General features: G+C 44.2%; 6 protein-coding genes across 6 annotated transcripts; 3 read left to right on the plus strand and 3 right to left on the minus strand.

Annotated features, from left to right (window-relative positions):
- Positions 1–21737: 21737 nt before the first annotated feature.
- cdca8 (cell division cycle associated 8) lies at positions 21738–25844 on the minus strand. Its single transcript, XM_068747595.1, has 11 exons — positions 25759–25844; positions 24729–24821; positions 24235–24363; positions 23905–23945; positions 23725–23800; positions 23459–23523; positions 23270–23352; positions 22933–23031; positions 22595–22724; positions 21895–21981; positions 21738–21773 (listed from the first exon to the last, which is right to left on the minus strand). Exons 2-11 carry the CDS (start codon positions 24817–24819, stop codon positions 21738–21740), a joined length of 837 nt encoding a protein of 278 aa, XP_068603696.1. The 5' UTR covers positions 24820–24821; positions 25759–25844.
- Positions 25845–25972: 128 nt separating this feature from the next.
- Positions 25973–27934, plus strand: airim (AFG2 interacting ribosome maturation factor). Its single transcript, XM_068747368.1, has 4 exons — positions 25973–26392; positions 26635–26814; positions 26900–27018; positions 27473–27934. The coding sequence occupies exons 1-4, from the start codon at positions 26124–26126 to the stop codon at positions 27511–27513; spliced, it is 609 nt and encodes a 202-aa protein (XP_068603469.1). The 5' UTR covers positions 25973–26123; the 3' UTR covers positions 27514–27934.
- A 182-nt stretch (positions 27935–28116) lies between these two features.
- Positions 28117–28806, minus strand: cldn35 (claudin 35). Its single transcript, XM_068747511.1, has one exon. The coding sequence runs from the start codon at positions 28804–28806 to the stop codon at positions 28117–28119; it is 690 nt and encodes a 229-aa protein (XP_068603612.1).
- A 7030-nt stretch (positions 28807–35836) lies between these two features.
- On the minus strand, positions 35837–47728 carry ago4 (argonaute RISC component 4). The gene is made up of 19 exons (XM_068747477.1): positions 47693–47728; positions 43335–43506; positions 43003–43123; positions 42499–42680; positions 42103–42239; positions 41563–41697; positions 40861–40948; positions 40555–40702; positions 40340–40459; positions 40066–40194; positions 38401–38534; positions 38118–38302; positions 37852–38011; positions 37437–37608; positions 37091–37234; positions 36822–36956; positions 36617–36718; positions 36208–36407; positions 35837–35945 (listed from the first exon to the last, which is right to left on the minus strand). Exons 1-19 carry the CDS (start codon positions 47709–47711, stop codon positions 35837–35839), a joined length of 2592 nt encoding a protein of 863 aa, XP_068603578.1. The 5' UTR covers positions 47712–47728.
- A 2331-nt stretch (positions 47729–50059) lies between these two features.
- LOC137903166 (claspin) lies at positions 50060–60164 on the plus strand. Its single transcript, XM_068747302.1, has 25 exons — positions 50060–50086; positions 50817–50934; positions 51263–51678; positions 51903–52055; positions 52244–52309; positions 52380–52452; positions 52762–52864; positions 53555–54093; positions 54163–54351; positions 54457–54620; positions 54712–54893; positions 54983–55035; positions 55136–55326; positions 55640–55739; positions 55782–56162; positions 56269–56302; positions 56496–56568; positions 56677–56807; positions 56936–57097; positions 57222–57343; positions 57592–57722; positions 57793–57910; positions 58217–58296; positions 58704–58865; positions 60036–60164. Exons 1-25 carry the CDS (start codon positions 50060–50062, stop codon positions 60162–60164), a joined length of 3897 nt encoding a protein of 1298 aa, XP_068603403.1.
- A 4020-nt stretch (positions 60165–64184) lies between these two features.
- LOC137903446 (UPF0500 protein C1orf216 homolog) lies at positions 64185–66711 on the plus strand. The gene is made up of 2 exons (XM_068747596.1): positions 64185–64201; positions 65428–66711. The coding sequence occupies exons 1-2, from the start codon at positions 64185–64187 to the stop codon at positions 66482–66484; spliced, it is 1074 nt and encodes a 357-aa protein (XP_068603697.1). The 3' UTR covers positions 66485–66711.
- The last annotated feature ends 3557 nt before the right edge of the window (positions 66712–70268 follow it).

Consider the following 70268-nt stretch of genomic DNA (forward strand, 5'->3'; position numbering starts at 1 on the left):
AACACGCCGTTCTTTAATCTAATTACCTTTGCAATTAGACCGCTGTCGGGAAAATGAACTCGCAGAAGGCAGCGTGGGAGTGCTGGCATGCTCCGTTTGCCTTTGACAGCCTGAAGAGGCAGAAAACACTTGAGAGTTGGCATAAAAATTCAACAGTTTTTGGCCGAGGGCAAATGTGTGGTCAGTGCTTATGTCCACGCCAGCAGTTGTGTTAAAAAGAATACTGTGCAGACATGTATATACAGTTGGAAGCACAATTATACAAACATCATTGAATATCTATCAGCTGCTCGCAATCACAAAACCACACAAGAACTTTTTAAATAGTGCAATGCAGCAGATTTTACATTTTTTACCCATTGCAGCACAAAATGCTAATTTTACTGACTACAGCAGTCCACCAGTACTAACGCCACACATTTTGTAAACAGACTTCCTATAGACTTACATTAGCAGGAGACATTTTTTTCAGTTAAGTCGAGAAATTTAAGGAAGACCTTAATTCATGAATTTCCATCACTGGTGCACAAAAACACACAAAAAAAAAAAACAATCTGCAGCAGCTCAGAACAATCTAAATAGGAATCTCACCATCTGTGAGGATTGCGAAGCTTACCGTCATTGGACAGTCCAAAAGGACAATGCTGCCAGCCAGACTTTCTGTCCACCGAGACGCGGCGACTTGCTTTTGTAAGAATCCATGACTGAGTGGCTGTTTAGGCCGCTTGAGTCCAAAGAAAAAAAAAATCTAAGTGTGATTTGAAAAAAAAGAGGTTGCAGCAGGTAAACCCAGGAATATTGCAGAACCTCAAGTCCTTGTCCACAAGGAATGGGCTAAGTGTCACAGCTTGAGGCGAGCCTGTGCTTTTTCCACACACTAACTTCTCCTGTCTTCCAGAGCCTTTCCCTGCAATCAGCTCATTCCTGTCACCTGTGTTTCTGCAATCACCCGCTACCCTTGAATTTACAGGAGACAGAGTGACGTAACACACAAGGCCAACACATTTCTATTTAATATTACATTGCTTGGAGTGAATCCTGATAAAGAAAATGTATGCCATACTCAGGACCCAGTAAAGCCCATTAAAAGGGGGGGGGGGGGGGGGGGGTTGAATTGCAGTTGAAAAGTGGCGGAAAAGCTTCCGCCCATGTGTTGCCGACCACAACGGAAGTGTAAAGTGATAGCATTTCCTTTTGCTGCTTTGTTTTTCATTTCCCCCCGGTATTTTCAGAACCCCTGCTTTATTTATAATCTTCCCGTGTTTGCAGATTTCCCCGTACTAATTTCCACAGTACGCCGCACTGCTCAAAAATCCAAGTTTCCCGAAAATACGCCAAAACCATATTAGTTGACAGGTACAAAACATAAATGTCATTCTTTGCCTTTCTTCAAGGCTTTGCAGGAACACACTCAGACACTGAAAGTATCAGACAAACAGAATGCTGATCGGACATTTGATTTCGTGACCATTTATGCGACTAATGTTTAAAACTGTAAAAATGCATTTGTTTCAAAAATATTGTCATATGAACCTTTTTTTTAAAAGCAAAGTAAATAATAGCTTTTTCAGGAAAAATTATTAGCATGTAAAAGGCCTTAATTCAGTTAATAATTAAATTAAAATATGGCATGTAATTTTGATACCTGATCTAAAAGTATTTATGAATAAACCTACACATTATAGCTTAATGACAGAATTATCCCACTATTAAGCTAAAATATGAAAATTACATCACTCTTAAGTAAATGAATGAAAGTAAGGTTGTTCTGATGCTATAAAACTCTTTAAACCAGAAGAAACATTTTCATTTTGGCAGATGTCCAAGTCTCTGCTCATTGGCTGTTATGGATTGTAAATGCTGGGGCGATGTTTCCTTCTGAACTGAAATTCATTCTGGAGGCCTGCCTGCACTGCAATAACAGGATGTTACGCTTGGGTTGTCTTTGGTTTCGATCATCAAACATGAGCCGACACGACGGCAACAAAGGATTAGAGACCAAAATGTTTGTCAAGGTAATGGATCCACAATAAATCTCCTTTACCTGCTCATCTGAGGAGCAGCAGTCCTCTGAAAGCAGCACCGTTGGCGCGCTCCCCGCTGCTGCGACATGTTGTTGCAGCTCTGACTTCATATCCAGTGGCTCAGCTGTCAGCAGTGAAGGACGAGTGACGTAGAAGCACTGCAGAGAGATTTTTCCAAAATGTATTCCTTCGCCTCGCTCACTAATATCTCCATCTCTTAATTAAATCATGTTAACCCTCCTTCCCATTACTTCTGTCTTTCTCATTCTTTCCATCTCTCTCTCTCTCTCTCTCTTTCTTTCAATCTCTCTAGCTCAAGCTCTGCCCTGCGTGACTCCCTGGGTGCCTTTGATTGATGATGAGAGAAATCTCCCAAGGACAGCCGCCTTGTTAAAGACAGGCCAGTGTGTTCTATGTCTGGGAGCAAACGGAGACGGAGGCGGAGGTCACAAAATAAGGAACACCCTGAATACTCCCCTGTTCCACTTCTTCTATTATTCTCTTTCTTCTTCTACATTTTCCCTTCAAATATCCTTAGATTCCTGCATCCTACTTTCCCATTCATAGCTTCCCCTTATTTTCCATATTCTGTCCACTATTTTTTACTTGATTACAGCTCTTCAGCCTCCCCAGCGGCCCTACCAGGACATTTTTAAGCGTCTCCGCTGAGGGAGAAACTCATGACCCAGGGGACTGCAGGATGGGGGGTTGATCGCTGTCAGGTGGAGGAAGGCGGAAGATTAGGGAGAGAGGAAAAGGAAAAGAAATGGGCGCTCTGAGGTCTCTGCTGAGCCCCATTCCAAGGTCCCTTCAGGGGTGGGGGGGCCGAGGTCTTTCGGATGGCGAGCCATCCCAGGGAGAGACAAGACGCAGCCTGATTAATGACAACGAAGCCATCGTATTTATCACTGCCCCACATCAGCCCTGAGAGAAACACAGTTTGTTGCCAAGACTGGTGTTTTTTCTGCTCCTGGATCTGCCCTTTTTTTTTTCCTTCCTAATTTTCCAGCAATTAATTTTGTGTGATGAGTGATGAGACAAGCAGAGTTAGAATACATTAAGGTGAACCTTAGACTTATGAATGATAATGAATTAGATTCATTTTGTATCGGCAGGGTTTGAAATTCTTTTATTGTCTATCTTTGTCCTCCAGTAAGAATGTGAATCTTTATTATTATTATTATTATTATGTTTATGCCATATTATCACTTAGTTCTTGATACTCTATAAGGCTTTTATTTCTAAAAAAGACCCAGTCGATGATTAAATGTAATAATGATGAAGATTAATTGTATTAGTTGCAGACCTGCACTGACACTTTGTTTCTTCTACAAGCAATAATTCTCATACAGTTTTTGTGTATTTGCAAACATGTCTTTGTCCCAACAAAGTTTGTGGATCCTTCAAATACATTAGAGAAGAAAAACTCTTCAAATACATTAGAGAAGAAAAACAGCCACCCGGTGACAGGCTATGAGCACCTGAACAAATTGTGATAAATTGATACCGTCCATGGTTAAATCAGAAAGGCTGTTGCCAAATCCATAACCTGCTCGGAATTGTAAATTAATGTAAATAGCTTTGTTTTAATTTACAAGCAGAACTTATTGAGCCTCTCAGTGCCTGATTAAACCTGCGGCATGCACAATGCATGGAGATCATTACTTTGATGTGCGCTTGTGCAATCACACAGCAACATAGCGGGAGCGAGGTTTCTTAAACACAAATGCTCATTGCAGCGGTCTAGAGCTACTGAAAAAAAATAATCTGTGGCCCACGATGAGACGTGGCGACACTCCCTCTAATCTGAGATGTTTTTCATATTTCAGTAACGCCTCTCAAGGTCAGTTAGGGGTCATTTCATCCCAAAATAACACACACATCTGTGGTGACAGCATAGGACAAATCATGTAAATACAGAGAACCAGATATTGAAAAGTCAAGGTTCAACCCTCCAGTTACTTTATTTCTCCTCTTCCTTTTTTTCCTATTCCCATGGTGTCCTATTTCTCTCCGTTTCCTTTTTTCCTCTCCTCTCCCTAGGCCCTTCACAAACTCATACAACATTTATGACTGTCTGGAACAAACCCTTGCAGCAGGAAACTGAGGGGCACCCAAAAACAGCACTAACACTGTCTAACAGCTCATCTGGTATCTTATCGGCAGCAGCATCCCTGATATCTCTCATTTTACCGTGGACCACATTACACCGGCTTCCTTGTATCATCACGGCCTGGAGGCTAAAACAAATTTCCCCTCGGGGGGGGGGGGCGTCAATCCCAATCGGTTTGATTTAACCTCCCATGAGAATGTAAATCAGAATACTGCAGCCTGTCAAACATGCAGTGCAGACGGCAGAATGGCGGAACCGGCAGAGGCAATGAGATGAACCCGCATCTGTATGCATAACATTTTTCAGTTGCATTGTTGTTGAGCAGAAAACCTGCTGCGCCGTGTGAGGTTCCCCATCAACATATTTACTGACTTTTACACGTTCACTGCTTTGGTTTGCGAAGCGAGGCCTTGCACCGGCGACGTTCCCTTCACAGGCCATTGATTTACCCCCATGACTCATTTCTGCTCTCCTTGCATCTCTCCCCTTTAGCAGAATGCTCCTTCGCTTTGCAGTGTTTCTATAAGCACTGGCTGTGAATATCACTATTCTAAGGCTTGTTGAGCATGTTCCTTTTAAAGCCTATCAATTAGCGCCTTGTTTTGAGTTGATAGAGGTGAGATGAAGAGCAATCAGATGGCTCTGCAGAGCTTTGTCTGTGAGGGATTAATAGATGCAAATGTGTATAATATAGCAATATAAGAATTCGATATAATTAAAATTTTATAAGGTTAGGCATTTTAATTTTCAATTAAAAGTTTGCTTCATCTGTGAAAGTTTTTTGGCAAATGATTATTTACTTTTGTGCTACTGATTAACGCCACCAGCTCACGTTCTGATTATATTTCAATCAGGAGACAACAGAGAAACAATGAGACACTGAATATTATAAAGTCACATGATTTATTGTGAAACAGAGTGTAGTATTTGGTGCTTAGACCCCGACAGGAAATACATCACTAAAGGAAGCCATCCGATGATTGAGGGATTTTGGTATGAAGCAGACAGACAGACACACACACACACCAACATCGAAGGCTGAAAACTTAATAGCGCATGCAATCAGTAACTTATTCAAATGATGAATTATGAGTTCTGCTAATGACATAATTGGTCATTCCAATACACCTTTTATCGCACGTACTTCTCCTCCGATGAACCTCCACTCTCCTCAAGATGAATTTCAAGGATGGATACATCCTTAAAGGTGGTGAGCTGGCATCAATTTCTGCAGCCAGAGGATGGGGGACAGGCAGAGAGAGCGGTTACAAGGAGGCAAGAAGCAGAGAAATGAGAAGAGCCCGAGGTGTGCTGCTAACACAAAATAGAAAAATGTACCTGCCATGGCAAAACCTTTTTTCACCTGTTCAAAAAAGAAAAAACTTAAAAGAGAAAACCGCAATTTTTATTTATCACCTGCTCATTCGAGCTGCCTTACTAGAAGATACTGTGAAACTACATATATGTACAATACGCAAGATATGGTAAGACGAGTATACAGATTTTTGGTGATGCACCCTCGAGGCTAAGAGCAGAAGCATGTCAAAGTTCAGCTCTGGTTGATAGGAACTTGTGGTTACTTGCAGCCTGGAGCAGCCGCTCCGTCGAGAACGCAACAACGGAACTATATAATTTTACAGTGCAGACCAAAAAGCCATAGGCTGAAAAAGCATAGCAGTCGAGAAGTGAGTTACTTTTCTCCAGATGCCCAGAACCAGCTTTCCCCATGAGCATCACCACAGCTCCGCAATCTGATACAATGAAAAGTACAACAAATGCTACAACGCTGCAAAATAGATTGAATGGCTGCTGCTATTAAAAGTGCATCTACTAATGTGATATTATTATCAAACTAGTTAGATAGGTTTAAAGTCAGTTTTAATTGTATTTTATCTGAAATATAACTTCAGAATAAAATAAAATTACAGTATCTCTGAGCAATAAATAAATTAGATAAAATAATATATGAAACTAAATAAATAACTTATGCCACAGAATGTACGGAGCCACTTCAGACATCGCTGCAGGATTTTTAGCGGCTCAAACATTTATGTTAAGCCATAAAACACCGCCACTGAAGTCTTAAGTGAGCGCACTGGTTAAGATGAAATGTACATTTTACACAGTTCATAATTCAGAAGTTATTTGATTTCACACCTTCGTTCTTCCCGTTACTATCCATCGCCTGCGTTATTAATGATATAGGTGACTTTCTTTTGTTGCTAATCTATCTTATTTGCTATGCAGCAGTCATTTCACTAGACTTCATGTTGGAATACTGGGCCCAGTGGGCATTAATATTGGATGAAGTGGGAATATAATAATGTTGAGTTCGGCTCACTGGAGGCCAACCGCTCTCAATCTCACAGGCTCCGCAGCAAAATGCATGGAGGAATAATAATTACTGTTGTGGCTTTATTATGATTTCACATTATGCAGCTTCCAGTGATTACTGGATGCTAAACACGGACAATCACTTAATGCGATGATAAGAAGAGGCTAAAGCAACGAATGGAGATTTTTAAGACCCGTAATCACCCTTGTGTCATGTCCATCAACTTCGTATTCTCCTCCCTTATCCATTTGTGTCCATTCCTATCCTCTTCTGTGTCTTTTCACTTGCTTTTTGGTAACTTTCTTTTTCCTCCTCTACCCCTCTCCCTCCCACAGGCACAGTGGATAAGAGGGTTTTAGGTGATAAATACCCTGGACCAAGGGCTCGCCAGCCACCGATTCCTGCCACTTTACTGTGTCGCATTGTGGCCGAGGCCTCATTAAAAAGGCATTAGCCTCCTCTAGGTCCCGTGATGGAGGCCATGTCTGGCCCAGCCTCTGCCGCGGGGATCTATTTAAAAGTGGTGGCAGGACAGGACAGGATAAGGAAAAGGGAGATAGGGAGACCGGGGAGCGACAGGGAAAGAAGACATGGCTGTGTAATAAAAGGGAAGATTTGCCTGGTGAGAGGAAGCATCAGGCATCAATTCCATGTGTGAAGAAGAGCAGAGGTCCGAAGGAGGAGGAGGTGACGATAACTAGCTGGAGCAAGCCCCACTTACGTGTCCTTTGAGAGTTCAAGTGCCTTTGGAATTTAATTGATACCAGCCAATTAAAGCCACACAGGTTTCACCTTGAGAGGGTCAGGAGAGGTGATGTCAGGGGTTGGGAACAGGAAGAAGGAGGTGCTGGGGAATAGGGAAATGGATAGGAGCGAGGTGAAGAGGGGAGATGGTGAGTGTAGCGTGAAAACCCAAGAGTAAGCGTTTATAGCACATCATTAGCAGTCTGGAAGCGATGACAGAGGGGAGGGGGAGGTGGGGGGGGAGAAAGCAGGGAGGAGAGGGTGATGTTGTTTGTGTAGTAAAGATATAGAGAGCATATCATTAAACAACATCTGAAGCATTGAAAAAAATAGATGTGAAGTACGTGGGTTGTCTTCCTGAAATGTACCGAGACCAAAAACAACAGACAAAAATAGAGTCAAACTAGGCAAAAAGCAAAGAAATAAATGAGGAAATAGTTTCACAGACAAGCCAGAGGTCAATAAAGGAAGTGATGCTGCGTGCATCATGTGTCAAAGCTTCACCAGACAGATTCGCCTCAGTTCGTTTGGTGACACATTAGAACTAAAATGCTGTAGATTGTGGAGTTAGAAGCACCGATTTGATCAAGTGATCAGTTTTCAGACACACTGAATGAATACTGAAGGTGAAACTATAACACAACTCCAAGTCCTAAAGGAGGATTTCCCAACAGTTTTTTCTGTTTTTGTTTCTTTGTTTGTCTTTCTCTCAACGAAAAACCTCATCTCCTTGAAGTTAAACATCGCATATATAAAAATAAATGCAGCTTGAGTCAGAGAATGAGCAACGGAAAGCTGATTTAAAACAGAGGAGAAGAAAACATTCTTAGTTACAGTGATGCAGCCTACAGCGGCCTATAGGCAGCGGGTCAGTCAATAAAGCTACAGCGCCTCACTAAGAAGAGACGGTTGTTTCCCAACTGCTGGACAAGTGAGAGGCGTCGCCCCTGAAGGAACAGCAACACTCCTCCCACACAAGAGTGGTGGAGATGGCAAACAGATCGCTACTGCAGGAACATGTATTATGTTCAGTACAGTTTCCAGGGCTTCACCATGGTTACCAGATCAAATCAACAGCACCAGAATCAAGACTAAAGGCCCATTTATGCTCTGCACTGAGACATACAGTAAATTTACAAGGGATTTTTTTATTATTAGTATTATTAATATATTTGGGAACATTTTGTTTATTCATTGACATGAATGTAAAAGACAGATGGAGCTATGTGGTCATTAACGGATAAACGGTTTGAATAAAACAAATGTATTTCCCTTATTTCTAAGGAAGTCCTCGGCTGATTTACGTCATTAAGGATTCTTTATAAAGTAGCCAGAGACAACGTGAAGATTTCCTGTAGAGGTAAACCAAAGCAGAGGTGAGGCTTTTCTCCGGCAGCCAGACAGGCAGCGCTGTCGGGGGGGGTGAGCACGACGGGATTGGAGGAAAAGCTTCTGCACCAGTGCAGATCAAAAGGCTGACGTCAAACAGACAGGAAGGACTCCGGTGGAGGAAAGAAGATTAGGCATTGAGAGGTTTATTTACTTTTTTACAGTGATTGTTTCATAAGAAACATCGTCTCTGCTCAGGTGAGGAAGGAGAGACTCTGAAGTCAGGCTGAGTTAGACGAGCAGTTCAACCAGTGGGCTGTCAATGGTTCGAAGAACAGAGAGTAAGGAATGAAGAAACCCTACAATCAGACAGACAGGGTGAAATTATCAATTCAACATATTGGACAAACACTTTCCCTCTCAGTCGCTTTCAGTTTGTTTGTTTCCTTTGGTATTCTGCTGTTTTTTGTGTCTGCGCCAATTAATTCATCTTTACACATTTTGGTAATGAGGACATTTGTTCTTATTTATCTGAGCACAGCGGAGACCCTTGAGAAAATGCTTTCCTTTGAACTATGTTGTTTACAGAGCAGGTTAGTACAATGACGGTAAGGCTTCTTTATTTTTTTTTACATTTACCGGTAATATAACCGTAAATATTTAACAACAAATTCCCAGAATCCGGAGGAAGTTGCTGAACTAGCTGGACAGTAATGATGGGGCAAGATCATTTTGCTGACGCCTGTAGAATTATCCAATCCAATTAATAATAATATCGCCCCCATCCCTCTGTATCCCCCCCATCCTTCTTATCTTCATCCACAGAGTGCGTTAAGTTCCCATGAGGATGTTCTTACGACAACTCGAAACATAAAAAGGTCAAAGAAAGTTGAAAGGCCATCAGTCCCCAGCCTTATTCACTCAGGAATGATTTACCTCCTGTGTTTGTATGCGGGCAGAGCTCCAGAGATATTTGGGAGGGGAACTGGAACATGGGGAAGGACTGCGACAACAGGATCAGGTTGGTTGTTTGTTAAAATAATAAATGGCTTAGGGGAGGGAAGGACCCTCATATTGGGGTTAATAATAAGAGGCACTGGTGGAAAATCTCGGTCGTAAATGCATTCATGAATGTATGCAACAGATGCAGGCGTTTGCTTTTCTCTGGGAATTGATTAAAGGTGTTGTTTATTGCTTTTTGAGAAATTGGAAATCGCTTTTTTTGTATTGTTGGTCACAATTTTGGTCTGCATGATTTCATACCCCCCCCCTCCAAAAAAATGATTGAAGCCACATGATGAAGAAAAGAAAAAAAGAAAAAGATATTTAAACTGTGCGTGTGTGTGTGTAGGTGTGTGTGTGTGGGTGTGCGTGTGTGCGTGTGTGTGTGAGTGTGAGTGTGTGTACTGATAGAAGGACAGAACCTGCCGTAGGGATTGTAACATCAGGGGTGTGGAGAGGTTGTACTGCCCCATAAGCAGTTGTTGTGAGTAATGGACAGTGAACTGGGTCATGTCAAAGGTTACTCGCTCTAGGTAGAGCGACCTCTAAACTAATCTCTGGCAGATTTGTGGGTTTTGCAGAGCAGTAAAAAAAAAAAAAAAAGCCCACCCGGATAAACCTTTACCACCTACTGCCTCATAGAATCAGAGGTCTGATGGATCGGGACAGCTCTGAGGCGGTGACTGCCATCTGGGAGTGTGTGATACTGAAGTGAATGATCGACTGGGATTTAGTGGAAATGGGCCTGAGTGTGTGGCCTGTCGGGCACTGATAGTCACACCGGCATCATTCTGGGCCACATAGCAGGGGCGGTCTGGACTCCGTCTATGAGGTCAGGATGAGGGGATAGATCTTTTATTGGATGTTAATACCTAAACAGAAAACCAACAAGCCTGCAAAGTAAACCTATTTTCCACCAAAAAAGGATATACCGGTATGTGTTACATACATTATGTGTTTTTAACAGACCCCAAAACACAAACTGATATTCTTCAGATAATAATCTTGTCATCTATGTCGCATCGCTGAGTGTGCACATCTTATCTAGATGAATAAAACAGATGATGCTGTTGATAGCAACCCAATCAGATCAGTGCGTTGTAATCAAGTGTGGAATTAAATCTGCAACAGATCCTGTCATGTAATAAAAAATAATCAACCCTCCAATCAACAATTAAACACTGTGAATACGATGTCCCTTTGGGATTTCACCTGCAGCAACATTCATTTGCTGCCGCACCTTTCAGCCTAAATTAAATCCATTTATAATAAAGATCTTTATCATCAGCAGGATAGAATAATAAATGAGAGGTTACTGACACTTCTGTTAGTTTGAGGGCAGAAAAAAATATTATATCCTCTCTTTCTACCGTTCTACTCCTTCACTTACTTTCTTTCTTTCCTTTGGTGATATATTGGCCCTGTTGGGAATGTCTCAACCCAAGGTTTGGCACAAGGGTAGCCTCTTTTTTGTTCTGGAACAGTTTCGGAGGGGGGGGAATATAAACATGAAGGGCACAGATCCCAGTCATCCTGTCTTAAAAAAAAGAGGACTGTTCCTACGAAAAACAGACCAAGGACAATAAAAAGCTGCAATAACAGATATTTTCAAGGACCAAATTGCAGGTTTTATTTAGACCGAGGCCTCTGCTGAGACTGAATACTGTAATTGTCTCGATTTATATTGCAGCTCTGTGACTTCACAGACAATGGGTCATCAGGGTAAAGTGTGTGTTTAAGATCAAGAGGCAAACCCGACAACGTGAAGCATGTTGGCGCAACGTGGGAGACGGGACAGCCAGACGTCTTACTTCAAGCAGCCTGACCCCTCGCTAAGGGGTTTACAACAAAGGGTAAACCCCTTAGAATCTTTATTGAGTTCAGTTGAACTTGTGTATCACACAATAAAATTAGATACTTTCAAATGACCTTTATCCAAAACATGCTGCATCCCCTTAATCCCTAGTTATTTAACTACTGTTGAATAAAGTCTATAGTTGTTTGATATATTTTGGAGTTTGTAACAGTGAAGCTTATTATGTTTATATATTATGAGAAATAGGGGTAGGATTAAATACGTTTTCTTCTTCCCACTCCCTTTCAGGCAGAGTTGGCATATTATTTGTTTAAATGTGGTTAATGCAATGTGGCACGGTTTGTGGAGTTGTTTTTGTTTGCTTATTTTGTCATTGCCTGGAATAAAAAAATAAAAAAATAAATCCCCTCGCCAGAAAGCAGCCATGGAAAGGTTGTGGGAAAATATTTATGCAACACAGTGGGCATTAACAGGTAAAACAGCGGGAGCAGTGCTGTTTAACATAATGTCAGGAGGAGTTATCACCTTATTGTGAATGACCAGAGACACGAGATTCCAAAGTCTTTTGGCAGGTGCAGTTACAGCCCACTTCCTTTGTAAAACTGCCAGTCTCCCCGTTCCTGGTGAAGTGTGAGGTATTCATCCCCAGATTCATAAATGTCCTCACAGCTCACGCTTAGCAGTTTGGAACTTAAAAACTCTTTTTGGGGCAATATACTAAACATCAATGAATAAACCTCAAAAGGTGTTTGTAACACATGGCCAGCATCTTTCTTTTGAATTTGATCTATTGTATGGAGTCATATATAGTCCTAATCGGACCAGCTGTTAAGTCATAAAGTATTTATATATTGTATTCTCCATCAATAAATTGTCCCGTCTCATGAGGCTATCTCTGGACTGATGTTCACTGCTGAGCGAGGTCAAACTGCACCCCATTGCCGATGCTGAGTCTGCCCATAGATGCTGTGGTCCAGTCGGATCCCATCAGCTTTAGGCCAACAGCTGCAAGGGAAACTATTTTTTTTAGTTTATCTGAATTTTCTATTAAACATTGCTATTTGCATCCAATTCAATTCATATATATTTCTATATCCCCAGAGAAAAACATCCTCAAAGGAGAGTCCTGTTTTTTTTCAGGTGCAGGTGGACTGCTGAGTCTTGTCCTGAGGAGTTGTCTCACAGTAGGGGATGGCAATAGGGTTCCGTTTGTCTTCTCTCTCTCTCTCTCTCTCTCTCTTCCAAATACAACATGCATGAGACATCCAGAACAACTGGGGTTCTTTGATAAATAAGAAGGAAAAACTCATCCACCCAGCTTCCCTGTAATTACTCTTCATTACTGAGTGGTCAAAGGAAAAAAGGCCTGATTTAGCAGCGTGCAGTTTCATCCCTCTTGTGCGCAAAGTGCCTTCCTGCCATCAGTTTCACCAGCTCAAGAGAGACGGTCCCCACCCAAAAGCCTGCCATAATAATGTACAATTCACAGTGACAAGGAATGAGACTTTTTAATAAATGACTATTTATTTGAAGATTTATTTCTGCCAAGAAAGAGGGCCTAAAACCTATTGTGGGATGCATGCTGAGAATTGGTCTCGGCCTGTGTTATAATGCAGGGGGGTGGGGGGGGGGTCTCCTCCAAATAAGGGTAAATAAAGCTATTTATTGCCTTTGATTCCTTCAAAGATAGACTCAGCTGTGTAATATAGCCACCAAAATATCGGGGGATTGAAGACAAATAAGGACAGGAGCAGAGTAATGAGTATATTGTGTGAAATATTACATTTATTCTTCTGGTTAGAAAATATATTCGGCTTTCAGGCAATATTATGTTGGCTTTTATTATTCTGGGCCACGAATAATGAGAAACGAAATGTTTTTAAGTGATCTGTCAGTTTAATTAAATGGTATAAAGATGCACTAATCCTGACATACTTGGCTTGCTAAGATTGTTTATTATCAGCAGATTGGAAAAACATTAAATGCCCCACTTAAGGTCTATGTTTATCCTTTGCAAGCTGAAATTAAAGATTCAACCTTAACTCATAAAGGTCAGATCTGACAGCCAACTGTCTCCTTTTATTACCTCCGTCTGACACTTATTGTGCCGGTTCTCACACTGCAGCCCTGACACATATTGATTCAGTATTAACTGCTATAGGACAGCCTTACATCAATGCACGAATACCTCACCAGGTCCCAGAAAATGTATTTTCAGCAACTCCTCAAGTGGTTTAGATAATTTCTGCTGGTACACATGAATGCTCCTCGAAATTACTTTTACATTTTTGTCTTATTAGCAGATATTTCATAACATGGCAGCGATTTGTATTTCTTAACTTGGCTTTTAACTTGTTCACATTTTCTGGTACAGCGTCCAATGCTCCTTCAGGTCATCGATAAATCAGAGATTCTCATTAGGTTTACATCCGCCTTTGTCATATTTAAAATTTAAATGGTACAATTTCACTATAACACTAGTTTTCAACACTAGTCTACTTTTGTATACTGGTAGTATTTTTTTTTTATCATTATGCACTTTACATAAATGACATACTTCCATAGTATTTGCACAGATGTATATTTGGCAAGTAATTTATTTGCATTCAATCCTCCTGAGGTTTACTTTTCATCGCTATAATACATACCTCATTCCATGCTCTCAGTAATCTCAGGCTTTAGAAACTCTACATCCTCAACTATTTAACATACAGTATATGAGGATTACATTCACACAACTACGCAGTGGGAGCAGCTGATGGAGACATTAGATGTCCCCTGTGCTTTGAACTGCAATCCTGTTCTCTCCTGGATATACATTGATTTCTTTTTTTCTTTTCTTTTTTTTATCTCAAATCTTAAACTTTGCTGTAAATCTGGGAAACACCAGTCAAGGGTAAAATTTGCAGCATTAATTTCTGCAAAAGCAGCTGCCCAATAGATAACAGGTTTCAGAGAAGAGCAGGCAGGTAGAGAGATGGTTTGCTGCTCAGAGATGTATTCATTGGGTGATTCATTTGACAGTGCATATGAATAAAATACTGTGTTTTATTAAAGGACTAGCAGAGACTAGGGGGTGCTTTAATAATATTTTAACTATGATGTGATGTATGAGATTTGAGAGCATGTTACAATAAAAAAAAAAGACCAAAGCATGATAATAGATTCAGCTGTAGAGCTGAGGCAGAAGGATGAGCCATCTCATATAGCAGGAGACACCTGAGACCACACCATCCGCAGTCAATTTAAATCACATCATTGCTCCACAGAACCCATTTTCCCCAAAGCTAAATTGGAGTGAGCAAAAAAAAAAAAAAAAAAGTAATTTTAACTTGTTTTCAGTCTTTTGGGCTCAGCTGCAAGGATCTAAAACTTGTTTAACATGGAGTCATCCATGTCAGCTGCCGGTTCTCGTGAAAGGAGAACAAGGGAAATAGAGACCGGGTCTTTTTTGGCAGGATAAAAGTAATAATCTGTGTGAAATAGCTGCAATATTACTGAAGCCCTTGGCAGGTACAAACCGCTCTGCAGCCTCGCTTGGTCAGTTTGAAAAGCTGCGTAGCTGTAATTTAAACGTGTTTTTGCATCGCCAGAATCTGTAGCTGCTCGGTTTCTGAAGTAACAGCAGGCACATATGTGAGCGAAGACAGAAACAAGAGCTGCGCATGGCTGCATGTTAAAACATTGTTTGAAGCTGGTTTAATTTAATTGGTTGGCTCATTTGGGACGTTGATGGGTAATCCGATCCATCGGCAGCGGCTCTTCCTCAGAGGACACAAAGAACAAAAATCCTAAATGAATACACCCATCACTGTTAATGCGATGAACTCATTATACTGGAGGGGGGTGCAAAAATCAGCAAGTCAGCGGTTTACCAGGCACGATGTGCTTCTCTGAGTCTGTGTGTGTGGGGTTTTTTTTCTTTTCATAACAGGCAGGAAATGGACACCTGCTATCTGAGACTTGGGGGTTCGAGTGCATGAAACCGTTCCACACATTTCTTTGTAACGCGAGGTCTGAAGGTCGACAGCTCTGTGATGCATGACAGAGGAACGGGGCTTTCTGCTAACAGCATGCCGGTGTCGAGTACAGCGAGGTCAGCATTTTACTCCATTTTTTTTCCACACGCGCACCTTGGCGCTGAGACTACAGCCACATCAGCAGAGTGATGGCCCAGCGGTTTATTTTCACTCACTGATTCGTGTGGGGTTTGCCTGCCTGTGTGTGTGTGTGTGTTTGGATTGCTGAGAAATGTGACTTTCTATCAGTGTTGATGTCCGTAGAAAATGACAGAATTTCCATTATCGGGTCGACTGTTCCTTTAATATGGGTGTGTTGCAGCGGGATGGCAGCTCCTGCGCCACCCACACAAAAACGTATGTGTCCGAGACAAAGACAAATGGAACGCCTCCTTTGGAATTGTTCAACTAATCTAATTGTTTCATTTGCAAAACATGGGTCAACAATTGTATCAGGATATATTTGATCTCGGCATTTAGTTCTTTATCTGGTCACACGAGCAAAAATTTCAAAGTAATCCAGAATCCATGATCTCTTCTGATCACCAAATAATGTTACCTGTTCCTGGTAACATTTCAAATATTTCCCTAAAATTTAATCAAGTTGCATCCATAACTTTTTCAGTTATCTTGCTAACAGACAGACAGACAAACAAACCAACACAAGCCCCTCGTCGGAGGTGATGACTGTATATTTGTCTATTCCCAAAGCCATGGTGTCATCTGCAAACACGGAATGAAATGCATATAATTATGAATAGAGAACTGAGCATGGATGTTGAACATGAACTTCCTCTGTGTGTCATATCCTCCTGAGACCCAGCCCGTTGACATGTCCTCTGGAGTGGACAGAGGACATGTCAACGGGCGTGGTCTCAGGAGGATATGGCTCTTTGTGCCCTCTGAAATCACAGAACCTCTGAAACAGAGACTCGAAACTCCACACCAACCTTCTCCACTTCTCCCTGTCCTTTGCATCGTCCTCCCCGACACCGGCCACTCTCACTACGTCCATGTGTTACCATAATATGCCCAATAACTGTGAACAATATCTGCTCTATAATTAAAGTTCAGTGAATCCAAGAGAGGAGGGAGTTTCTCAGACGGTGTGTGTGTCTCATGATGCCAATATAAACTCTCATGCACACACCTGGAGAGGAGATGCTTCTAATAGTTTCAGCAAGAAAACACGACACAATGCAAGGAGAGTCGTTCTATTTTATTTATGTTTTCTTGACCATCTGGCCAGCAGGTAGTTTAAGTGTGTGTGTGTGTGTGTGTACACACTACATATGAGTTATAAAGGTGAGGCATATGGGCTGTAAGCACATCCCATAAAATGGCACACAGGAGAGCGGTTTAAGGACCTTCCACAGAGAATGGCCCAGCAGCTGAGCAGAAATATCAAGGTTGAGGTGATACACACTATTTGAGTCAACCTCGCCACGTAGATCTGTGTCTTTGAATCATTCTAGAAGCTAAATCTGTGGAACTATTCCTGCATGAGAGCTGAAGCCTGAACTAACAGAGAGGGTCATCTCAGCCTCAGTCCGTCTCTGAAAATACCAGAGCGCTCCAAAAAAACTCAATAAGAAGCTGTCAGCTTGACTTTCCGTCTGTTTTCACACTGTCCAAAAGCTGCACTAACTATTTCTCTAAAACACAAGCTGAGGTGCACGCTTGTGTACAACTTGCACGGCAAAATCTCGCATCCTTCTTTTTTTAAGAACATGCCTGCCTGACACTTATTTTGGAATTCTGCAAATGAGTGAAAGTTTGTTTTTTTTAGTATAATGAATAAACAGAATTCACTGTGAGCAGAGTGATGAAAATTCATCCTCTGGGGGCCGTGACTATCTCAGTAGTTTGCGCAGTGATTCAGAACCTCATCGCGACGCTGTGGTATATATATCTTCAGGATTTATCCTCCCGGGACCACGAACATCTGCACAAGGTTCTGCGTGATCATGTTCAAAAGTGATGACATAAGCTTACCAACAGTATGACAAGGTGAACAGTAAGGCATCTGAACTTAAAGTGGTTTTTTTGTGTGTGTGTGTCCTTCTTGGTCTCCTAATGAATTGGTTTTAGTCTGTTTTGGAGCGCATTATCCTTCCCTCGCCTCCTAATTTTCCAATTTGCTGTGTCATTTAAACCTAATTGAGGACCGCACTGGGCTGTATTACGCTCACAAATAGGGTGATACAGTTTATTGAAGGTCTACCTTATACAGAGGCCGCGAGTAAACCAAACATCAATTGTAGACCGTACAGAAGATGTGGGGGGTTCCTGGCGGCTGGGGAGTATTGCAATGAGGCGTTAATTGTTTCTCAAAGGCAATCCTGGCCATTGCTCCGCCGCTCATTTTATGGCCACTTTTCTTTCTTTGAAGAAGGTAATGAACGGGTTGAGGATTCACTTTATTCTCTCCCTGCGCAGTCGCCTTCTCTGCTATTTGCCTCTCATAATCATCTAATCAAATAATAAAGGCTGGATTTCATCCTGTCCAGCATAGGAATGAATGGCAGCAGCACAAAGCTCAGGTTAGCGCCTCAAACAAAGGAGTTTCAACTTGTCTTGCCCACATCAGAGACGCTGCTTATTTGGTATGCACAGAGACGGGTTGTAAAATAAACAAGAATGTGCCGTTAAACTCCTGACTGTTCCGGTGACCCAGGAAATACTAGGAGGTATGTGCCCCCCCCCCCCCCCCCCCCCCCCCCAAGGTCGTTCTATTGTTTGACTTTTTAGATGAATTCGACTCAATAATAGACAATAAAACAACAGGCCTTCAGTCATCTATCACCTTCTGAAAGTCGAGCGCAACAAGAGCAAACAGAAATTTCATTAACATCTATAGCTGGGCACCTATTATCATCTCATTTTAACATTTGTTAAACTACCGGTGACTTTCACTCCAACTATTTTGAGTGCACGAGCCTCGACTTTAATTTCGTTTAAATCAAGTGACAGTCAAACTGCCTTTCGTGCCTTCTGCATTCTGACATTTCAGCTCCTTAAGGTACGACTTCAACTTGATGTAACCTTCTTACAGCGATAACACCACCTGCGGTTTTCGGAACGAGTGAAAGCATTCCCAGACATTCCTCACCATCTGCCCAAAACCAACAGAGATTCAGCTGCATTGCACTCACATGGCCCAGCGCAAACAGACACCGTTACGTCCCGCAATCCTGTCTGAATTTCAGAGCCGTCAAGGAGCTTCTTCACGCGAAGGTTGTTTCTGTTCAATCAGCAAACTGAAGCAGCCTGTTAACACTCACAGACTAATTTTCATTGGATTTTATTTTTCATCGATGGTGGCTGAGTGATGGAGGGGCCGCCCATTAAAACACCATCAGGACCCCCCCGCTGGCTACCAGACGAACTCATGCCCAGAAAGCATCATGCGGGGACCGTTCAGTCCCGTTGAACTCTTCCATTTGCTTTTTCACTTTGACATCAACCTGTCCTGCTAACTTTTCATCACCAAAACAGACAGAACAAAGCATTCCGTGCCTCTTTTTTTTTTTTTTTTTTTTGTGCTGTCAAAACATCTCAGCAAAGGATAAGTCTCCACCCCTGGCTGGCTCTGTATGAACTAAATGAGAGACAGTGACAGACGGAGGTGTTGGGCACGGGAATGAATCGATTAGCGGGGGGCACTTGACGGATGGGATACATCGGAGGCCACGGTGCAGCAGAGAATTAATTTCGAGAGGAGAACACGCCTGTGCCAAGTTCATTCATCTTGGTAGGACATTTGGCAGGCTCCCCAGGTCTGGGGGGCTCATTTAACCAATGGCCCCAGCAGTTTGGGGAGAGAACAGCTTTGTTGAGAAATGTGTCACATTCTTGCATCAGGTGAGAGTTAATGATAACAGATTTTGAGAATGCAGAATGACACGGCGAGGGAGGGGGAGGCTGGGCGATGAGAGAAGGGATAGGTTGGGGCGGGGCGGGGGGCGGCGGTAAAAGACAAGTGAAGTCAAGGTTCGAGAAGTGCTGCGGGATCTAAGGTCAAACGGTTCACAAATAATTATTCTGACAGTTAGACATATATTGATCTACTCATGTTATGTTTTTAGAGCACTTCTAGCACCTTTTACCTAAATCAATCATCTCATCCATCCATTTTCTTCATCTGATCTGGGGTCAGGTCAAGGTGGCAGCAGGCTAAGCAGGATATTCCACATGTCCCTTGTGTGTTTCAAAGCTGTATTTAATCCCTCCAGCGAATCTGGATCAACCCTGGCTTAGTCAAACCTAACCTTAACCAGCCTGCCGGTCACGCGTGCCCCAAAAACTCACGCCTGTGCCAAGTTCATTCATCTTGGTAGGAAACTTTAATCAATCATATCATCCATCTTGATACTGTCCTCTGCCCCGAGACTGAATAGCGCCACAGAGCCCCCAGAGGGCGATTGTCATAGTCCTCCTGTATCATTAAATGTGACCATCAATGATGGCGTTGTAGACCTTGACGACATCTGGAAACGGGTTTGATGAGGAAAGTAAGACGATGAACAATAAACTCTCGGTTACTGGGTTTTCCTTGAATACTCAGAACGACCCCCATCACATTCGGCGTACGCATAACCATTTGATGCATTGTTAATTTAATTATAATTGGTGCAGATTTTAAGGAATGACTTCTAGCTTGAATGAGTAATAAAGCTGCACAGAAGGGACGCAAACACAAACTGCTTTTTGGTTGAAGTGTCTCTCACTATCTCAGGTTCCAGTCCCTCATTGTGAGAATCTCAGCAGATAATTTATGTAGCAGTGCTGCTCTGCGACCTCAAACCCCACCCTATTCATACAGCACCTGTCACCGCGCCACTGCCGGCGTGCTTACTGAAAACCAAGCCATCCGTTGAAAATGGCAATTTTCCACCCAGCTAGAGAATAAAAAAAAAAAAAAAAAAAGGATCCTATCCATTCAGAGGCAAAACTAGCAAACTTCTATATGTAGAGCAGGTGCGCGGCTCAGTACGCCGCTGACGAGGGAGCTGACATGCATGCACCGCTGACCACAGCATCTGTCGTTTGCAGGGATGAAGCGTTTGGTTTGTACCTCTGGAACACAGTCGGATCCAGAGACAGCAGATGATGAAGTGCTTAAGAAAGGTGCAGATGGAAGGGACCAGGCCTGTTTTGAGCTGGGGGGGGGGGGGGGGGGGGCACAGAGTTCCCAAGCTGTGACTTGGTAGCAGCATACGATGCGTGAGAATCCAGCAGGAATATCAAAGAGTTATGCATGTCGGTACGGGCCTAAGGTGAGGGCCAGTCTGACCTGGCTCACCATCCCAGGTGGAGGCACTAACGAGCTCATCAGGACTAACGAAGCTGAACAAGCTTCACATTGGCAGCGTTACGACATCCAGAAGGTCGGAGTGGCGAGATCTGTGCGAGGAGCAGGGCACATCTTGCCAATATTACATCACGTGACCCAGGAACACATAGACAATGTCACGAGGACAACAGGAACTTCCTTCACAAACTCTGGTCGCGTCGACGTAGCCACATTCTTTCACCTGCCTGCCTTCATAAAAATCTAAAAGGCTCACCTGTCCAGCGAAGTTTAATGCTCTGAGAGCGAACATGACTAAACTACCAAGAGCAGAAGACTCGAATTGAAATCACTGCAATCTGTTGAGGTTCCATGGTGAAATGCTGCCATCTACTGGTCCTACTGCAAAGGTGCAGTTTAATGAAAATGGTTTGGTCTGCAAAATTCTAAAATCTAAAAAGGGGAGGGGGAGAATTTGTTTTTAAACTACTAATTCGCCACTAAATCTCTTTAGTTATAAATAAATCACATCAAACACATTTAGAGCTGTGGTCAAAATCCTTTATCTGCTTTGCAGACAAAGACAATACATAACAATGAAATAAATTTGGATTAATAACATAACAGCATGTTGATTCATGGAAATGGAGGGCCTCCCTCTCTTTTTCTTTCTTTTTTTAAACTTTATTAAGGGCCTCCCTTTCTACAAGATGAAATAAAACAAAAAAATACAATGTAAAATCTTAGAAGTCTTGTGAAGACTTGTTTACAAGCAAATTATGAATCTTACACACTGGTTTGAGTGAAACACTGGAACAGCATTAAAAAGACATGAAACCCAATGCTGCACAGGTAGCAGAAAACCCATACAAAAATAAAAGGGAAAGGAATTAACCAGAGAATTTTAGTATGGTAAGTAAAATAATAGTAAAAGATAAAAAAAAAAAAGATCAGCCAATGATAAAAAAAAACATTATAATTTACTAAGCCTGTGTTTGTACGAAAGCCTTAAAATAAAGATAAAATGTATTGTAAGTAATGTACAAGTCAACAGTGTATGGATCACGCCGATGTCCCACACAGGCTTGTGAGGCGATTCTGTCAGGAAGGAGAAAACAAATAACGGTGAGAATTAAAATCATGCGTTAATGTTTCACACCTAATCAGCAATTACACAAATATGTGCCCGTAAGAGTTGTCCTACAGGTTCTCAAAATACCTGCAGCAGTCGAATGCTCTTCACAGCAGTTTCATCAAGGAGCGACAGGTCCACAGAGTCCATCTGGCTGGCCAATAGCTGAACACTCTGGACCAAAAAAATCAGTGAATCAGCCAAATCCAGTGTCTTCTCAGTCAAGACAATACATTTCAACACAATGGTCTCATGCTAAATAAATATACAGAAACACGTCCAGTTCCACAGTATTGTCATGTTCAGTTACCAATAAGTCACATACCCCAGTCCCATTCTGTCGGCTGAGCTGAGATCTAGATGTCATTGGCTGTTTTATTAGAAGACAGAGTCATAGATTTTGAGGTGGTTTTAATTCCTCGTAAGCACGCTGCCCCAGCGTGTAATTTCAGACGGGTCTATGTTAGCTTCACAAACTCAAACGAGGGATAATGTGTCAATTCCTGTTCAGAGAAAAGTAATGAAATTAAGTTTCAACTCGCGACTGTTGCAATGTCGTTATGGGACGTACTGAAGATCTGCCGGTTTATACCAGTGTGAATGGAGTAGAGCAGCGGATCGCAAACCTTTTACACCAAGTACCACCTAATGACTAACATTAAAGTAAAGTACCCAGGCAGAACGACAGTGTAACATTCCCTCCCGTAAAAGGCGAATATGCTGTATTACATAAGAAAAATAGGTTTCTGTGGGATTGGGAGACGAGCCCAGCGATCTCCGCACTCACCTCTCCATTGCCGCTGGGGATGTGGATGATAATATCCTCATTTCCTGCTGCAATGGGAGAGCCATTGACTGAAATGCTGTAGACCCTCTCTTTGTGGCGAGGAACTCTCACAGCAGGGGTCTTGGGAAGCCTGGGAAAATATAAAATGCATGTCGTTGTCATGACTGCCTCCCTGTGGATAATTTGTCCAATTTAAAAAAGAAAAAAAACTTGATCAAAGAAAGTAGGGTGGTGACGTTTAACACAGATTAACAGAGATCCACCAATACAAAGATAAAAAAATATATGTGCCGCATCAGGTGACGGGGAGCGACATCCTTCTCTGAGTTGTAACTTACCTCGGGTCGAAGCGTGGGGTGACAAGAGGGGTAGCGCCCATCATCAAAGAAGAATCCAGCATATTCCTGGAAGGAGTGACCAACAGCTTCCTGGACGATCTGAATTCAGACCGACGAGTCAATATGGCGCTATTCTGGCCTACCGAACCATGTCATTCTTCCTAATATCAATGACTCAGATTAAGTTAAATTCAATTTACTTTTAGGAACATTTTCTATTTTCAGAACAAAAAAACAAAAAACTTTCCTTTCCAAGATTTCCTGATCCCGTCATCAGAACAAAGAAGAAAAAGAATGACCTGAAAACAAGAAAGACAGAATAAGAGGACGGCCTTACCGTCTGAGGGAGGAGTTCCACTTGCTGACCGACAGTGCCTTTGCCCTTTTAGAAGTAGTTGGAGGTTTCTTTGCTACTCTCCCCTGAATCAGGAATAATCAATGAAACAAAGTGATCAATGACAGCTCTCAGACAATCAGCTGGAGGGTTTTTTTTGTCCTCATGCATGCTCGAATCAAACTCCATTACCTTCTTTGTTGTCCTCGGGACGTTTTCATCGTCTGAGGTTTTGGTTCCACCGTTTTTCTTTGATGCTGGTGTGGGGGGCAAAATGAACACAATGAAGGCCACTTTGAAGTTACATTGATTTTGCACACATCTAATTCTCTCAAAGACAGAACTACTCTGGACATGATCGGCCCGCCACATCCAAAGTACCATTTGTTGAAATCCAATTTCATTTCAGCATTACTGCAAACTGCGCAAAGGCAACACTATAACTAGTCGTAACGTACTTTTCTTGACAGATTTCAAATGCACTGCATGGTCCTCTGTCATGACACTGCTCACAATAGCGGCTTCCTCTTCTCTCTGAATATTTAACAGAGAAGAGTGTGCCGGGATTAGGCGAAGAGATTGAGAAACATTCTGCAGGCTGTAACTCATGATGTGAGACAGAAAGACCTTAAACCCACCTTCACATTTTCCACTTCTGGTGACTTTGGCTTCTCAGATTCTACAAAGTGAGAGGTACATAATTGTCATGATTTTACTATAGGATAAAACGTTATGCACCAACAAATTCTGCTCTTTATAAATGGTACAAGGCTGTTGCATATCTCAGGGGTCATGAAAGTCACTCAAAGGAAGAAAAAAAAAACTCATTTTAAATAATAGATCAGTTAAATGTTTATGAGATTGTGAAACCTCTGTAGCACAGTGTAATGTTTCTTACAACAATTATGGAATTTCAGTTTCAATTGATGTGTGTGTGTGTGTGTGTGTGTGTGTGTGTGTCCACTTACCGCAGTAGTTCAACCAGGGCATTTGCCTGACGAGTTTTGGGAGCTTAAAAAGTGCACAATTGTAGCTATTGTTAACATTTGTCAGCAACCGATTGACCTTCTCTTTCATTTGTACCAATCTGGTCTCCACTGTGAAAACAAATTCATGAAAATTCATTCAGTTATGTTTTGCTTTTTGACACAAGTGTTAATATAACATGTTGGATTTCTGGACACGCGTGTTGCTAATGAGCGAGATGTGACATGAGGACAGGCGTGAACAATTAATCTCGTCGGTATGTGAAGATAAAAGACAGCTAAACAGTCACATTCAACAGAGCTATATTTTCTTTTCATTTTCTCATCACTGTTTGATGACGTGGCTCTCACTGACTGACCTTATAAAACATGAACTAAAAATGATTTAATCTCTATAAATGGTACGGACCAATTAATTAACACAATTTGAAACACAGGGAAATACAGCCTCTTAATTTAAGGTTAAACATAATCACCATCGCTGTCAAAATCCTGCAGGAAAGCCTCCAGTTTGGCCGTCTTGGGGTCGTTTTTCCGCTGCTTGTTTGTCCTTTTCCTGGGAGCCATGTCTGCATGTACAGGTAGCAGGAAACAAGCAACGAGTTACCGGTATACCGTGTGGCGCTGCTTCTGCTGCATCCACATCAAAGTAAATCAAGAAGAAAGAATCGTTGTTACAGGAAACCCACTCACACCGAGCAGTATCTTTGTGATGAAGTTAGTCATCAGAGCCCCGAACCATCGGGCCAAAAACATCCAGTCCACAACAGAAGGAAAGGCCAAAACATCCAGAATGCCATTAAATTATTTGCATAATGAAATTCTTTAATTTGCTGCCCACAAGGAATGCCAGTACTGTAATTGATAATTATGTTAATAGTAGAGGAAAATACAAGTTGCAAAATAAAATACAATAGAATATAAAAGGTAAACTAACTAGAATATGTATGGACTGATGCGTGTGCAACAGAAACCGCCCAAATAGTGTGTGTGTGTGCAATTTATTAGCGTGAGGACAAAAACAAAACAAACGGAGAGAAAGCCGGCATTTGGGAGCCGGTTAAGCGAACACCATGTTCTGGATCTGGACTCTCTACCAGGCATTTAGAACAGAAGACGCCTCTCGGATGAGAAGTGAAACGTCTTTAACCAACCTCAACCTAGTCCAGTTTATTCTTCGTTTTTGCTCTGCTTGACCTAGTCAAGGTTATTCCCATTAACACTGAAGCAAAAGAACTTTACCATAAAAAAAAAATGCATTATTAAAAAACATTTCGAAATGAAACGTCATTCAGGATTAGCCCTGAACTGATGCCGAGCTGCTGATTTGGAGTCACGCTAACCAAAGTTAGCGCGCTAAAGCTAGCATCACCAGTTCTGCCATTCCATTTAGCGATAGTTAGCCGTAACAGCCGCTCGCCCCCCGCTTTATCGGTTTCATTTACACGGACAAACATATTCCTCAAATATTCTAGTCGTGGCGATACATGATGAACATATGTTTACCTGATGTTATCAATTTCTACGGACACTTTCCTCTTCTTTCCTCTTCTTCGTGCGTTTCTCCTTTCTTTTCTTTCACGAAGCCGTTTTCAAATCTTTGCGCGAGGTGTGGCCACATTCTCATCCAGCCAATTACAACGCGCATTTACCCCGCGTCATCGAAGGCTGTCGACCTATCGCAGCTCGAAACGTCATTGTTTACAGGAAAGAGGAAATGGGTCCGGGAACATGGAGGCAAACGTGCTGTTATTAGCAGCTCATGTTATCCCACTTGAAAGTCACAAAAATCGTCTTATTCTGAATTTGAGATAAATATTTTTAACGCAATATGCATTTATTGCGCACACTGCGTTCAAGTTATATATATAATGTCCAAAACTCCTCTACTTTCTTTTCAGCAAGTGCTGAGGAGAGGCTTCCAGAGTCTTGAAAGCAATCAGAAACTATGGATTCATGTTTTGGCGGATTGTAGCCCCCTGATGGTGTCTCTCGGGAATTTGGCAGAGCAGTCCAGAGCGCTTTCCAACACCCAGCTCCCCAACACACCGCTCAGAGACTTTCCAGACCTGGAGGAACGGCTGCGTTTCAAGATATCACAAGCTACGGATACAGTGCTGGGTAAACTCAATGAGAAGATGTAAGTAACTTTGCTAACAGATGTGTGTTTGTTTGTAATCTTTAATTATAACAGCAACCATGCAGCGTCCAGAGCCCCAGAAATAAACAATACTCATTTGTGTGTTTTAATTTTATTTTATGATAATTCCATTACAAAGACTTGTATGTATAAAGATGTGCATAATGTTACCAGAAATAAGAGTTGAAAAGAAGTATTTGACACATGTCAGCTGTTAATGAATCCCTCCTTCCTTCCCTCAGGTCCTCTCTGGAGTCTGTCAGAGATTCCATCAGTAACCAGGTCTCTGCAGCCATCCACCTCTATGATCAGAATAAAGACGATCTGGATCTGATCACTGTGACGGAGCGCTCTGCTACCACCCCATCGCTCTCGGACATGCTGGAGTGGCTGCAGGATGCTGAGCGTCACTATAGACAGCAGTATCCTTTCTGTTTGTGCTTTCGTCATGTTGGGTTGGCATCGTGTTCGGGGCCTTTTTCTTTCTTCCTTAACTAATGTGTTCATATTTCTGAGGAGGAAGACTCTGCTTCAGTTATTGAGATCAGATGATGTTTCCCTTTTAGAGTCGGCTCCCAACAGATGGAAATCTTTGGAATCTCCCAGTGCAGATGATCACATCACAGGTGTCTGGATATTTGTAACTTTATTCCAATGTTGCTCTGTTTCAGATGATAATAATAATATATGAATCATTTGTGAAGCGGTTCATCATAGTTTTACAAATATTATTTTGGAGTCCAGGCTGTAATATTTATGTTACCATTGAAAATGGTCCAAACTATGTACGGTAGGCATGGAAATGTTTTGTGGAATGAAAAGAATTTTGTTTGGCATATTATGTCATGCATTTAAATTAAGATTATTTTTATGTTAGTTATGGCTGATCCAGGTCAAATGACAGTACACAAAATAGTATTTTTCATATAATGTGATGTTTTGATATGACGGTTTATAAATCTTGTGCTTTAGTTCAAGCCGACTAGCTCTTTCACCAGCAGCTCGTGTTAAATGTTTTATATTCACTGTTATGGGTTTGTATGTGAACTAACTGTTTCTCTGTATTTTTATTTTTTTCAGACACACTTTGCAAAGTTTCCTTCTTTATTCAGTCCCAATGAAGAAAGTGAAGTGACCTTGAGTTGAAGTAGAACTCTGATCCAACCTTGGATTCTGACTGCATTACAATGTAAAATGCTGGAAGAGAGAAGCGGGATGTTTACACCAATGAGCTCACAAGCAGGTCTAGTTTTTTCAACAATAACAAAACTGACCACACGACATCATTTGAAAACTCACTCTGGTTATTTGTACTTGTACAACTTGTACACAGGAGGACAAAAACTGTTCACATTTCTTTTTTATTTCACACTTTCCATGAAGGCACACTCGAGGTAATGACGATGTCAGAGAATAACTGCTGGAGAAATCACTGCAATCCTCACAACACAAGTCATAAAACTCATCAAAACGCATATGTTTGTGAAGGCGGTTCATTTTTTAAACATAGATAATAGATGTTCTTCACGCACTAACATGACTCACAGTGCAGTAAAAGAAAAAAACTCAAACAAACATTAAGGATTCTAAAACTATTCATGAATCTATCATTATGAAGAGATACAAAATGTATGTTGAATATATTAATATATAGATAGATTTAAATGGAATAGTTCAAATTGCTCAAGAGTTTTTAACAGCATCGACTGCTTCGCTTCCTCTTTCTATACATACTCCTTTAATGGTAGACTGTTGGATGTGATGGGTTTTGGGGGATCAGGTGCCGTGGCTGGTGAATTGGCAAAGCTCCTGCCAGTGTAGCCCCTGCGGTACCTGACGCCCCTCTCCATGAGGGGGCAGGTGCTGCTCAACACGGCCCCACTGATTATAAGAATAACTGCAGCTGCCCAACCCAGATAAATGGCCTGGCCCAGCTCTCTTTTGTGCAGCAAGGGAACATTCGGGTTATAGAAATCCTGGACGACAGTGTTAGCGGTCCAGGAGACGGGAATAAGCACGCATAGGCCAGTCAAAATGAACAGAACCCCACCTGAGAGTGCAATGCCTGCCTTCGCCCGGCGATCATCCCCAGCGCACGTGGTGCACTTCATACCACAGCAGGACACGGTGCAAGAGAGCCAACCCATGAAGATGGCCAGGCACATGAGGGCACGGGCTGCCTGGATGTCCGGCGCCAAGGCCAACATGGAGTCGTATGTCTTGCACTGCATGTGGCCAGTGGTCTGGTAGACACAGTTCATCCAGATGCCTTCCCACTTGATCTCGGAGGTCAGGATGTTGCTGCCAATGAAGGCCGAGACCTTCCACTGAGGCAAAGCAGTCACAGCAATCGCCATGATCCAGCCGGTCACCGCACAGGTGAAGCTGATCAGCTGCATCCCAGTGTTCGCCATGCTGAGCTCCTTTGTGTGGTTCTTCTTCTTCGTCTGCTACTTTTGTCTGGTTTTCTTTACCGTCTTTTTGGTCTGAAGAGTCTATTTCAGTTTACTTCATCGAGCCGTCTACCGCCTTTTGCCTCAACGCATCCATTTTCTTCTCATCAACGTCTGCTTACTGTTCTTCCTTCCACGTCTCCTAAATTCGCCGTACTATCTAGAAGTGATTGCGTGTTTTCTCTCAACGATCATCTGCTTTATCAAATGGGTCAGACTTTCTCCTTTTCATTCCAGAGTTCCAGAGTCAATGCATTATTGACGAGCTGATACCTGCGCAGTCTTGCAGAAGCAGACTCGGATCTGGCTTCAACAGTGCAGGCCCTGTAGATTAAATGAACATCAGTCTGGATTTCTCCAGGAGGTTGCTGGTTAGGATGTTGGTAACAATCCTGTAACAATCTTGGTTTGGTTTTACCTCACATTGGATCCAAGGTCTCTGGTGCTGCTATGCGTATATCCTGTCGCAGCAAGCTTGAAACACTGATCTTCGATTCCACAGAATAAGAAATGACATCACGTTTTTTACCTCTTGGTAGACCGAAATGGAATGATTTTCCCTCACAGAGCAAATGGAACAAATGTCCTTTGGTCCAAAGAGGTTATTCCAGTTGCTTGTTTCAGCGGGTTTTGAAAGGCTTTTATACCGAATCCTGAGAAAAACAAAAAGCACGGGTTTCCTCTGGAAAACAGCCCGGACGACTCGTGGTCAGACACTGCTGCTGTTGCCGACTCAAGTGTCTCCTCACTGACAATAAACAGCGTTGAGGTCCAAGCTGTGATGAGCCACTTCAGAATTCAGCTGCCACTCGCATTGCCTCCACCCCCCCGCCCAACTGCTTTCCCCAATGCAGCCCAAATGGGTCTGATCAGTTCCAGCAAGGGAACAAATAAATCAGGGTCTTCTGTTCTGACTGGAGGGTAAATACAGCATCGTTTCACTCCCCCCCATCTTTGGTACAGCCGTCGATGGTAAAACCTGAGAGACCAACGCTGACCCCCCCCCCCCAAAAAACAGCAATGCAAGAGGGAGGGTGAGATAGATGAGGATGGAGAGCTGTTTGTATGTGGATCAGTTAACACAATGACAACATGACGGGGGGGGGGGGGGGGGCTCTACAATGAGGGCTCCACACTTTATGCTGCCTCCACACAACCCCCATGCGTTTTAAAGGAGCTTTCTTTAATCTGCAATAGAAAGGAACTCACAAAAAAAAAAACACAGGAGAAACTAACAGGTCATATATAGGTAGGAGAGAGGGGTTTTGGGGGGGAGAGGGGGGGGGGGGGGGTTGGTTTCAAGTTTCATGAAATTAAAAATGTCATCAGGCTGAAAACAACTCGTCATGATTCTGTTAAATCAGGTTAGAGATGTGACGTTAATGAGACCCTGGATGCAACAGAAGGAACCGACAGCATCTCTCAGACACGTCCGCTCTCACCGAGGCCACCCTCACCCCATCTGCATTACACTTAACCTTGGTGCAACGTTGTCGCCGATGAATTAAATATCGTGCCATCGAGATCTGTGGCTCAGGTTTCCTTTCCTTCTCTACTGCCACTCTCCTTGGTAACGGTGGTCGTGACAACCGGCCAGGACAAAACACAAAGGGAAACAGAGGAGGGGCAAAGACACATACCAATGATGGCTGTCAGTCAGAGCGAATAGACGGAGGGGTGTTAGCGTTTGGCTGTAGCAGTGCTATCCAGCCTTAAAATTCAAGAAATACATTTCGTTCAATTTCTTTATCTGTGAAGTAACATCACAACATATGGCCAAATGAGTGTTATTCCATTTTATTTATATATATATATAAAAAGCATACTGATAATCTTGAAAGCTTAAACGCCACTTCTAATTTTCCACCACATGAACGTCATCCCAGCCGACTCCATGACCCACTTCACCCGACGAGGCGCGAAGCGAGGAAGGCGCTGCCCATGTCAACCAATGACTAAGGAAGCAGCAAGTTGAGGGAGGAATCATCTTTCCTCAAAGGAAATCAGGTCAAGTGTTCACAGAAATGGGATAAATAAATAAAATGTCCTTGAAGAGGGGTTTTTTTCTTTTTCTTTTTGGTCTATTAGGATCCAAATGTCCATCTTTGATCACTGCTCAATATGACAGCTGTCAATCAAATGCTCATATTTAGCTGTTTGCTGGTTGAGAAAATAATAGCATTAAGTCAAATACTTCTATAGGTGCCTTATTTACTTTGATTGCGATACTGTTCTTTACACTCTGTATACCAGTGTCCACAGATAAGAGTGCTGCGTAAAAAATGTTATGTTCATAAAGTGAAGTTTAGTTTTTTTATTACTCAATTTATACAAATACACCTGAAACAATTAGACTGATAATTATTTTGCTTCAATTTATATACTCAAACTAATAGAAGTAATCATGTTAATCCATATAGAACATCATTTGGATGTGCAGTTCTTAATGTAAAACATCAATCTTGACAAGTTACAGCATCAAAATCAAGCTTTTACAATAATTAGTAATAACCCAACTCTCATGGGATACTTTTTCCTGTCGTGACTATTTTAATACTTTTAAGTGCATTATACTCACATACTGTATATCTGATTATTTTCAGTGTTAACATGACTTGACAGTATTTTGAGTGTGGTATTTGCACTTTTACTTCAGAAGAGGGTCCAAATACTTGCCTCAAGCCCCATGTGCATTGCATGATGAATTACTTGCGTGCATGAAATAGAGAAGCCCATAAAGGTGATTTTAAGGTAAAAGAGAATCATTTATGAATGTGCTGCTGACATGAACTCAATTAACTTGAAGTAATCAGCAAGACTTATTTTTTGTTTAGTTCATTTTGAGTTCCAGCAGCGACACAGGAGCTCATCTGTTGATAAGTTTTAATTACCATCTATCGGGGCCTGGTAAATGTACTATGTGGTACGTTGTTGCATATTTCCTAACCTGCATTAACATGCTATAAAACATACAGTATGTATGCAAAAAAATAGTGAAATCCATTTTAAAGGATCACCAAGGTCAGAATTTCAGATCATCTATTTTATTCTCAGGATCCACGTGATCCATCTGCCTTAGTGAAGAACGCCATCTAGTGACTACATGCATGCACATGTCACGTATCAAGTTCAACCAAATCTATATATAATCAATCATAAACCATCAGCCATCAATGAAAATAACACACCAGATATGTTTTAGGCATAAAATACCAATTTATTACTTTGCACAACAACACAAGAATTCCCTGCAGGCTAAAAAAAAATAAAAAAATTTGAACATGTCACATAATAGCATTAACAGTGAGGTGAATGGCCCTCTGCTGGGACTCCAACACGCCCCGCCCTCTTGAAGCCAGTCTGGACATGCTTCATCCATTTAGAGAACGGAAACGTTCCACAAACAGAACCGGAATGTTCCAATTCTGTCATTCTTATTGCTATTAGACAATCACACAGCTTCAGAGACCACCATCAGAACGAGGAAGCAGAGCAGTGCTAGAAGCCCCCTCCCCAAAAGGAAATGGGGGAAGAAAAAAAAAAATTAAATGAAACACAATACCAAATTTGTTAATATATAACAATATATCAAAGCGAGAGGAATTTTAAAAAATAATTCATGCTCCCCTTCTGCCGGGGCACAGAAACAATTACGGATCATTTGTTTTAAAAGGTTAACAAGAGGTAATCCTGCCCCCACTAGTGCTGCGGGGACCCCATCACAAAGAGGAAGTGCACTTGTGAGGGGTCAGCAGAGTTGCCATGGAAACAGGAGCCCCCCAGCAAGAAGCGCGACCAAAAAGGTACAAACCAGGAACAAGGAAACAAAATGGATGTTCGAGATAGTAACCTGGCAAAGATGAGAGGGGGGGGGTAGGTCTTTAACGGGTTCACATTTGAAGAAAGTACCTCGTTTGAATTTGAACACGACGCAAAGAAGTGCCATCCCCCCTCACCTCACCAAAGAAAGGTGTAACTCCCAAATTACTGATATTTGTGTAAGAGGTTTTAAAATTCATCTTTGAGAGACCGGACACATATCGCTAACCTAAAACTGTCCCACTAAATTCATAAACATTGACCCAAAAAAAGTTCCTATTTTTTCTTTTCATAATAAATATGATTAAAAAATGGTTTTGAAATTTTTTTTTGTGTTTTTTTTTTTAAGGACAATACTCCGGCATGCATGCGAGCAAAGTCTACATTTTGTTGCTTTAAAGAAAATAGTCTAAAGCATACACTACATACACACCAAAATGCACATTCCCACTGATTGATACAAGCAAATATAAGGAACTAAAAAAAATGTAATACAAAAATAAATAAGTACAGAGACAATTGCGAGAGTAGACCGCCAACCACAATGAGTAGAATTATAGCTTTGTTTCGCCACATCTGAAAACTAGAACGGGGTTAATATTGCTTCGTGATCGATGATCTCACTGGAGTTTAAATATGGTGACGGATAGAAAACATCAAATTGTTCCTCTTGAGATGCCAGATGAATATTCAAACAGCCCACGTGACTTGATAAAACTAGTGCATGTTTAAAAAAAAAAAAGAAAAAGAGTAAAACTTATTTCATGCAATGCCTGGAAAGCGTCCTCCTGACCGCCCCACTTCCTGACTTCCTGTTCCTCGCCGCGGCCAACGCCCACGTCTCCAACAGGCAGGCGCTCAAACTCATTCATAGTAAACCTGCTGCTTTACGGGTGGTTTATTACAAAAGGGCTTCCACTGAGCTGTCCCCTCCTGATGAGGCGTGCACGTCGACCTCTTCCTCAAACCCAACGCCAGCGGGCGCCACTGCGCATCACCTACATCGTCATGCTGCCAGAGTGTGTATGTGTGTGTGTGTGTACGGGAGGTCCAAGGGCAGTGCTTATGCTTACTGTCAATTTAATCCAGTGTTTAAAAAAAATGCATAAAAATAGGAAACAAACTGTCAAATAGCAAAGACTTTAAAATGGGTATAATTGAAATACACACAGTAATAAGAAACATTGTTTTAAAAAGTCTAAAAATTCAACTCCTCCCTCAATAACAGATTACAATCCCCGACTCTCTCAGTCGAACCAAACAAAATCAACACCACGCATCAGATTTCTTCCCATCAGGGTGGCAGACAACACCTCCAGCCCCGATGGCTCCATTAAAACACACCAAGTGGAAGCATATGCTAAACCGTCACGGGGCCGACTTCGCACAATGAACCAGAATGCTACTAAGAAAAGTCCAAGCCAAAGTTCTTAACCCTCAAACCTGCAGCTCAATGATTGAAGTCCATTTCCTGAAGCCACACTAGTAACTACAAACAATGGCTTTGTGGCCAACCGTAAAATTTCATCACAATAGTAACAACATCGACAACAACAAGAACAAACAACAACAACATCATCATCGGTAAACTACCAAGTCTAAACAGCTTTTTAAGATCATCCACAAAACATCTTATATTAAACTTTTACAAATCTGCTTTGTTTGATTTGTATATATATATAAATGCATAAAGGTAAAGAGAGATCGAGAGTGCCCTCTGTTTGCTTGCCTAGCGTCCCGGGTCAGTGCAATGAATTGGCCAGTATGAACAAAGGAGACCTCAAAAGAAAAAACAACAACAACATTGTTTCCGGCCCTTGAGATTATGATTGTTAGAAGAAAAAAAAAACGGTAAGAGGATCAACGTCCAGCCGTGGCATCATATATTCTATCAGATTATCAGGTCCAAAGAAAAATAAGATGCTCCTTTTCACATGGAAAGCAAGGCTGATAGACCAAACTCTGTGTTTAATGCCTTCACCTAGCCGAGCCAGTCACAAGCCAGACCGTGGCTACCGCTGCTACATCAGACCTGACTTCACTTAATACTTGAAATGGATTAAATGACTTCACTTTCCTGGGATTCAACAGAGTTTTGAATGCAAATCCCCCCAAAAATATCTAATGGTTAACACAAGTCTGAAATGTAATTCAAAGCATTTCATTTAATAAGTGACCCAAGACTGCTACAAATACCCACATGGGCCTCCATGAGGCTCGTCACGTCAAAAGTTGTTCTATAGATGTATGTGTATATATATATATATATATATATATATATACACACTATATGCTTATATGTACTGTATGTGTGAATTTTAAAAAACAAAACAAAAATCTGAGGCATTTACAGCAGTTATCTCCTTGATTTCCCTTTACAGTTCAGTGGCCTGCCATGAAACACATGCACGCACTCGTACAGCAGTACATGTATATTTATATACAGAGATACACGCACGCACACACACACACACACACACACACACTCTCGACTTGTTAATTTTCGCCAAAATGGGAGGAAAGTAGTAACGGGCACGACACCCAGATCACCTCGCTTGTAAAAGAGAAAAGGTTTAAACACAGGCTCATAAAAAGGAAAATATATATATATATATATATATCTCATTCTCAAAATGTCGACTCCCCCCTCCATCTCTTTTCCTATAGAGTTCCCTCCCCACCACCCAATAAACCCAAGACCTTGTGACAGATTTTGCCCCAAGGGGCTTTGAGGTAAAAGTAGCTGGGAGAGCTAAAGAGCTGTGCCGACACAGATTGTGCCAATCCACTCCCTCGCTCAGTGTATCTCGAAAACACAAGAGTGCAGACATTCAAAGAGAGAAAGAAAAAGTAAACATCAAAATAATGGCTCGACTTGTATGTGGAGGTTTTTTTTGTGTGAACTGTTAACCCTTAAAAAGGTCCACAGTGCTGAATTGCTGGTTTGAAAGGCGGCTCAATTGGGAAAGCTGGTTGGTTTGCTCCTTGAAACTAAAACCCGCTGGCTATGGTTACGCAGCAGATTTGTCCCCGACCGAGAGCCGCTTTGGTACAGATTCAGAAAATGAGTTTAAAGAGAAAGATAGATTAGAGAAAGAGATACTGGCAAATAAGAGATACAAGACAGAAGTCGACGGAAGCCGTGGGCGGACTGGCTGATGCGTTCGCTGGATCAGGCAAAGTACATGGTGTGCTGGGTATCATAGTGGATCTGAACTGCCTTGGCCAATGCCTGGGGGTCTCTGCCGTTACTCTGACCAGACACGTGGCTGCCCTCAGCACTGCAAGACAGAGAAGGCGGCGTTCACTTTGACCGTCAACAAAGACATCAGAGGCAGAAAACAGAGGCTTCTGGGAGGAAAACCGGAAATGGGAGCTATATTCTGGCGGGTAAGTGGTTTAATCTCTCGTCTCTGGAATCACAAGCCTCGACCGGCCTTCAATCACTCCCGGGAGCTTTTTTTTTTCCCCCCATAAGATTGTGACCAGATAAATCGGACAAACTCTCCCTGGAAACTACAGATACCCCCACGGATGCCTCACCTGTCGTGGTCTTTGTCCACCAGGTGGTAGCGGGCTCGGAACGCCACTAGCCTGGCGTAATAGGCCGGCGCCGGGATGGAGACAGAACGCGTGCACCGGACGTAGGTGTGGCACAGCTGGTAGGTGAGGAGCTGCAGTTCATCGGCAGTGAAGCAGTTGTCATCCCACAGAACGTGGTAGTGGGAGGGACGACTGGTTCCCTGATGGGAGAGCACGCCACACAACGCGTCAATACTACCCTCTTAATGTCGTGATGAATCCAACCCCATTATGACGCATATTTCTTTGTCTTAGTCCCTATTTACTGCTGTGGAGTCGGTTTCCACTTTTTACAAGCGTCCATTTCTGTGAAGCCAAATCATTTCTTCGAGCATAGAAGCAACCACAAATTGAAGTATGGACCCCGAACCTGAATTCCAGCATGGCTGCACAGATAGAAGTCGAACTCGGACGGGTGTGTGATGGTACTGTCCACGGTGGTGCCTGCCGGTACGTTGCCGCTTTTCCCGACCTACAGGGGGGTGGATCAATAAGAGTATTTACAGAAAAGCAATGCATTGTTGTGCAACGGAAAGCTATTTAACATTCACTTGATGGCAGATTGAACTCCATACCCGCTCAGCTTTGTCAGAGCAGAAGAGGCGGGTGTGATGACGCTTCTGGACCACAATGTAGGTGATTCCCGGCCTGTAATCCTCCTCCAGGCTGATGCAGGCCTTCCTAATGGCGATCAGCTCCGGCCACGCAACCTGATCGAATGTTAAATTATTTTAACAGTAAAGGCCTGTGGGTCTTATATTTAAATGAGATTTTGGCTCCCTCCTTCCACAATGAATCACAGATCCTGAGAGCTGTAAAACCTGAATGTAAAAAAAACACTCGCCTGTTTCATTTGCCCCTCCGAGACGCCGCCACGATAATAGATGATCCTGGTGGGCTTGAAGCGGGTCGACTTGTAGAACTGGATGAGAAGCTCTCGCACCATGTTGGTCAGGTCTTGGATGACCTCTTGGCTGAAGAGTTGCTCCTAAAAAGAGACAATAAAAACTTACCAGGAGGCTCCATGAGACAAGTTTTAAACTGTACATTAAGTTTTTATTGGATTACTAAAAGGCTGGATCACACCAAGGTGACAAAAGCTACAACGAATTACCAATTAATACAAGCACAAATCAATAGCATTCCCTGCCCCCCCCCCCCCCCCCCATGTTCACACAGGAAGCTCTTACCTGGGAGATGTCTTGTCTCGATGTCTGAACTCGCACCGTGGCACAGTAACGGCTGGGGTGGCCGTCCATACTGCCCACCACTGCCGCAATGGACGGTTTCTTTCCGTCGCCCGCTGGAGGATGGGTCACATCCGCACCCAGGAAGATGACGGGCTGCTGGAACACAGAGGGCCTGGAACGAAGAGGCGTTACGTCAATCTCTTGTTCAGAACAATGTGTAAAAATAACGATGAAGTTCAAAATAATCTTTGCTCCAGTTAAAATTGAATTCCAAGTAAAGCAATATTGAACAGAAAAGGACGCGGGTCATGACCAAAATGTATTCCTGCTGACCACATGACTCAAATTAATCAATACTCAAAAACATGTGACAAATCTGACAAATTCCAGACAGCGGAGAGGAAATAACGCCGACCTCTGATGAGGCACCAGGACGTTATTGATGCCTCCCAGCTTGGCGTTGATCTTGAGGCACAGGTTGGAAAGGGTCTGAGGGGACGTCTTCACTACATTCTTCACCTGCACACACTGGGTTGCCATGCCAAGGAGCGTGTCCCCCACCCGCTTCACCTCGGCTGTGGATGAAGGCAGACGATTGAGCTCACTTTCATGAATACTCGGTACGAGAACGGTAAAATATTTCATCCTCGTAGCCAAAACGGCTTCGACGTTCATGCTCACCATAGACTGGCGTTTTGCCAGGCAGGATGACGACGATCAGCTGCAGGCCGACGTAGGACATCTTGAGATGCTTGAACATGGGCTCCACGCTGTCAGCTCCTTGGGCGTATTTACAGAAACACGGCTGTCCTTGAATGGGCATCCCAGCGTCCTTGGAGATCTTTCGAAGCTGGTCAGTGAAGCTCCTAATAGAAGAGCGATCCCATCGAGCAGATAACATTCAACACGTCTGCTCATCCATTCCTCAGAAAGCATCACAGCACCAAACAAAGTGACGACTCACTTGAGCAGGTCCTCTCGACACTGTTTCTGCGGCGCGAAGCAGGCCACCGCCCAGACCTTGATCTCGATGCCGGCGTAGAACTGCTTCCCCCTCATATCCCACACACCCTGGTTGGGTGTGGCCACGGTTTTATTCTGCGGAGAGAGGCCCTACTCTCTTAGTCAACCCACTGGCGAAATGAGCCAACACATGAGGTACGACAGCCCTGCCTTGTACCATAGTACAGAGCATTTAAAAAATATGCTTTGAGCATCCATAAGAAGTAGAATGCATCTTAGAATCACAAGTGTGCGCTTCATTAAGTCAGATTCATCTCCATTAGAGGGTTTTAGCTGGCAGCTGATTAGACTCCATATCCCAAAGCCTTTCAGAAAGAGAGCTCTGATTGGATCGAGGGTAAACTAACAAACGTATAGCTCAGGCAAACCAACGAATGGATTTACATTCGGCTCTGGCACAGAAGTGTATTCAAGTGTAAGAGAACAAAAACTGTAAATCAAACCCTTCTGTCCTGGATGTTTTACACCCCGAGCATTTATAGTTTACTCTCAGGGGGGAAATAACGTCACATTTACTCAACCGGCTGTGAAGAGATTCTTTTAGACTCGGTTGCGTGTTAACGCTGGGCGGCCATGAACCGCATCGCCATCCCGACCGCGGGACGTTTACTCTGAGTCAACAAAAACCTCTGAATCCAAAATCAGCTCCTCACACATGACAACCGGGATAATGTACGAGTCAAAAGGACTTCAGTTAAGAATGATCCATCCATCCTCTCGTAGACAAGACGACCGCAATCGAACTTCTCTACAGCCACTTTATCCACCTCACTGAGAAACTCCTAACTATTTTTTCGGCCAATAAGATAACATAAGTAAGATAATTTTTATAATAATATAAAAATAACCCTTACATGTTAGAGTGGATTTGAGATCCACACGGTGAGTCTGAGTCAGAGGTGCCGAACCTGTTCGGTGGAGGGCTGAGCGGCTGCAGCTTTTCTTTTCAACCATCTCTCCAGCAGCTGATCTCACTAATGAGTTCCTTCTCTCAAATTGGAGGAGGCGTGGATAATTAAAATCACCTGCTTTCGTAACCCTGTGTTTCGAAACACAGCTGTGATGCAGGAACTTTCTCCTAATCCACACATTTCACTGCACTTCTTCCGGTTCCTGCGACTCACACCGGCCACTAAAAGGTCATGCAGTGGTTTCTTTGTGTTATAGTGATAATATAATTCATTGTTTTTGTTGAAAATTTTATGTTAATGACAAATGCAGTCAAGTTAAAAACAACAAAAGCCATCAACATTTTGGGAAGCCACCTTTCCTGGGTCGGGTACCGTCAGCTCGGCATTACAGATCAGTAAAAGAAAATCAGCCCTACTTGTTCAGCCTTTACCTGATTCACCATCAGCGCCTGTAACATTAGCTATTATTAGCACGTGGCGATTTAGTCGTCCCAATTTGGGCTTCCTGAAGTCAAGAAGGACGTTTACTCGTCAGGCGGCATCGAGAGCACCCAGATTTGAACGTTTTTACCGAATGCTTCAACATTCGTTCATCTCAAACGTACTTGTGATGCACTCTGACCCTCCGTCCCCTGCGGGTGCGAGCCGTGCCTGATACTCACCCTGCCACAGTCCCTGCCGGTGTCCGTAGTCACGCGGCCCCCATACTGCAGCATGGGTGCTGGAAGAACACGGCCGGTTACCTCCGTCATGTCGTTGTGCACCACGATGCCAAATTCTTTCAGGTAAGGGTCCGGGCCCCCGACCATGCTGTTGCTTTTTACCTGGGAATGGACAATGAGAATGATTCATGATGAAGACACACAAAAAAAAAAACAACAACAACAAAGAGCAAATCAAAAAATATGAGTCCTTTCATTAAAATCAACTAAACGTCAGCAGCTCCTGGTAAACAACAACAACACTCACCAATCTGCTGATCTCTTCCTGTCGGTCGGGGGCCGAGCGAGCTGTAGCTTTTATCATGGTGGATGTCTGGTTGTCTGTTAGTTTCTTGATGCAGCGCTGGCCTGCAACTATGTTACAGACCTACGGAGCAGGACGACACAAACGTATGAACTGAGGCGAGATGTTTTCATTTTGCGTAAACGGATATTCTTGTGTCGGAACAGATTCCTTCTCACCTCCAGGGGAAGGTATGTGTGCTTCTGTTCTTGTCCTACTTGCAGACAGGGCAAATGTGGATACTTGAGCTGCAGATTGTACTTTTGCTTGAAATACTGCGCAACTGTGCACTCCATGGCTTGGCCATTCTCAAGCTGCAGGGGGAACCTGTAGGGAACCACACAGACGCCGATGAGTGGAAGTAGAGCAAACGCATGAACTCGGCTGGAGGAATAGTTTCAAACAAGGTCCTAGCGTCTTGTCCTAATGAGACGCACACATTGCTACCATCTGACATAAGAGGATGAGCAGAGTATGCCTCTTACGTTTGATGACTCGCAGGCCGGCGGGTTACATTACACACACGGTACTTCCTCTTCATTTGACCACAGTGAGTGACCTCGACTTTCAGTCCTGTTTGAAAACGTACCAGACAGAATGGTTACAAATCCAGCTTTTTCTCCCAATTCAGAAATCCTCTTCTGTAAAGTTTTGACCGCCATGTTTAAGACCTCTTGGCAACGTGGCTGATTGTGAATCAACGGTGCTCCAGCCAACTATATTAAAAAAAAAAAAAAAAAAAAAGCCAAAACAAGGGTTAAGACTCGACGGTTAAAAACGGAGCTAAAACAGTGCATTCAGAACGCCATATCGTCCGCTTCAAAATCTGCCGTGGACATTTGTTGGCTCTTGTGTGTGTATTTTCATCTGATTTAACAGTCTATAGTTTCTGCACAAATGGCAGAAGCAGTCATCTGTAGCCCCCAAGCTTTAGGAGTGTTCACCACTGCTGCAGATTATAGAGTGTGTGTGGTGTGCGCACAGTGCGATCACGTGTCTTCACTGGGTGTGACACTCCTCAGTACGTACACACGTCGTAAAAACAAGCGTGCGCGTCTCGCAGGCAGACATAGTTCCCTAATCTATGTGGTGAATTTCATAACACAGGATTATTGTGGTCACGCGCGCATGTCTGTGTGTGTGTGTGTGTGTGTGTGTGTGCGCGCGCAATGGTCCCGAGCACTCACCTCTTATTTCCTTGGTGAACTTGACGCGCTGCGAGTCAGTCAGTGGTTTGGTCTGCTCGTTGATGTTCTGGATATCCAGCACCTCGCACATGAACTCTATCACAGGCTGAGCCCGGTAGAAAGCCGTCGCTGACACTGAGGGAAAGAACAGATGATTCTATTTAGCAAAACCGTCTCGTAAAACTTTACCGACATAGCAAGTCCTCAATTTAGGTGAGCTGTTCCCTCTAAATTATCCGTATTGTGTGTGTGTGTGTGAGTGGTTGTTTGTCTTTATGCGATGCCAGTAATGCACTCACGCATTTACCCCGCCTCTCTCCCGTAGTCAGGAGTCGGAGCACTTGTGTGTTTGTTTGTACACCGAAGCTTTGTTCGCCATCCGAGTCTAAAGTCGTTCTTGCATTGTGTTCGTAAACCGATTTGTTCGTGAAACGAGGTTCCACCGTCTCTCCATTAGAAAGCCGCCCGTCTCCCAGGTTTGAAATGAAGCTAAAGCAACAAATCCCAGCTGAAGCCGGTCCAGCTCTGCTCCGGTCTTACCATCGATGTTAAGCATCATGTTCCACATGGCGGGACGAACAGACTGGTGGAAACCAAACCACACCTCCCTTCCTCCACCCAAAGGATGGTAGTAGCCCTCCGGAGGTGAGAAAAAGGAACGACCCACAGGAGTGTACCTGCAATGAAAAAAGAACACACACTGACGATTCAGAATATGTCAAGTTTATTAACAGACTATTTAAAAGTGGCACAGGGGATTTGATTCGTCACATAAAAAGGTCATCAAATCAACAGGCGTGTCTGGAAACGGCATGAAACGAAATTAAGACGCAAGCCGATAAAACCAAAGATGAATAAGAGTCGGCAGATGTGTGACGTGATGTGGGCGGAGCCGACATGATGTGGGCGGAGCCGACTTGATGGTTGGCTGCTAACCTCATGGAAGGCAGGTGCCGCGTGATGACATCCAAGGCCTGGACAGAGTCTTCAGGGACCTCGTTAAGGTGCCCAGAAAGGGCTTCCAGCAGCATCTGGAGGCTGACCACAGACACCCACTGCAAAGACACCTTGAACGTCTGGTCCTTCCCCTCGCCAGGAAGAGTCACCTCCAAATCCACCTAAAGATGGAGAGAGGGAAAAACCGGGGGGGGGGGGGGGGGTTGAAGAACAGGTGAGCAGGAGAGACCAACAATGAATGCTCAAGGACAAAGCAGAGTGAGAACGGGTTCCATCTAAGAAACAACCGAAGAGTCGGCATCAAATATCACATTACTTCTACTACACAACTGCAACAGCCCAACAACAAATCTAGCAAAAGAAATGGATGTAATGCTTATTATTCACCGTACATAAATAAAACGTCATGGCATTCATATAAATGTTTCATAAGAGCAAAAACCTTTAAGACAAATAAAACAGTCACATGTTTGACAAACCAACCCGGTCTCTTCCAATGGGCAACGGATGCGCCGTGTACATGTTTCTCTTCCCGTCATAGCCAGGCTGCCTGTCTCCGAAGATCTGCATCTTGAAGTGTCGCACCATGGTGTCCACCACTTCCCTACACGACGGGAGGAACAGGATAGCGAGGCATAAATACTGACAGTATTTCTGATTGCAAGATAAAAAAAAAACACTAACACTTCCCCAATTACTAGTAGCGGTAACTCAACATGTTAAAGCTAGTGTCTTCTTTCTTGCTAAGGTTTAGGATTTGTGACAAAGAAAAGAAAACGCTCCATTTTCTGCTCAGGCGTGTCAGTAGATGTTACCTGTTGACCCTGCGAGGCCGTTTCTCAGGCTTGATGTCAATATCATAGTGATAGACATCTATCTTGGGGATCTGCACCTGGAAATGGTTGGCAAGGAGCCGGATGGGTTTCCCCACCGTGCCGAGGCCGGGACGCCGTGGAGGCTGAAACAGAGAGGTTGGTGCGGGCGGGCCTGGAGAGAGGGAAGATGCAATTTGCTCATTGATTTTAACATAACGCATTTGAATTACCTCCATTCACAAAGGGCTGCTATGAACTGCAGCAAGAATATCATTATCCCTACTTTTTTTTAATGTTGCATTTATGCATTTTTATTTACTGTACATACTTAATTTCCTCCTTTAAGCAAAAGCCGAATTAGCAGGGCGACATTGTTTTCAGATCATTTCACATCAAAAATACTTCAGAATCAATCCTGCTTGGCATCAATATTAAACGTTTTGTTTTTTTAATCGTCCATTAAGAACGTCTCCTCTCACGGACTAAGCTCTAACGCCGCGCCAAGCTCGAAGCGAACCAGCTCATCAGTGGCCCCCAGAGGCCCACATCCATTCTCCGATTGATCCGCAACCCCGGCCCCTGACCTACATGGGTCAACAAGGGCCCGGCAAAACAAAGCCCTCAAATTATCTTTAAGCCCGCCCCCTCAACTCCCCTCAGACACGCAGGGTGCCCACCCCTCGCACCGAGACAAAGGCCGAGCTCCTCGCAGACAAACGACAGCAGGGCCATATGGAGGGGAGCCCACGCAGAGCCCGGGGTCGCTGCGGTACGGGTCGCGCCACTCACGCGTTCACGCCGTACCATGTATGATTAACGACACGGTGGTGGCATAAAACCTGCAGAAGTCACCCCTTGCTGCTTGCTAACCGAATGGCACATCGTGCACCCAACAGAACGGTCGCCATCGACACCGACACGGAGGGAAGGAGGCTTCGTGACGGCTGCCATATCCGTCGAGGTTCATTTCAGTCGTCTCGGCCTTCAACACCGAATAAGAGCGTCTGCAAAATGCTCTAAGAGGAAAAACGGTTACTTTGGACGCAATAATTGAGCACGGACTGCGAAGTGTTGAACAGATAGACAGGCGGTAAAATAGCATCCTGTTTGTGGCACTGAAGAAGGTTTGGAGGAGGCAGCTAACGGACTGCGGGGGTCCTCCTGAACTCGGTGTTCCACGCTCCAGTTAGCAATTGAAGCGCAAAAAGGACGGACAATTGGGACCCTCCCCATCGCTTCCAAACACGCCTTCAACTGACCCGGGCCCCAAATCAGGTCCCCGACTCTCTGCTCCTCAGTCCTGCTGCTCCATCGTACAAATGATTAGTATTATTAAGCCATTTATAAATGTTTCTGCGCCGTTCTCGATTAAGAAGCCATTCGTTGCATCTCTGCTTTTGTCACGAAATGGATAAAAAGCATCCGATGGCTCGCGCTTCCTCGTCCTTCCGGCCTTGTCATAATTAATATTAGAATATATAGAAGGAAGTTTGGCCAGCAGGTCAAAAACATTTTCATCTGACAAAAGTCATTAAATGACGGGAATATATCGAATTCTTGCTCAAAGAAACACATTCCCATCACCTTTTGAGGAAACCAACTTGCACTTGTCCTTCATCCTCATCATATATTCCAAGCGGTTGACCATGTTTCCCCCCCCCCCCCCCCAGCTCACTCCCAGTGACAGGTACAACTTTGAGTGAGCCGTGGAGCAAGTTCATGGTCTTCATCCTCCACTTTCACCCTGAAGAGCTACACCTCGCCTATATTTAGCCTCCTCAGCTCACCAGACTCCTACGCTTTACAACGCGACGCATGAAAAGTCGGAACCCGTCCTTCTCGCCGCTCCTCATTTATATACAACTTTATTTTTGATATTTTATAGCTGCAAGGAACAGTTATTGTCATTACTGAAGAATCCACCAGCTACCCTCTTGATTAGTGGTTTAGCTCCACCTAAAGTATCAGAAAGGTCCTTCAAATTGCTCGACGTTTAACAGTCAGAAGCAACTAGTCATGTCCATGAGACCATTCATCTTTCCTACAGAGCACAATAAAGAATACAAAAACACACAACCTTCTGATATTCTGTGCATAAACGCCACAGATGTGTTTATGAATCTCCTCTTTTGTACCCTTTAGCAGCCCCGCCAAGCATTACTGAAATCTGGATTAAACTACAACATAAAACGACTGAATGAGCTGGATAGAATAATTCAAACATTTTAAATAAAGACACATTTCACGGCCTCTACGGGCTTTTCATTTCAGTCCGATTCAACAAGCTTCCTCCATAATTGTATGCTTCTGCTCCAAACAAAACAGAGCTGGATGAGTCACAGAGATAGTCAAACGTGCTTTTTCTGCTCCAAAAATGACAGATGTATTACAGGCCACGGAGTGTTTCCAGCTACTGTATTCCTAATGCGTCTTTAAAGTATGGTCCAAATTTGACAGCATTATCAAGGAGAAACATTAATTAAAATCAGCGCAGTGCATTGTATTTGCTACTAATATATTTGTGTGTCTGATTAGCAAGCAGAGAGACAGCTGGGTTTATGCTAAGCACGGGGATGATGTCGGACACTCTCTGCACTGAGCAGGGGGGGGAGACCCGACGCCCCCCCACGCCTGAAAATCACCTGGATTAAGGTGAAACATCAGATTGCAGAAAAGCACAAGTCGAGAGCTGGACCATTTAGGAGGGCCTATCCAGCTATCAAAGCACAGAATGTAGTTTTTCTTGCAGTCATTTATTTTGAAGTATTCACACAATCACAGTCTACAAATTTGTAAATTAATTTCTATCTGAAATGCAAATTCAACAGTTGCACTGAACAGAGTTAGTAATAAAAATAAAAATAATTGGAGAGACACCCTTCATGATATCAAGTTTTCAGGGGCCAAATCCAACTACACTGCTGAATAAGTGTGTTTAAATAAACCTCATACAACTGAAGCAGAGAAGGCCTAGAAATTACATTTAGTCAGCTCAAATTTGTAAAATAAACACATTTATTTCTAGTATATTACGGCTGTAAATCAATAGAATATAATAGAAAGTCTTTATTGTCTTTGCATAGTGGACATACAAAGAGATTAGGAGCGCTGCTCCGTCCGGTGCGTAGTACAACCTAATAATAATATAAGAAAATGCAGGTAAATGTGACATAAAATTCAAGTAGGATTTAAAGTGATCAGTGCATGCGGTGAGAGAAATACAGTACATTTGTTACTGCACATTTAGATATTGCAATCTTGCGTTCACAAGTTTTATCAAGTACTCAACTTGTATTTTTCAAAGTACTGTAGCAGATACTGTCATCGGCCATGGAACAAAGTGGCTCACACACCTGTGGAAGGTTAAACAGTATTTTTACCTCATATCTTTCCCTGACCCTTCTCAACGTTTATTTCAATGCTGGTGATTACGAGTAAAAGGCATACTGTCTAAAAAAAAAAATTAAAAAAAAGGTTATTACTTATGTGCGTAAAGGCGCGCACTCTACGTGGAGCTGTTGCACTGTAGAAATAAAATTCGGTTTTAAAAATAAATCCAAATGTCTTTGTGCGTCGGATTTTCCCCTCACTTCATCATGAATTCGCCGCATCGCTGCAAAATAAGTGCCTTTGTTATCATATAACAGATGAAGAACGTGCCCAAGCCCGGAGTATGTGCTTCAAACGCAAATTAAAAACGGTAAATGGCGAGACGCCAAATACCGTCGATATAAACACGTCTTATTACCGGCATTTATTCCCAGCCGTCGCTGTCATCTTGAACGAGGGCAGCCCGGTGGGACGAACTGTTCCTGATGGCGATGGTGCAAATTCAGGTGGTTTAGCAAAAGATCGATAGTGATACGAGAACGACATTTAGTATAAATAAATAAATAAATAAATTATTTTAATCGACATGATTCTGTGGTTTAGATTCGGATATTAGGTCGCAGTTATTTGGGCTAAAACTAAAAATAAAATGAAGCGCATCGCGACCGAAGAACGTAAACAGACCTCGACGCGGAAGGAAACGGGAAGGAAGGTCCTGGTTAAATCCCCACTCACACAATGCCAGCCCCGACATGACGAGCTACGCGTGCTTCGGAGAAATAAAACCGCGGAGACGTCGCCGTTAACCGAGAGAGAGAGAGAAGACGCCACTCCGTGTCGGACTCATAAGACACAAAATGCGAAATAAGCGCCCTGACAAACACACAGACGAGTCGGGCTGGGCCTCCGTCAGGGAGTCGAGGCCTCGCTTGAAGCCGCGGCCCCCAGTGAAGCGACGCATTCGCTCACACGAGCCCCACACACGGATCGCTCTCCCCCGCTCCTTTCTCTTTTCTTACGTCCCTTACCGGGTCCGAGCGCTTCCATGGCCGAGGCCTCTCTCTCCATCTCTGTCCCGGCCTGGCGGCTCCGTCCCGACGCTGAAATTGGGGGCGGTATCGCGAAGCTTAAAGTGGCTAATTTAAGAAAACGGAAATATAGATCGCCGTGTGGACGACTGCTGACTGGACTGACTGACCTGAGCTGCGCTGCTCCAATGGTACAGGGGGAAAATAGACTTGCGCATGCGCAAAGCAGAAGCTTGACCCTCTGTGCGCATGCGCAAAGCAGAAGCTTAACCCTCTGTGCGCATGCGTAATGTGATTTACTTTGCTAGCTCTTTCATTGTTATTATTAAGTTGTATTATTCTCGTTTTAGAGTTTAGAGGGCCAATAGTAATAATAGAAAATGTAAAAAGGAAGTGAAGAATCGTGTGCAGGCAGGCTGGAGGAAAGTATCAGGTGTGCTCTGTGATAGGAGAGTCAGCGAGGATGGTGGAGATGAAGATGATGAGGTTCTCCTTGGGAGTGACCAGGTTGGATAGGATTAGAAATGAGGCAATAAGAGGGACAGTGAAGGTTAGACATTTTGGAGATAAGGTCAGAGAGACCAGACTTCGATGGTTTGGACATGTCCAGAGGAGAGACAGGGACGATATCGGTAGAAGGATGCTGAGGATGGAGCTGAACAGGGCTAGAGGTCGACCCAGGAGAAGATACATGGACGTAGTGAGGGAGGACATGAGAGTGGCTGGTGTTGGGGAGGACGATGCAAAGGACAGGGTGAAGTGGAGAAGGTTGATTTGCTTTGGCAACCCCTCAGGGGACAAGCCCGAAGTACAGTAGTAGTAGTTTTAGAGCAGGAACATCACAGTGATACAAAAATCTTGATATTGTGTGTAAATAAATACAATAACTAAAAATAGAATGTTGATAATATAGTACATACATAACCCAACTAACACTGCCAGAAGTGAAGTGAGTGAAGAGATAAAACGTCAGACAAAAGTGGGCAAAAACATAAACTCCTTGGGGGATGTAAAAATAATTTCAGGGAACTTTAATGCATCTTCTCTTCCATCCAGGTCCTGGTAATCCTTGAGACTGAATCTTGAAATTTGAATCACAGCCAAGCAACAAAGGGAAGTCATTTGAAGACTGTGCAGGGGAGGAGAGATTAAATGGTTTGAGAGGGGCATCAAGGAAGGACTAATCATGTTGGAACGACCTTCTCTAAAGAGAGACGGGCTGCTCTGCCGTCACAATGCAGTCTCTCCCCTGACGGTCTTAACAGCATTCACATCATAATGAAGTAACGCTCTTAGCACTTTAATGCTAATGACTCATGTGATTGCCCACTTTGTGAAAGTGGGCCTAAAATGACCTTTGATTCCTGACCCCCCCCCCCCCCCCCCCCCACACACACACACCTGAAAAAGCTTTTTATGTGGGAGGTTAAATGTCTTCCAGTAGCTTCAGACTCATCAACCTTCAAGAACCTAAAGCAACACAATTCAATTTTTGTTTTAAACAATTCTACATGTTTTACTAAATGTTAAATAATACATTTAAGTCCTGTGATTATATTCTTTGCAATGCGAGATCCAGGCATCATTGGTACAGTATTATGAAAATGTATAATGATCATTTGCTTTACATAACTCAACTTCTTGGTCTGTATTGCCCTATTGATATTATTCTGAATTTATTCCAGTTTGCATCATCTAACGTCCATCTAATCCACCTAATCTTGAATTTATTAGCATCAGATCGTATTACAATACGTACACAATACAATATAACAATACAATATATTATATATTACCTCGGTTATAACAGCCATCTCAAATATCACCAGCGGATGACAGAATCCTACTATTGTGACAAAAAAGGCCCGCCCAACTCTAGCTCTGATTGGCTTGACGTGTCCGTCACGTTACTGACGTAGCCTCTCGCTCGAAGAACTTCAACGAGATGGAAAGGTAAACGTCATCATTTCAGTGGTTAAAAGTGGGGCGGGGCATGGCGTCCCCATAGTGGCATTGGCAAATCCGTGTATACCGCCAAGCAATGTCGTAAAATTGGGCGGATACAAAGTTCTCAAATAGACCAATGGGAACGCGAGAATTCGGAGAGGGGCGTCTCGATGAGCAAAAACTGCGGACCAGCTGTCACGGCCCGCGAAAGATCAAAATCTCAATAGCTGTGTATGGAACAGGCGGGAGGGTCACGAACACTCCGGCTAAATGCTTCCTAAATGGGCATTCAGAGATTAAAATAGATTCTGTTTCACAGACATTAACTTTCCGAAGTCTCTGCTAACTGCTGGGAATTGTCAAGGTATTAGCGCAACTGGGTTTCTTCACGAGAAAGCGTGAATTAGCCCGCGGACAAAGATGAGCCTCGTCCTTTCTCAACAGCAGGTGAGCAAACGCTCGCAAGATAATAGTTGTTAGTGGACATGAAAGTAGCGGACTGATGTGTTTCTGCATTGTCCATAAGTTACGCGAAACTGTCAAAAAATCAAATGTCTTCGAGGCCATTCGGCTTCGCTAGTTGGTTAGCTAGCCCGCTAGGGTAAGGGTTAGGGCTGCTGCGTTGTTGTCTTGGCCTGGTCGCAGCGATGAAGTCCCCGTTAGTCCGAGTTTACTGAATCGACCACTGTTAAAAAAATCATATTCGAAGTAAATTGCGACATAAAGTTATGGCTCTGTTCAAGGGAGCGACAGTTAGCTTGTTAAACACTGGGAGGAAGCTAGAAGCTATGTCGCTAGCTGTTCTGAGTACTCACTGTGTGCTGGGTTCATTCTGAGGCGCCACTCACTCCAAACTCTCGCAACTGGCTCCAGTACTAACTTATTTACTTTGCAAAGTACTTCCATTTAATACAGATACATGCCATTATCTTATAAGTTTTTCCTGAAGAGGTTATGGATTTGCAGGTATTAGTCGTTGTAGTTTCCCACTACAATTACTAATACCAATTTGTATTTAAATACCATTTCATTAAAAGAGAGCACAATCAATAATGTTGTACGTTAATAGTGGGCCGTGTGCACCTTGTATTATGGATGTATTACACTGAAGTTGGGTTCATGTTGTAGAACATTTGCAGACTGTTGCTTGAATTGCGTTTTCTGTTTTTGCACTCAGGTGGACGGACTCCCAGTTGCGCCCCGAACAGCGACAGAGTGTGATTTGGACAGTGGAATGGGATCTCCAACAGAGGAGACGGCCACAGAGCCGGCCAACAGCAGAGAGGGATGTCCAGGTGAAGCGACGCATGACGCCGACAAGTAGTAGTAGTAGACATTTATGTATACTTAGTCACAAAAGCAACAGTCAAACATGATTTAATTTGCAATGCTCATGTAGGTTAAATCAAATCTAGGTAAATAAGAGGTTTCAAGGACTTTACGAAGTGTTTCTGCGTAATGAACAACCTATTAATACTCGCTTACAGATAACGGTGGTATGGAAGAATCATATTTAGGTTACGTAAAGAGTACTTGGGCTAAGATGCTTTCCACATGTTGCTTAGATACATTCAAGGAACTCATAATGATTTGGGGTGATGATATTATCTTGTGTTTTTCCAGAGTCTGATGATGACGACGACGATGACGTCACAGTTCACAGAAAACCTCATCGGAATGCTATCAGAGACAGTGACGATGAAGAGGAGGCGGCTGCAGAGAGCACTGTTTGCACGGCAGAAGCACCGGCCTTGTCTGCTTCCAGTGGAGAAGAGAAGAATGAGAGGAACGCGAGAGGACAGAGGAAGAGCAAGAGAATAAGCCGTGTTCCCGAGGACAGCGAGGACAGCGAGGACAGCGAGTCTCAGCAGACATGCGGAGGGACGGAGGAGGAACCGGAGGCGGTGAGGCAAGAAATGAAATCAAAGGAGGAGCGGAAGAAAAGAGAGAAGAGTCCGAGGCACAAACGGAAAAAGGAGAAGCGAAGCAAAGCAGTGGAGAAGTTGAAGAAGAAAGACAGACTCTGTGAAATGAATGAGGTTCGTGCAGCGTGACCTTTTCGTTCAGTGGTGCCTGTTTTCTTCTCATAAGTCTGTCCGGACCAGAGCATCAATGCTCTATCTATTCATGTGTTGGATCGTTTATTATTTTACATGTTTAGGTTTATAAATGCATAACAAACTGTATGGTTTAGCAAAGTTTGGACGTGTCAAACTTAAACCAATGGAAAATAATGAATGAAAGCGTTTCTCGTGCGTTTCAGAGCCCACCGCTGCCTCAGGCTCTGAATGACAGCGGCTGCCTGCTGGGCGACACGGAACTGTTTGACGCTGGTCTTGACAGTGAGGAAGATGAGGATGAAGAATCTCTGGAGGCCATCCGCACTGCTGTTAAGAAAAAGATGAAGAAACATAAGGTGCCAAAGAATGTTGCAATCCATAGATCCAGAATGTTTGTGTTCTGATGTTGAATAAAATCATAAAATCATAAAATGTTACTTTATATTTCCAAAAGTAAAAACGAATTCCTTACATTTTGCCTTCAATGGTGTCAGGATTTAATGAAGTTTAAAAACAACATTTTTATTGTTAACGGTTGGTGCAGGGTCCTCTCCTGAGTGGGGATGAGGAGGAGGAAGATGAAGAGGCTGCGGAGAAACCCCGTCGTGTGGTATGCAATGCCTACGTCATAAATTATCCTGAATGAAAGATTTCATTCTGAACATTTGTGATGTTTTCAGGAGAGGAAAGCCGCACGAGCAAGCAAAGAGGCAATGAAGCAGCTCCACAGTGAATCTCAGAGGCTGGTCAGAGGTCAGATTGACTTAATGTAACCTGGAAATAAAACGCAGATATTAAGTCACGAAAAGCAAAAAAAAAAACGAGGAATCAACCGTTTGGTTGAAGACGTTTCACCTCTCGTCCACGAGGCTTCTTCGGGTCTCAACGGCTGGTAGAGAGTCCAGATTCTTCTACTGCCGCTGGAGCAGAGCGTCTTCGACCAAACTGAAACGAGTCTCGTTGATTCTCTGTTTCTGCTCTTCGTGATTAAACCTGTAGGACGTGTGATTCAGACTTTAGAATGGCAGCCTTATGTCGTCTGTGCTTGTGCTGGCTTTCTAGAGTCCACCCTTGGCCTGCCCTATTACGTCCCCGAGCCGAAAACCATCGACCAGTTCTTCAAGCGGCGGGCCAGGCCAGCGGGATCCGCCATGGCGTTGTTGAAGTAAAGACAAAACGCATTCATACATCACAGCGAGACGTGGCTACGTGGCCAATAATCGCCAGCCGTGAATGAATGAATATATTTGAATGAATATATTTATTAGATAGAATGTTAGAGTACAAGTACAGTCACACAGTAATATGTATTACAGTACAAATAAAGTCAAACATCCTGTCTAAGAGGAGCATTTCGAAAAAGCCCTTGCGGTCTTGTTTCCGTTGAAAGTCCTTCGTACATAAATCATCCACAATTAACAATACAAATTTAACAATACAAATACAAATAAAATCAATATTCAATAACTCAATTGATGCAACGTAACATTAGAAAAATAAAAATAAAATTATTTTACACCGCTGATGCAAACTAACAATTAATCTAAAATAAATTACACCACTGATGCACAGTGACAATGAATGACAATAGATTACATAAATTACAATAAATTACTAAGGCAATTAATATGTGCAACGTAGGTGCACAAAAAAAGGGGGGGTTGATCCGGAGAGAGTCGCGATGACTATCTCCGTTTCTGTCCCCCTAAAAGGTGTATTTTTAGGGCCGTTTTGAAGGAGGCCGTAGTCTCGGGTCTCACCAAACACACGCGGTTGCGTTAAGTTTAGGTTTAGTATTTCTGTCAGCCATAAGTCTAAAGGCTTCTGGGTGATCATATCACTTTTTTATCTTCAGATCTGCAAAGTATTCTGCTGTGCTGTTGGAAGCGCCGGCACCTCTTCCTCAGGCTCCCACTGACCCTCACAGCGACCCTCTGGAGTCTCCCACAGAGCAGGACACTCCGTCCACTCGGATCCAGCCCCAAAGCGCTCCAGCTGCCGCCTCATCCCCGCAGAAGCGGACTATCGTCAGCCTGGATCCCGACCCTGCGTTTGAGCCGATGCTCTACCTCTCTGAGAGTTTGCAGGACGCGCTCGCTACAGACGGAGCGGCGATTCCTGCGTCTGACTCTCAAGGGGAAACCTTCCCAGCAGCCTCGGAGCGAATCGGGGCTGCGGCGACGTCTGACGCCCGTCGGCCGGAACGTGCGCCCGGGAATGTGGAGGATCCGGTAATCGCTCCGTGTGGGAGCGCCGGTCCAACGCGGCCCACCAAATCCAAGAGGGGCAAACTGGCTCTGCTGAAGCAGCTCGGCCTGGACCCCCCGCCTGTTGCTAAACTTCATCCTGATGACGGAGCCTTCGTTCACCTCGAGTCTCCGCAGCTCAACCCTGGTGAGTGAATATCAGCCCACTTCTATGCTATCGTATCGATGTCGGGCTTCACCTTTCGTCTTTATTTAGGCGTCGAGGCCCTGAAAAGGCGTTACCTTCGCCATGTCCAAGCGCCCGCGTGCCCTCGGGGTGAGCGCTCGGTGCAGCTCCACATCATCTGCAAAGACAGCACCCCATCAGGGGCAGAAGAGTTGCACTCCAAGTCTGTGACCGTCACTGTTAAAGAGGGAGCCGAGGAGCCTGCGTCAACCAAGCCAGGTGAGCGTATGCAGGAGGTGGGAACGTCAGCGTTCCCGGGAATGTTAAGAGTCTCTTTTTTTTTTTTCTTTTGCCATTGATTCTACCTCCCGTTTCTCTTCTTAGGTGAGAAGCTGCTCACGCTGAAGCAGCGCCTGCAGCTCGCCATGGCCCAGAGGAGAAAGGAGGAGAGAGCGCGCAAGGCCGAGCTCAACCGTCTAGACAATGAAGACTGTGAGGAGGAGGAGGGCGAAGAAGAAGAAGAAGATATGACGGACGAGGAGGAAGAGGTATGAGGCTATTTGATTCTCGTTGCTTGAGAACAATCGCATCTACACTTTTCTGTGTTCATACTTTCATCAAACCTGCTCCCTCTACCAGAATGTAGATGACTTGCTAGGAGGTGATGACGGTGAGGAGGAGGAGGAGGAGGAAGGCAGCGTGGCCCCGAGTATCAGAAGCCCTTCTCCTGTGGCCCTGAACAGACCGTTGTCGACCCCTGACCTGGTTAACACAGACGGCACGCTCATGTTGTTTCCGGGAAACTCCTGCTCTCGCACAGGGTGAGCGTGCTGGAAGTGACCCGTTGTTTTGTGCCGCGGCGTGTAAAATGTAGGTCTTCCAGCTTCACGTGTGCCGTTGTCCCGTTTAGTGATGGTGTTAAAAGGTCAGGACCTCCTGGACTGGACAGCGGCAACAAGATGGGTGGGTACAGTGAAAGACCTCATTTGGATTGGTCAATAGTTTCTGCACTCAAAGCGGAGACTGGAGTAGAAATCATCAGCCAGAATATCTCCTATTCCAGATGAGGAAGACTCGTCGTCCCTGGCGAGGGACAACAGCCACAACAGCAGCTTTGAGCTCGCCGGATCCATGATCACTTCCTACCAGCCTGTAAATCACCGCTCCACAGGAAGGAGCGCCTCCAACTCGTCCGTGTTCCGCTCCCCTTCTCCCTGCCTCTTCAGGCCCAGCTTCCTCGGCTCCGCCTCCAAGGTATGAGATCAATATCTAAATATCTCAAATGACAGCTTTGAATTCTGCAAAAACGTGCAACAATGTGCTTCACAATGAAGGAGCATAGTGATGATGATGATGATGATGATGAGAATTCAAGACAATGGAAATGTGCTCATCCATGCACACCTCAATATTCCCTCATTTAAAGTATTTTAAATGTAAGTTTGTCCCGGAATGATGAGAGGCAAGATAAAGACAACTATTAAAAAAACAAAACAAAACCTGATAGTTGTATTTATATTTTGCTTCAAAACTTTTATGGTTTAACTTTTAATTTTTCTCCCATCAGAGCTCAGGGAAAGTCTCCGAGCCGTCTCTCTGTCTTCCCGTTGAAGACTCTCAGGACTTGTATGCGCCTCCGTCACCAGGAGTCGATTCTGGGCGTCTCGGTGGCGCCGCTTCGGGCCCCGGTGCGGATGGCGACTCCCAAGGTCGTTTTTCGCTGGAGGACGACGCCCATTCCCAGTTACTCGATGCGGACGGCTTCCTGAATGTAGGGCCGCGCCCCGGCGCGTCCCGATCCCACAAGAGACAGTTGATCCTGGACAGCATGGACGAAAACGCGATGGATGCGAACATGGGGGAGCTGCTGGGGTTGTGCTCCGGAGTTTTCGTGACGGCCGAGAGCAGCTCCAGTCAGACGCAAGAGGACGAGCTGCTCGGGTTGTGCTCCGGAGCGTTTCCACCAACGCAGACAGGGAAGCAGCTGATGGATTTGGAGAAGGATGAGGAAGGAGGACAGGGAGGAGAATCTGATAATAACACCATGGATCAGCTGCTGGGGCGGTGCTCAAGGGCGTTTCCTAGTCCAGGTAAAGGAGTTACACCGGACCGGGGGTGGGGGGGGGGGGGGTCACATAAACTTGTTGAACCATCTTTTTAACTGTTTAAATATTTCTGCTTTGTTGTCACTTTTAGGTTCTGCTCACGCAGGTTCACTGACGCAAGACAGGTAAAGAACGAAAACCTAAAATAATCCAAGTCGTTAATTGGAAAAGGTTTTCTTCTGTCGAAGTTGATTTGCTTCTGTTCCGTTTTGATAAACTAACTGCACTTTTTTTTTTTTAATGTCCGCCTTCCTTGTTTAACGTCTTTTTGATCAACAAAAAGTTTTAGAATCCTCATTCTGATTTTTCTGTGTCCAGGAAAAACAAACCGGAGGAGGAAGAGGACTGCGAGTTCCGGCTTCTGTCCGACGTGGACAGCCGGAGTGAACCGGTAACGTACCGCGCCTCTCTGTTTGAGCCAGGTTTTACACTTCCTGTGGAAACGGCCCGCTCCGTATGTCTTCATCACACAAGTGACAAGTGGATCGTGGGTTTACAGGAGGATGATGATGATGATGATGAGGTAGAGGGAGATGAGGATGAGGAGAATGAGGACAATGACGTAGAAGAGGAGGAGCTGCAGGGTGTGTTTGCACCACGCCGGTTCAGGAAGAAGAAGAAGAAGAAGATGTGAGTGATATAAACTCTTATTTGTGTTGCTGCATGCATAACTAATCTAAATAAACCTGATGTTTGACATAAAAACATCAATCACCTTCATCAGCTCTGGTCTGAACGGTTTTGCCTCCACTTCACAGGCGACTGGCGGACTTCCTGGAATCGGAAGCGGAGCTGTCGGGCAGCGACGTGGGCAGCGATGAGGAGGATGGAGAGCGGGGCAGTGACTATGAGGAAGAGGAGCTCCTAGAGGAGCTTCCCTCTGATCAAGAGCTGCAGGATCAGGTCAACAAGATCCACATGTGAGTAAAATGTTCTCATTCCATGCCATCAAATATACGTCATTTATATAGTCAATGAACGAAGGAATAAGGACTAAATCTGAGTTTTAGCTGTTTAAACCGAGGGATGAAAATATTCCCACAGGAAGCAGATAATGGACGATGACAAGCGTCGTCTGAGGCTCTATCAGGAGCGCTACCTCGCTGACGGAGACCTGCACTCCGACGGGCCGGGGCGAGCGCGCCGCTTCCGCTGGAAAAACATCGGTGAGCGGAAGCTGGAGGAAAACAGTCGGTTAAGCAGAGCGTCTGAACGTATAGCTTTAAATCAAATTGTTGCATATATTCAATTGCTTCCAGCTTTATTTATTTTACCAGCAATGAATGTTGCTAGACAAACGGTTCAAAAGGTTTGTGCAGCAAGGTGAGCCTGAAGGGTTCATCATATCTGCCGTTCACGTTCCACAAACATCCGTCAACGAAGCCTTCTGTTTCTTTGTGAATTCTTCCCCCAGATTCTGACTTCGACGTGGACAGAACGGGAGCAGAGGGCGACGAAGAGGAGGAAGAAGGCGATCTCATGGAGCACTCTGAGGCCCAGAGGAGGAAGGAGAGGATAGAGAGGGAGCAGTGGCTCAGGGAGCAGGTACGCCGCACAATTAGAAACGCAAACGTCAGCAGCCGTGAATGCCTTGAATGTTTGGGTTTCCTCTCAGTCCGAACAGAAAGCCAAGAAAGGGGACGAGCTGGACGTCGACGAGCAGGTCGGAGAGGAAGACAGTCGTTTCATGAAGCTGGCCAAAAAACTGACGGCAAAAACTCTGCAGAGAAAAGGTCAGTTTGATGCCGACGCTCACGACAAGAAGCTCAGGATGGTTCAGGGATCGGCGTTCAACGGACACCGGTTCCGCCAAAACCACTGACCTGCAAAGGGTTAATTTCCCCTCCACAGTGAATAGGACTCTGACGTCACAGGAAGAAATGTGACTGAAGCCGGCGGCGTGTAATATTCACCAGCTCTCGTTACCGGATGCTTCACATCCACAGCTCAGCCCGATAAAGTCGGCTCGGCAACAGGAGAAGCCGATCCGGTCAGGTCGGGGATGATCCAACTGTTGCTCTTCTGAAATGTTCACACAGAGCTTCCTGCGGCGCCACAGCCCGAGAAGACGACCGCATCCGCCGTCAACCCCTTCCAGAGAGCCCCGCAGCCCTTCCAGGTGCAGCAGGAAATCTCGTTCGGGGGGGGCGTTAGCTTCATTTGACCTTTTTCCTGCTCCCATTTCATGTTGTTTTGGTCGTAGTTATTTACTCTGTCGGCATCAGTCAAAGGTTATTTTATATCTGAAGCTGCTAACAAAAAGACGCTTTGTTAAAAATGTCGGGACAAAAAATACTCGCCCCCCCCCCCCCCCCCGCCCCAATTTTCTCTTTTAACTTGATTTCAAGATCAATCGCAGTTGGAATGCTCAGATTTAGAGGGTTAGTGGTTTAGAGATACAGCGATGCTTGCAGAGAATCTCGAGTCTTGTTTTCGATCTGGTGCTGCCTTCTGCCAAACTACGGATGGATTGAGTGGGTGTTGCCCCTGGGAATTCTTTAACTGATGATTGGCCAATCCTTCCAGGTGAGGAGAGGTTCTTTACTGAGTCAGCCTCATGCCATCCTCCAGAAGCTTGCTTCCATTTCTGAGGGGAATCCCGTGGCACCCAGAAATACCAGAGGCTTCTTGTTTCAAACTCTGTCTCCAGAGAAAGAGAAGTCGTCCTCAAGCGCTGCCCAGAAACCGGTGAGTGAAAGGAGCATTGTTGAAATACGGGATCCCAGTAAAACCATGTTGCACCAACACTGGGGGGGGGGAACCAGTCTGTGTGTTCAGTTTAATGCATATTAACACATTTATCCAGATCCAATCCTACATAGTCTGGAGTCTCTCTCGCTATTAGTAGTTTATTAGTATTAGATGGAAATATATATAAAAAACAAAAACCTGTAGGTTACAGGTTCAAATCCGACTTGTGGCCTTTCTGTGAGGAGTTTGCGTGTTCTCCCCGCGTCCGCGTGGGTTCTCTCCGGGTTCTCTCCGGGTTCTCCGGCTTCCTTCCCACCAAAAACATGCAGCTTAGGTGCGTGTGGCTGATTGTCTGTCTCTGTGTTGCCCTGCGACGAACTGGCGGCTTGTTCAGGGTGTGCCCCGCCTCTCCCCCATTGACTGCTGGGATGGGCTCCAGCTTGGCCCGCGACCCCGGTGCCGGACAAAGCGGATGGAAAATGAATGAATGAATGAATGAATGGAAAACCTGTTGTTCGCTGGATAACAGATGCCAGTGAAAACAGTGCAACAAGAAAAGCTGCTGGTCTTATTTCATCATGGCCCTTGGCTGTCTTGCGTATAAGAGACTAAATACTGCGTATCCTGGATTAAATGGCAGCCGGATGTTTTTGAATGTTCCACTGTCTTGCTCATGTGTGCATCAGCTCCTCACAGTACGAAAGAGGAAATCTTCTCATTCTGCGAACCACATCCTGCAGTTGTTGCAGATTCGGTCCTCCTGTGAGTTTGTAGCCGCAGTTTGTGGCTTGAAGCCGAACGGCTGCACTGAGGCGGAACCTCAACGCGACACGTCCTGATGTAATGGGTCTGCCGGCTCGTCAGCCTGTCTGCATCACATCAGATGATCTTTCCCTTTTCTGAGTAGCAAATACTAGAAAAGAAAAGATCAGATTTAGTGATGTATTTATTTTCTTTTGGCTCGCTCTGCGATCATCATTCTAAAATTATCACGGAAACAAAAAAGCTGCTCGGAGAGCGTGATGGATGCAGCTATTGATGCTGCGTGTTTACCACTAGAGGGAGCCAAAGCCCCACAGTTCCTGATGGAGAGGAGCTGCGTCGCCTTAATGAAATCACGAAGCACTTATTCGTGTGGTTTTTTTAATGACTCTGATTGTGTTTCAGACACAGATTAAGAAGAGGGGTCCGATGGGGGCAGTAAACCCAGCAGCGAAGAGGCTCTGCAGGGAGAACAAACCCTCCGGACAGGCTAACGGCCCCCAGAAGAGCATCTTTCACTTCCTGGACCACTGACAGGTTGCAGCACCGGCTGGGAGTAAACTGGTTAAAGCCTCGGCCATCGTTTCATGAGACTTTAAACGGAGGAGGTGTTTACGTGGAAGCGCCTCCTCTCTGGTCTGAAGATCCTCCCTTCAGATGCCTTTTTTTTAAATGTTTTTTTTTACATTTGCTGTTCAGCCTCTGTCTTAATTTTTCTGCCGATAAAACCATCCTTCTGTCGCAGCACACTTGAATGAATATATAGAATGTGTGAAAGATTTTCATTGTTTTTCATCATGTAAATATGATTATGATTTTTTCTTTTTTAAATCTTGGTTTAATTCTTACAAATATTCAAATGTATTTCTTTTACATTGTAAATAAAAGTGTATTTTAAGACATTGCACTTCTGTCAGCTGTCTCGAGTGAAAACAGGATCACACACGAGCATCACCTCGGGATTCCTTGTGTGGGAAAACACTTCAAGCGGATCCCCTTCTCCTGCCCTCGACTGTGAACCGAGGACTCCTCACTCTTTATTTCCCCTTTCCCTTCCTGGATTGGAGTATAATTTGCAGTTTAGAGACTAATGATTTGGTAAGTGGCTAATAATAGGTCGACATTAAAGGGAGGGTCTTCTAACGAGCCCTTTCATGTCTCTCCATCTCATTAGTAGCCGGGGTGATTAGGAGAAGGTCCTGGGGTGAGGAACGGTCGCAGGAGGGCCCCCATTACACATCATTAGGGACCCACGCCACGAGGGTCTGATGTGAGCCCGGTGGTGTACCTGCAGGGCAGGCCGGCTTTCGTGGCGTTGTTAGAGCGGTGCTTACATTACCTTTTGTCTCTCAACATCACAGCCATACTGTGAAATCTCTGGAAAGCAAAAGCTTTGGGCAAAGGAATAATCTGATTTTGGGGTGAAGCTGCAATCTGTCGTTATCTCTGAGCCGTTACCGTGTAATTAATCGAGAGAGAGAGAAAAGACTTGACTCCCATGTCCTTCAGGTCTGTTTGCAGGGTCAAGAAATCTATTCTAATTAGAATTTAATAGGAGGCTGTGTTTTTGTGAGTGGGAGAGCAACTCATTTAGCTTTGCTCCCCCCCCCCCCCCCCTTTTCCTCTGTTTCACCCCAACTCACCCGATTCTCAAAACAGAATCACAACTTTGTTTAACCCTGAGAGAGAGAGAGAGTTAGACCCCCCTCCTCCTCTCCTCCCTCCCTGGACTTTTAGTTGAAAGAGAGGAGGAAGGTTACATGTTTTGGCATCGAGGCCTGGCTTCTAAATATCTAGAGGACACAAATCTGACTTTATTCCGATTACGGAGAGTAAAGGGGGCAGAGGGTGGAATAATTGCAGAAAGACATGAGCTGTAGCACCCAAAGGGAGCGTGCGTGCACTCTGGGTCACGATTGCACCGCATATATGTCGACTCACATCTAAGCCTTAAATAAAAGTGATTAATTAGTGTGCAAAAAAAGCAACCCCACGATGGATTAGTGGCTCAATTTAGCACGTCTTGGCAGATCTGTCTGGGTTTTTTTTTCCTGCTCGCTGTGAGCTGGAGCAGGATTCTCTTTTTGGGCTCTGCATATCAGCGCGACAGATCTGACAGAGTCGCCCTTGGGTGCAGCAGATCCGCCCTCGGCTGCTGTCACGGCTGAGACTGGTGCTGAAGCAGATGTGCAGCCGAACTGAGGGAAGTGGGTCACGGTGCTGCGGGGTGTGTGCAATCCTAACACGCGCTTATTATGCACAAGGTAAGTCACGCTCCTCTTATTTCTGTTTTAAACTCGTTCCACATCTGAGTGGATAAAGGTGTTATAACGTCGCAATAATCTGTCTCCCCTCAGAGATGACCCTCCGTGCTGCAAGTTCAATCTCTCCTTCTATCAGTGTCCTCCTCTGTAGTTGTCTTTTGTAACTTGGGTTTCTCTTTTCTTAAAGGGGGGGGGGGGGGCAGATGATTTTGCGTGTGACGACGCCTTGGGCGGACGGCTGTGTTTGATGTATTTTTTATGTGCTTAGGCTACCAGCGAACGGTGGGGTGGGAGAGGAGGGAGGAAGGATGCCTGGAGCTGACGCACTTGAATGGGGATGTTGTTGAAGGAGAAAGAGGGGGAGGAAGATGGGGATAGATGTGTGTGTGTGTGTGTGTGTGCGTGTGTGTGTGTGTGCGTGTGTGCGTGTAGAGAAGGAGGGCGCTCTGTTTTTTTTCCTGCCGCCAGCACTGACTTGTCAGGGGGATGAGAGCAGGGAGGAGAGAGACAGTGAACACTTGTTAAGTCTGTCTGATATAGCTTCTCCACAGAAACACACACACACCCCAAACACACACACACACACACACACACCTCGAACACACACATTCATGTATGCTAACACACATTCAACTATACCTAAAGATATGAGACTGGTAGTCACCAAGATAGCTTCAGCAACTATAAATTACAACACATTCTGCAATCCGCCCTCCTCGAAGTCTGGAGCGATGAGGTTCCCTGACAGTGTTGCATTGTGGGTAAAGGTTTTGATGCCACAAGGACACCTCTAATTGTAAATTTCTTGTGATTCTGTGACGGCAACGTTTCTTCAAAGACACTCAGTTTGACGTCAGTATGCTCACTGCCAAACAGAAAATGCTTTATCTTAATTTCACATCCTCCTTTTCCCAGATAGCTTTGCAGCAGCAGCAACAACAACAACCAGAGCATGACAACAAGACCAAAAAAGGCATAACGTTCTCTTTCATGATAACAGCCAGTAATCACCAGATGCTCCTTCAGTCACAAGCCTTTAGTCTTCCTTTGTTTCCCCCCCCCCCCATGAAGGCCTCAGCAAATGAAATAAAATCTATGTGGCTTCACTCTCGCAGCTTCTTCGTTTTGTTCCAAACTCTGAGAGCTTCAATTGTCTTTTATATCTCTTCTAAATTCTATATTTAAAGAATGACATTTTATGCAGCCAGGTATTTCTCATGCTAAACCACATTTGAGTAATTTGTTTGTGAAATATGCAGCTGTATGTTTCTCCTTAGAAATCTTTTCTATTGAATGTTTCTTTCTTGTTTGACCCTCGAAGGCTTCTCAATTTCACACCGAGGGAAAATTCAGGGGGAAATCCCGATGAGTGTGCAAAATAAGTGTGACATGAACTTTAACTTCCAGAAACCGTTAAAGAGACACCCGTCAGTGTTTGAAATGAACAACATCTGCATTTTTATTAAACACTTTCTAATAAATAACAGAAAGAATTTAACTTTCAGGTGACAAAAACGTTATCAAATCCAGCACAGATGCAACTTAAGTTTAGGAGTGGGCATGATTTGATCAAATAAATAACAATAATATAATAATAATAATAATATTCTGTAACTCCTAAAAGAGCTTCACAGATTTATTTTTTTAATAGTTTTATTACCCCAAATTTTTAATCACAGCAAAAGTTTCCTCATAGCTGTTTTCAAATCAGCAGGTCGACATTCTACATTTTATTCTGCAGTGATCCAGCAATGGACGCATTAACATGCACGACTTACCGGACCAGAACCTCAGCAGAATCTCACTGTTAAATGCAGAGAGGGTGGACCTATTGAAATGAAACAGTCATGTTTTCATGCAGATGCTGGAGCTGCTATTTTCTACTTTCCTCACATTGTTTCTGTCCATCCTCCATCATGGCCTCTCTCCTCCTGCAGTCCCAGCCCAGTTAAGGAAGTCATGAGTCAGCCATTGATTTCTTTCTTCATTTTTTTCTTCTTCTCTCTCTCCCAGAAACACCGTGGAAGGAGGAGGGGAGAGGAGGAGGAAGAGGAAGAGGAAGATAAACATCACACATACATAGGAGGGTTGGAGGAGGGCGAAACTGGGAGGGCGCAGCGTCCGGCTTCTCCACCGAACAGCAAACCAAAAGGGAAAACGGTAAGAATAATTCAGGACCTCGTGCAAAATGTGCTCGTGTCAGTCAGTTGACCCAATTCAGCAGACAAATATAGAGATAGCAGGGAGGGGGGTCCGGGCTTGTTGCTGCTGCGAGGGACAGACAGGAGACATGCGGCGCCGCGATGGGTGAGCGCTGCGTAACGGCTGCAGGACGCGCAGGAAACGTTCCGCATTTCATTTCTATTGAGGTTAAGAAGAAACGTCGAGGCTTTTGCCACCTAAATGGTTCATTCCACATGAATTGGGATGTAAATGTGTCGCGTATTCTCCTTTTTTTTTTTTTTTACGCGTATCCCATCAGTAAGGCGTGAATATGCGGCCATCGAGCGCCATTGGTCTTATTGTTCGTGTTTTATAGAGTCCGCCCAGCAGCAAGATCATTTCGGTATGTTTGCACCCATTTTTTTTATTGTTCGTTTTTTTTTATTGGATTTCATCATCCAACAGTGCGCATTATTCTATTATTCTATAAGACACTCTATATTATTATTATTATTTCTAAAAATGCAGCCGTGGAGCGAGAAATGTGTCGATTCTTCCACGAATATGTAATCAGCCCCCCCTGGTGATTGTCAAGCATGCAGCAGGCAGACTGGCTGCGTGCGCGCTCCAGAGTCGCTATCCTTCAGCACCACGTGGATGCGCGTGCACATGAGAGGCGAGAGGAGAAGAGAGGATTGACAGCAGCCTGAAGTCAGGATTAGAGACATTTCCATTCTGAGGAGACGTATAAATATTTGATGCTGATAGAAATGGATCGTTGTTCCAGACAGCATCTGGGTTGGGCATGTTCGGGTTGGGCGAGTCGATCAGGCCGTTCGCGTCACGTTCTCTCACTTCTGATTGCAGCTTCGATCATCCCTGTGTCGTTTCTTGTGTCCTTGTGGCCCAAACGGTTTACAGATATGTTTCTAAAGCACCGGCGTGGATTTGCAGGTTCTATCTTGCTGGTTCTGACTCCATGTTCTAACAGAAATGCATCTTGGAGAGCTTTACCAACCTGCTTTCACAGAGGATTTATGGATGGAATCTCACAATCCGATGGGGTGTTTGGTTTGTTTGGAGAAAGCCTCTCAGTCTAGGATATTAATTCATATCCAACAGCATTGGATACAATTAAAATAAAAGATCTGTGTTGGCAGGAAAGGACGGATGACCAGCCGCGTTTTCTATTCTCAGTCAGCCAGATATGATTTGGCTTTGTTTGACCGCGAATGTTGAGAGAGCCCAAATCACATGTGAAATGTTTGGGCCATAATTGTTAGAACACATTCCAGCAGATTTTTTTTTGTCTCTGCTTTGAAGGGAGAAAACTGAACAACTAATTGTGATTCATGTGTTCCTTGTTTCAGTGAGTCTCAGTCGAGGTCAGTGATGCTTCGCCATCAGGACCAACCTCTGAACTTGGCCTACAGAGAGCAAGGGGGCTCAAAAAAGGGCTCTTCCTCCTCACTTCAAAACAGGAAGTGTGACAAAGATGGCAATTTCAACTTCCTGCCAGACAAAGGCGATGAAGGATTCAGAGGCACTGGAGGAGGAGGAGATGAAAACCGAAACCAGTCACGTCCCCACAACTCGAGTCCACTGGGTCGTGACCCTCTGACCTCCTCACCTCACTCAGGGATCGTGTCTCTTCGCTCCCGCCGGCCCTGCTGGAGCCCCTTGGAGTCCCTTCCTGAAATCGAGGCCAGGGACGGTGTTTATGGTCGAGTGCCCCCTGACGGCGCGGAGGAAGGCAAAGCGGAGGAAGAGGAGAGGAGGGTGATCATGAGCCAATATGAGGAGGTGCAGAGACACAAAATGGAGCAACGGAGGGGGAAAAGCCGCTCATGTTTCGGGGGACGGGAGGAAGACGAAGACAATGCAGGGATGGACGATGACGAATGGGGTGACAGCGACACAGACTCCGAGCTCAGCGGCCGGTCTGGAGGCAGCATGTCCCCCCTCGACATGGACGGTGGAGGCGAAGGGACGCTCATGAGAGGCTGGGACCGCATCGGCGTTGGCGAACCAAAATCCAGCCAGAGGGACGATGACCCAACAAGCCGGTACCGCATCAGGGAACCTCCTGCAAGTCGCAGGAGCTTCAGCCGCAGGTCGCTGACTGGAGACACCCTGGAAAACCTGCTGGAGGAGGACGGCCGGTCCTCAGACTCCGATGGCGAGACGCCCGAACTGACGGACGCAGTGTGGACACAGCGGGACCGCGACCATTTCAAGGCCCAAGAGATGGAGAAGCACCAGGCGCAGCTCACTATGTATCGCCGCATGGCGCTGATCCGCTGGGTCCGCGCGCTGCAGAGCCGCATCCAGGAGCAGCAGAACCGGCTGCAGTCCAGCTTCGACATCATCCTCACCCAGAGGAAGGAACTGCTGCGCATGGGTTCTGCTGCCGTCGGCCAGTCCTGAAGGTGCAGCGGGGAAGAACTGAAACAGGAAGTGGAACTTTATTCTGAAGGTGCAGCGGGGAAGAACTGAAACAGGAAGTGGAACTTTATTTCTGTTTGCTTCTATCCTCCAGAAGAATGTCTCCCATCATTGTTTCCAATGTTTCTGATTGTAATGAAAACAACTTGACATTTTATGGTGCCCCCCCCCCCCCCCATCCCAGAACGTCAGTATCTCTTTCTGTCTGCACCAAAATGTAACATTTCCATTGCATTAAAGAAACCGATGAACATAAGATTAATAACGGAAACATTCTGTCTGTGTTTGTTTTTGTCTTGGTGAGAGAAACATCCTGTCATTTACACGGTTGAGATCTTGCTGTTTATCCATCAAATTAAAGTATAAATAAAATTATTCTACATCGCATTTTGTGTCCATTTTGTTTCACCCCCCCCCCCCCACCCCCACCCCCGAAAATATAAAAAGCCCTAATTAAATTGGAATTGTAATTAAAATATAATAGATTAATCTGAGGGCGGATTCCGAGGAGCCGGTTAGATAAATCCATTTTTAGAGCTTTTATTTCCGTGCAGATCAGAATGTTGATTAAGACGCAGGTTTTCATCAAAGCCCTCCCAGGACAGATAAAACTAAAAAAACAGAGATGAGCTCTTTATCTTTTTATTACTGTACTTGCTGCAGCCTTTGGCCAAACGACCTTTCAGCTATAAACAATCGCCTCTTTGTCAGCCCAACAGAGTTGGATCGTGTATCTGTTCATCGGCCGGGCTGGCTGTGCACGGAGCGATAGCCGTGCGTGTGACGCTTCCGGGCACGGCTGCCGCCTCGGGGCGCTCCGACTTTCCGTGACCGTAAGCGCGTGTGTGTGCGCACAGAGATACAAACCGCGCTGCCACCCTGTAATCCCCATCCATGGCGAGTCGTGGGGGTCCCCGTGGGTGTCCCCGTGGGGGCCGGCCAGTCTGCGCCCCGGGGCCCTGCAGGTCCAATCCGGGGCCCCGCTGAACAGACGCCGGTCCGGCTGCGCGCAGAGGAGCCAAAGCCCGGGGCGAGTTTGGGATAATCCTCGGCCTCCCGATCATTTTCTCATCTTATCGCCGCCCCTGGATGGACGCAGACGTCGGAGAGAAAGTATTGAGGCACATTTACATATTGATCCCTTTTTCTTTGAGAGGCGTGAACGCGAGAGGATGACGCGTTTACGTGTCAGCAGCGCGCAAAGGAAGCGCGTCTCTGAAAAAAAGGACATGAAGGAAGAGCAAACAGGCCTTTGAATTAGTGTAGGTTATAAATTCACCCAAAAGAGCAGAAACATTACCTGATAACAAAGATAGTATATATAGATAGTTATTCTATGAGTCGGAAATAACGATTAATGAATAGTTAATAACCAGTTTGAGCCTGGTTTATGATCAATACCGGTAACTATTGATTAGAATTGCATTTAGTGTGTCACTGATTAGAGCAAGATTAAAAGAAATAACCTGTAGTCAAAAATACCAGTAAATTATTACTTGTAAGGGTCACAACTTTGCAGCAGCAGGTTTGTCATCAGCAGCAAATAATAAATGTTTGTTGCTGCATTTGTTACTCGTGATGTAAAAGTTACATAAAAGCGAGTCCTGCGAGAAGAGATCAACAAAAGAGCCAAAAGGACAAAATGTTCCTCGTGGTGGAGGATTGGAAAACACAAACACGAGGTTTCATGCCCTGTCAAACCGGCTTGTGTCCCAATTCATGTTTTATAACGTGTGTATAAGCATAAATCAAGACACTGACAAGGCGCTTTGGACCCACCTGCATGGGCGCCACTCATGGCTGCCTCCATGCACAAACCTTCTAACTCAGTCAATAATCAATATTAACTGAGGGGTATAAAAGGTATGAGGGGCGGGGCGGGGGTGACAGGTGTGTGTTAGTTAGATGTGTGTATTCGATGTATGTTTTTTCAAATGCGCCATTCCCTGACGGGCAGAGCGCAAACGGGCTTTCTGTCGCCTTGAGACAAGTCAGACATTTCATCGCCCTTAAACAACAGCAAGGAAATAAAATGAAAAAGGATAATGAACGCCCCCATCCACTGAAATAGTGTTGTTATTTTTTTAAACCAAGAAAGCAATAACCAATGCTTCAGTGGTCTTTCAAAAGTCACTCAAAAATGTTCTTACGGTGGTATTTTTAAAATAATACAAAATTCACGAGATGCTTTTGTACAAATATTACCAAAATAAGACATTGGAAACATTTCACTGTCCTCAGAATCACTGATTCATTTCCATGACAGTCTTGGAGACAAAAACAAGAAAACAAAAACAAATAGAAACCGCGCGTGCATATCTGTGATGGGAACAACAGTGTCCACTAGGGGGAGACACCCCATCACGGACCCCTCCCTCCATCAGGCCTTCAGCTGCTGTTGGTAGCAGACTTTGACGCCAGGGGGCAGCAGCGTGCGCGTGGCTGGCTCGTTCAGCAGCGGCGCGCTTATCAGGGGACAGCCTGGGACCCACGACAGGGGCCCCACAGGGATGATTGTTTTTCACAACATGTTGAATGATATAACAATTCAACCTAACAGCGAGACCGATATGAAACGAGGGGCCACGTGGTGGAAAGAACAGCAGCAGAAACTCTTTCAGACATTTCAGAACAGCCTCTAAAATATTCTTGATCATTTTTGAAAAACAAAAAAAACAACATTCAGCTGATAAAATGGGAAAACATGTAGCTGTACAGTGCAGTTTAAATTCATTTTTTGAGCCACCAGCCTTTTATAACTGTGGCAAATATTGTATTTTTACCATCTTGAATTCATTCATCTTACAATATATTTCCAAATGACTGACTATGACTACTGTATTTCATCACATTTATTAAATATAATTTTGCCTTTAAAAAAAGAAGAGAAAGAATAAAATCACAAAATGCTGACGTTCTAATTGTCTTCTTTCGGCTCACATCGGATGTTCTATCTATATCACATGTGTTGAGAGAAATAAATTATCTAAATCTAAATTATTTTAATCATCTTTGTGTAAGCTCTCTTCTTCCTCCACTTCCTGATAGTTCTGTATCAGCTCCTAAAAGCTCATCATCATTATTACCTCTATATGAAGTTTAATATTCACCATTTTATCTGCATTTCCTCAAATGTCTAACATATTTAGTAAACTTGAAAGCATTTGATCTCCACTGGATCTCATGTGTGTGTTTGATACCATTTAGCTGCACACACTGAAAACTACTGGGACCAACATTGATCCGACAATCAAGCGCCGGGTCAGCGTCACACATGCATGATAAAGCACAGCCAAACTCAGCGGCTTGGTTTCGGTGACTTGTTATTACTGTTTGGTTATTTAGAGAGAGTAATTGTTCTTGTTTTAGACTTTCACGTCACCTTTGCACCTTTAGTGATTATGAATAGTATATGTGGGTTTTTATCATTTTAAAAGTTCACAATGATTGAAACATAAATGCATTTGGCTGACAGTTTACAGGTAAAACACAGCACCTAACAAATATATTGTTTATTTGGCCTCATTTGGCTAAATAACACACACACACACACACACACACACACACACAAAATTTAAAAATTGACTCTGCTTCAAAACCTATTAATTTAATATTCTGTGTATTGTAATGAAAGTGGTCCTTTGATATATTTTATACATTCATGGCCCTGTGCAGCTTTTATTCTTCCTCCCGTTCTCAGCAGCTTCAGACAGTTTTATTATTCCGTCCCATTAAAAGTCCTTTTCAGATCCAGATTCCTCAGGAC

Source organism: Brachionichthys hirsutus, chromosome 13 (assembly GCF_040956055.1).
Source record: "Brachionichthys hirsutus isolate HB-005 chromosome 13, CSIRO-AGI_Bhir_v1, whole genome shotgun sequence".
NCBI classification, from domain to species: Eukaryota; Metazoa; Chordata; class Actinopteri; order Lophiiformes; family Brachionichthyidae; genus Brachionichthys; species Brachionichthys hirsutus.

What these genes read in the sequence shown, in the direction of transcription:
- cldn35 (XM_068747511.1), bottom strand. Translation starts at nt 28,806, where the DNA reads ATGGCGAACACTGGGATGCAGCTGATCAGCTTCACCTGTGCGGTGACC.
- cdca8 (XM_068747595.1), bottom strand. Translation starts at nt 24,819, where the DNA reads ATGGCTCCCAGGAAAAGGACAAACAAGCAGCGGAAAAACGACCCCAAG. An exon ending in ACCCCACGCTTCGACCCGAG is followed by an intron (nt 22,725 to 22,932) that starts GTAAGTTACAAC and finishes ATATTTTCCCAG; the next exon opens with GCTTCCCAAGACCCCTGCTG. An exon ending in TCCCCAGCGGCAATGGAGAG is followed by an intron (nt 21,982 to 22,594) that starts GTGAGTGCGGAG and finishes TTTTTGGTCCAG; the next exon opens with AGTGTTCAGCTATTGGCCAG.
- ago4 (XM_068747477.1), bottom strand. An exon ending in TGTCGAGAGGACCTGCTCAA is followed by an intron (nt 38,303 to 38,400) that starts GTGAGTCGTCAC and finishes CTCTTCTATTAG; the next exon opens with GAGCTTCACTGACCAGCTTC. An exon ending in GTGGACAAAGACCACGACAG is followed by an intron (nt 35,946 to 36,207) that starts GTGAGGCATCCG and finishes TCTGTCTTGCAG; the next exon opens with TGCTGAGGGCAGCCACGTGT.
- LOC137903166 (XM_068747302.1), top strand. Translation starts at nt 50,060, where the DNA reads ATGAGCCTCGTCCTTTCTCAACAGCAG. An exon ending in GCCTGCGTCAACCAAGCCAG is followed by an intron (nt 54,352 to 54,456) that starts GTGAGCGTATGC and finishes TTCTCTTCTTAG; the next exon opens with GTGAGAAGCTGCTCACGCTG. An exon ending in GAGCCCCGCAGCCCTTCCAG is followed by an intron (nt 58,297 to 58,703) that starts GTGCAGCAGGAA and finishes CAATCCTTCCAG; the next exon opens with GTGAGGAGAGGTTCTTTACT.
- airim (XM_068747368.1), top strand. Translation starts at nt 26,124, where the DNA reads ATGTCCAAAACTCCTCTACTTTCTTTTCAGCAAGTGCTGAGGAGAGGC. An exon ending in GAGCGTCACTATAGACAGCA is followed by an intron (nt 26,815 to 26,899) that starts GTATCCTTTCTG and finishes TAATGTGTTCAT; the next exon opens with ATTTCTGAGGAGGAAGACTC. An exon ending in TGCAGATGATCACATCACAG is followed by an intron (nt 27,019 to 27,472) that starts GTGTCTGGATAT and finishes TATTTTTTTCAG; the next exon opens with ACACACTTTGCAAAGTTTCC.